At 35.8% G+C, this 72,089-nt stretch overlaps 3 protein-coding genes and 1 long non-coding RNA gene across 6 annotated transcripts; 1 reads left to right on the plus strand and 3 right to left on the minus strand.

Moving 5' to 3' along the window:
* Window positions 1-27,096: 27,096 nt before the first annotated feature.
* Window positions 27,097-56,341, minus strand: LOC107850574 (nuclear transcription factor Y subunit B-10). 3 transcript variants are annotated; one of them, XR_007047942.1, is made up of 8 exons: window positions 55,853-56,341; window positions 53,715-53,844; window positions 53,381-53,386; window positions 53,206-53,289; window positions 53,005-53,068; window positions 47,118-47,188; window positions 29,122-29,170; window positions 27,097-27,423 (listed from the first exon to the last, which is right to left on the minus strand). XR_007047942.1 is itself a non-coding variant. In XM_016695188.2 (6 exons), the coding sequence occupies exons 1-5, from the start codon at window positions 56,068-56,070 to the stop codon at window positions 53,012-53,014; spliced, it is 495 nt and encodes a 164-aa protein (XP_016550674.1). In that variant the 5' UTR covers window positions 56,071-56,341; the 3' UTR covers window positions 27,097-27,423; window positions 53,005-53,011. The 3 variants fall into 3 exon arrangements, 1 of the variants encoding a protein (XP_016550674.1); XR_001668662.2 differs by lacking the exon at window positions 47,118-47,188; XM_016695188.2 differs by lacking the exons at window positions 29,122-29,170; window positions 47,118-47,188.
* Window positions 39,108-41,056, minus strand: LOC124889669. Its single transcript, XM_047401648.1, has 3 exons — window positions 40,887-41,056; window positions 40,441-40,779; window positions 39,108-39,234 (listed from the first exon to the last, which is right to left on the minus strand). The coding sequence occupies exons 1-3, from the start codon at window positions 41,054-41,056 to the stop codon at window positions 39,108-39,110; spliced, it is 636 nt and encodes a 211-aa protein (XP_047257604.1).
* On the minus strand, window positions 41,078-42,087 carry LOC124889670. The gene is made up of 2 exons (XM_047401649.1): window positions 41,438-42,087; window positions 41,078-41,339 (listed from the first exon to the last, which is right to left on the minus strand). Exons 1-2 carry the CDS (start codon window positions 42,085-42,087, stop codon window positions 41,078-41,080), a joined length of 912 nt encoding a protein of 303 aa, XP_047257605.1.
* Window positions 43,441-51,006, plus strand: LOC124889240. Its single transcript, XR_007047943.1, has 2 exons — window positions 43,441-49,438; window positions 49,759-51,006. It is a non-coding gene; the product is annotated as an uncharacterized LOC124889240 (long non-coding RNA).
* Window positions 56,342-72,089: the final 15,748 nt, after the last annotated feature.

The following is a 72,089-nucleotide window of genomic DNA, read 5'->3' on the forward strand; positions in this document are numbered from 1 at the left end:
TTATCTTATTTGGGTCATGTCAGTTAGATAATTACCTCCCACAATTTTAATTTTGGACTCAGTATTTAGAATAGAACTTAGTTCAGTTTTACAGAGTCAGGACTGTCAGATATAATCACTTAGTTAATAGTTATTCAGAGTATCATTAATCCCAGATTATTAGTATATTTAGTTATCAGTTATTAGATTCAGTTCCAATATACTCAATCACAGTAGGCCTAGTATGTTCAGTAGTTAAGATCCTCCATGTATGCTAAACCAGTTCTTGCATATCATTCAGATAGCTATTGATCATGCATATAAACCCATACATTCATTCTTACCTCATTTAGAATACCAGTACACTTCCATGTACTGACTGCATACCGTTTCTTGCGCTATGATGTTTTATTTCATAGGTTTGGATGCTCAGATTCCTGATCGTGCTTAGCAAAATTTAGCAGCAGTAGTTGATTTTGCAGTGAGTCCTTATCTATCAAGGATATGCTTTTATTCTAGTACTTCAGCTTAGTAGTATTTTAGTAGATGGAGTTAGTTGGGAGATTGTCCCATCAACTCTACTTTCTAATAGATTAAGTTAAAGGCTTTTCAGACTACATTTTTAGATTAGATTTTCAGATAGTTTTCAATTTTGTAGATGTTATATTTTATCAGTATTTTAGATATTTTGAACTTTACAGTATTTTAACTCATTATTCCGTATTTATTTCAGTATTATTTATCAGTGCTCACAGCAAATATCATTCATGGGTTATCTTGTGGTCCTTTAGGGTCACAAGCATCGTGTGATGACTGGGGGTAGTTTCGGGCCATTACATATATAAACCTTTGAAACTGTGGTTCCATCATGAGCAGTTTTTAAGCAACCCCAGATTAATTTAGCATTTTTACATGTAGAAACCCTATTGTATTCATCTGGACCTATACCACACACTAGAAGTTTCTTTGCCTTGTATTTCATCAATTCTTTTCTTGTCTTCATCATTGAACTCCTTTATACTTTTGATACCATTCTTGTAACATCTCTTTCTTTGAATTCTCTTATAGGTACATAAGGATCATGAAGAATTATATCAATTGAAATATCCTGGGTTTTAACTCTTAGAAAATTTCATAGAATTCTATTCTCCAGACCCAATACTTCTCATGGGTATGAGTCGTATACTTGGGTATGAGTGGTATGTCCTATCGTATGTTGACTAGTATTAGTTGGTGGGATGGTTTTGGTTACTATAATGCTTATGACTTAGGGGTATGAGTCATATGGCTTGGAATGAGTCATATCAAGGACTCATATCATGGGTAGTGTTTGATTCTCCTGGTATTTCATTTTTCTAGGCATATGGATTATGGGTGCAGATTAGATGTTTTGGTTACAACATGGTTGGATGAGTCATTTACTGGAAAGTGTTTGATCTGAAGGTTGAGGCTTTGATACGAATAGTGGTTACCAATCATATAGAAGGGTACGACTCGTATGGGTCAGTCGTATCCTTATGATGGGTTTTTAAGGGAATTAAGTGCGGGTATTCTGGCCATTTCCCTACTTAACTTAATTAAGACCCATGACTTCTAATACGCTTTGGAGGCTATTTACCCTATTATTCAATTCATTAACACTTAGAAACCATTCCGAAACACTTCATAACACATAGGAAGCCTTTTAGAATCCTCTAATTTTTCTTTAAACTCAAACTGAAACTTTGAGGTTTTTCTCTTCCGTTTAGTCTCAGAAGCATCTACTTTCTCTAAATAACTTACCAAACTTAGATTTCTAAATTTTAGCTTAGCAACCTATTCTTTAGTTTCAAATATCTGGAGAGTAAAAGCTAGCAGCTCAATCTCATGATCTTCTATTTTTTTCTAGAGCATTATTGTTTTTTCATTATAAGCATCATCTCTTTTCTCCAGTTGTATCACTAAATTCAGATTTTCATATTTTTAGTTAGTAACTTGCTTTTTATTTTCAGTTATTTAGAGAGTTAAATCAATTAACTCATGCTCTTGAATTTCCACTTTTACTTTAGAGAAAAAATTTTCTCAGTCATTTCACACATAGAGTAAATTAGCACATTTGCAAGCATTTTTATCTTTCTAGTAGAATAGTTTTCCGAGTTTTCTTTAAGGTTAGAAAGTGTTACCTCATTTTCTTCTCCATCTTCGATTTTTCCATAAAAGTAAACAAGGAATCAAAGGTCACTTTTGCATCCTCCACTAAACCATAGAAATATCTGCAAACTTCTCAGCTGTATCAAATTTACTAGAGGGGTCACCCCAACTATCTAAAGCTTGTTTAACTGCAAAATCAGTTGTAGACTAACTTTTTGATTTTATAGGGACCTGGTCCCTGTTCTTTCTATTTTCACCTCCAGTGTTGATCTAAACCTGATAGTCTATTCTGTGCTTTGGACAATCCTTAATGCAATGTTTGGGACTTTCACATCTATGACAAATTTCCATGGTGGCTCTTTTTCTGCTTCTACTTCCACTACTTTGAAACTGGCCACTTTTCCTTATAGCTCTAACAATTCTTTTTTCTAAGTAGGCAATATCAGTGTCTTCTTCAATTAAACTTGACCTTAAAGCTTTTAATGCCAAGTATTTTTCTTTTTTACTTTCTTCTTCTCTTCTCTTTGCTACTTTGGAGTTCATGGGTTTTTAGGTTCCTAGTACGTTCATCCATAGTGAGGGTCTTTAGTTTTATTGCCTCAATTATGGCATTAACTTTTTTTTACCATGACTTGGAAAGAACAACCATAATCTTCCTAACTTGCTTATATAATGGAATCACTTCTCCTAGGCAGTGTAGCTCATTTGTAATGGAAGTGAATCTTGTTTCCATTTCTTGTATTGTCTCTTTTTACTTTATAGTGAAGGTTTCATACTGTGTTGTCAGCATGTCAACTATATAATCCTTTACCTCTGTGGTTCCCTTATGAGTATTTTTCAAGCATCCCTAGATTTCTTTATCATTTTTACATACAGAAATCCTGTTGTATTCATCTAGACCTATACCTCACACTAGATGTTTTTCCCCCTTGTAGTTTTTCTCAATTATTTTCTTGTCTTCATCATTGAACTCCTTTCTACTTTTGATACCATTTTTGTAACATCTTATTCTTTGTCTTCTCTTACAAGTACATAAGGACCATTACAAATTATATTTATTAATACATCCTGAGTTTTGACCCTTAAAAAATTTCTTAGAATTCCATTCTATGGACCTAATATGACTCATTGGTATGAGTCATTTGCTAGGGTATGAGTGGTATGGTCCTGTTATTGCTTACAGGTGTTAGTTTGTGGGATGGTTTTGGTCACTGGAATGGGTACAACTTAGGGGTATGAGTCATATGGCTTGGAATGAGTCTTATCAAGGACTTGTTTGGTAGGAGTGTTTAATCCTCCTGCTATTTCATTTTTCTAGGAATATGGACTATAGGTACAGATCATATATTATGGTTATGACTAGGTTGGATGAGTCATATACTAGAGAGTGTTTGATCTGAAGGTTGAGTCTTAGATACGAGCGGTGGTTACCATTTGTATCAATGGGTACAACTCGTATGGGTCAGTTCTATCCCTGCGATGAGTTTTTAAGGGACTTAAGTGACGATATTTTTGGACATTTACCTACTTACCCTTATTAGGACCCACGACTTTTAATATACTTAGGAGGCTATTTACCCTATTATTCTATTTATTAACACTAACAAACTATTCCAAAACACTTCATAATTCTCTCAAGAGATTTTGGGGTAAGAAGGCTTGGGTTTCATCTTGCGGATTGCTTTAGGGCTTGTCTTGGTGATTTCCTTCCATCAATTCTTTGGTATAAGGCATAATTCTCTTTCCTTATTGTAATTTCAACTAAAGGCATGGTTTATATGATTGATTTCATGGTTTTACAATTTAATGATTATGGTATTCAACTATTATTTGGTGGTTTCGATATTGAATCCTCGATTATGTTTTCCTATGGTTTTACTTATGATTTTATATACACCAATGGTGGATTTGGACAAATTGATTCCATGATAATGGTTTAATGGTCTTCGGAATAGGTTTTGGTTATATTATGCCTCTAATGTGTTTGATAAAATATTTATAAAGAAATGTTCATTACAGTGATTTCTTTTAATGCAACTCTTGCATTTTTTACACTTGATAAAGAATTTGTACATGGTTTAAATGTTTTAAAAGGGCTAAAGGCTAAATGGTTATGCACATATGTCTACCATTCGGTATGGGCGGTTGCATAGATATAGGTGAAGAATATGCCTTGTGTTGTTATATGTTGATTGAACATTTTGAGTCTGGGGCGGTGGGGGTACGTATAGGCTTGGCTAAGTATTTGGTTATCCTAAGTAGCCGATTATTCACGTTGTTATTGATATTGCTATTATCATTGTTATAATTATTAATATGGCTAGCTTATGGAAGATTGGTCATTGATCACGTATCGAGATGTGAGGCGTGTCTACGGCCTCTTTTACCTTATGATAGCATTATTATGCATGATTATTTCATGTCTAGACATGTGGATTAAAAACCCTGAGCATGATAGTATTAATTCCTGATAGTATTATAATGAGGTCTTAAATGAGGATATGATGATCTAGATTATGCTTTGAGATGACCTCATGTTTATATATGTATATATATATATATATAATATCTAGCTATATGAAGCTATGGCACTACTGTATATCCTTTCTTCATTTGTTCATTTGTATATTTATTTTTGGCCTTATATATTGCTATATATCTTTTTTCACTCTCCATTCATGTATTGCCTGGGATATATGATATAGTATTGATGTATATTGAATGTGGATGAAATAGAATAGTTCACCCTTATACTTCCTTAGCCTTATTATGTGGGTCTATTAAACTTGAACAGAATAGTTGTCCCTTATTATTCTCATTGACTTGTTATATGATTTCTAGACTCTTAGATGTAGTTTTCATTCTATTTATTTGCTGTATATATCTGCTTTATCTTTGGAGCTCAGTTGACACTTACCTACTGAGTACCATTTGTTTGTTACTCATACTATACTTCTACAGCCTGTAAATCATAGTATGGGTTATCACCACTGATGTATACATCGTCCGGAGCAGCCATGGCTTGGAAACTTAGAGTGAGCTCCTGACATTCAGAGTATTACTTATCTCTCTCTTAGGTAGTAAACTATTCTCTATGTTATATTCGAAGATAAGTTGTATCAGTGTATTTCTCTTGATATTTTACTTTTGTACACTTATTACAACAAAATCTATTGTACTGATACCACCAGGTTTTGGGGTTTTATTATGTATTGATCTTTATTTTCATTTATTCTGCATTCTCTTTCTTATATTATTATTAAGCAGTCTATTACTAGACGTTTTATACTATGGGTTGGCTTGCCTACTGGTGGGTTAGGTAGGCGCCATTATGACCTAAGAAATTGGGTTGTAACAAAGAACTTGCAGCAAAAAATACAAAGCTCAAGGAAAAATTTACAGAATTGACTGGTGAAGTCCAAGGACTAAAGGTTGAAGTAAAAACTCTCATCAAACAGTTGATAGATGCCCATGCTGCTGAAAATGCAAGACTAGAAATATTAATTAAATCCTACTCCCCTAAACCCCTTTCTACCTGATCCTGTTGTGCAGTCTTTTGAGGTTTTTCCAGTTCCTACTCCTATATTGGCCTTTGCAAACAGTTGTTTTAGATGTTTTGTTGGTATAGTGCACTAGTACTGGTCTTACTAGATAATGAATAAATTTCTGCTTGAGTGCCTTATCTGTTTTCTTTATTTTAAAGTTGTTCTTCATGTTAGTGTTGCCCCAGTAGCTATGAGTGGACTAACTTCTACTTATCTTTACTCTTGGTTTACTGTTTTCACTTTTTAATGATGCCAAAAGGCGGGATACTAATTTCATGAGTAACGACTAGATGTGCGTGCTAATAGTGCATGTTGATAGGGGGAAGTATGATAAGGCACAGTGACGGGGGAATCAAATGAGTTGAGTTTTTGCTATAAATGACAACAAGGGACCAGGTCCCTATGTTGTATGATGGTGGAAGCATGGTGATAACGGTAACATTCATCTTTAGCAGTGGTAATCACACTGATTAAAAGGGGGAAAATTGTTGTATCTTGTTTTGATGATAAGCAGATGACTAAAACGGACCAGGTCACTAGATGCTTAAGGAAACAATACAACTGGCATGCGTCTGCACAATTTTGTCCACTTATGTAACAAACGGTGCAAGGGCTACTTGTACTATTGAGGACACCTGGTATAATTATATTTCAACCCTATTCATCACTCATCTATAAAAGTAAAAAGATACTTCTTCATCAAGTAGTTTTTTTGCATTCTAAATCAAAGAGATAAAGAAAGAAAGATAGCAAAAACTCAATCTACAATATTACCCGAGAGTACACCCTGGGCCCCACACGGTGCTTATGGTCACAAGTGACCACAAGTTAACCCATGATACTGGTACCCGCTGTGAGCACTAAATAAAACTGATAACAAAAGAGTATTTACAGAATTAACTAAAAAATTTCATAATGTTTTAAATCATAGTTCTGGTAATGTCTATAAAACAACGCTGATAATACTGATAAAACGGTTGATAATGATAACAAAAAACTAAAAATTTACTATCTACTTGTACTAGTCTGAAAGTTTCTAAACTAACTAATTGTGGAGTTGATGGGACAAGCCCCCAACTAACTTCGACTGGCTAAATAATTGAACTACTGATATACTGAATGTAAGATAATTCATCCTCGAAGGATAAGGACTCACCACTATTGACTGCAACTAATAGGTTTATCTGTCTAAGTATGGTTAAGAACTCGAGCACCCAAACCTATGATATAAGACATCATAGTATAAGAAATGAGTATGCAATCAGTACTTTGAATGTACTGGTATGCTAAATGAGGTTAGGCTAGTATGCATGGGTTTATGTGCATGATTAATAACTAACTAAATGTATAGCATAAGGTACAGAGTAAGAATGCATTAAAATTGTAAAGACTGAGAATGCATGACCAAGCATAAAAACATGAATCTAAAATAGTTTGCAAACTGAAATACTAAAATACTGATAACTGGAAAACTGATATCTATATGTTATGGTCAAGCAAACTTAAGGATGAATACTAAACTAGATACTGGACTGAAACTGTGGGAGCTAGCTATAACCGATATGCCCTAATATGTTATCAGGGTCCAACCTATAACCCTAGTTGTAATGGTTTCAGTACTATTCCATGGTTACTAACACTAGTTGTGTGGATCCACTAATCTGAAGTCCAGAAGGACTAGGGTTTCATACCTAACTGATGGGGGACCCTTCAAAATCTACGGTGGTGTTGTAGATCTGGAATCTAGGGAGTGCTACTCGTGCCTCATGCCTAACTGAAGGGGGAGACACCATCCCTATGCTCACTTGGTGCTAAGTGTTAATCCTAACTTAATGACACTAATAATTATACTGAATTGAGTTTAAATAATTATGAATTTTGATAGTGCTCATTATGATAATAATAACTGAGAAATCAACTATGTTCATGGTTTAACTGAAATCATTCTGAGGATACTGAAAGTATGTAAACAGCTAAATTTTGGGTATTCAAACCCCCAGCACTCAATAGCAATAACAACAAGATCATATTAAAACATTGAGGACATGCCAAGTAGTCAATATTCAAAACTCATTCTTTAAGGCATTTCATCAAACACTTGCAACGCATGGCTTAAGCATGGGAATAGTCTTAAACATGTAGTAGTAGCATGATTTTGATACTAAATCACCAATTATGGCTTAAATCAGCGAACAACACCATTCAATTGTGTAGGGTTTAATAACAACCATTTCATCTAAACATAACGTAAAATTTAAAATTCATGAGAGTTCGTAGACATAATTCTTAAAAGTATGTAAAGATCATACTTTTAAACTTGAAATTGGATTCTTAGACTCTATGGTTGAAAAAGGATCATGGATGAACATCTAACATATCTCAAAAGCTTAAATCTTGAAGGAAAATAACCTTTCTTGAAGGTTCTTGAATGGTGACGTTTGGATTCTTGAGTTTTCTTGAAAAAGGGTTTGAATCTTGTTCTTGGGGGATGATCTTGAAAGAAATCCTAATTTTTAAGTCAAGGATGAATGAGGAGTCATTTTGTTTAAGTTTATGGAATTAGGGGTTAAAAAGGGTGGAAAAAGCCCCAAAAATCTTATTAAAAACATCATTACGTCGCTATACAGACTTGGTTGACGGTTTGGGAGACGGATCATCACTCTGGTGACTGACTGTCACTCAATCTGCCAGTTTATGGCTAGAAAACAGCCTCTCTTCTTGAGTTTGATGGCCTGGCTTGACGGTCCATCACTGACTTGACAGTCTGTCAACCTGGCCGCCGCACCTCGGCAGTTGGACAGCTCTCTGGTAAAAAGGGTATAAATTTTTACCCCGATATTTAATTAACGAAAAATTGGTATCGTTGGAAATATAATTCAATTATTTATCTGTTGGTGGATCATTAGCTCAAAATTTCTTAGTAAAATGAATGATATTCTTATTTGAAGTTGACTATAGCAACATTCTTCTCAAGAACTCAATCGGTAAGGGATATGTTGATTCGTCTAATAACTAGGAGTTATTTGAGGCCTTAATATACATAGAACTTAATCACTTATAATTTATTTTGCATGAGCTTAAATCATGGTTCTAATATTCATTTGGATATTTGGGATATTATACTAAAAGAGTGAGTGTTTTTGAGTGAAGCTTGATTTGTAACTGAATTACTCAGTCTATAAGAGTAATGATCTTTTATTATTGTTTGAGAGTATGTTGGGTAGATTTTACTAATCTTGAAACTAGTTAGAGTTAACCAGTGTTAAGGGTTCTTGGCAGAGTTATCAAGATAGGTTTGTAGTAGAGTTATTATAAGCAAGAGGAATGTAGAGTTAGGTTCAGCTGAGTTTGTAATCGAGAGTTTGATTGTAGTGAAGTTTTGAGGTGATTGTGAGGATAAGCCATCGTTTTTCCTCCCTTGATCAATGGGATTTCCATGTTAAATCTTGTGTTCTTTAAGTTTCCTGCACTGTATTGAGTTCCTAGTTCATTTAGTGTGTTTTTGCTTGTGACTGGTTTTTAGGGACCTGGTCCCTCACTGTATGGTGTAACCCCCAGCGTTTCAACAAAATTCGATCAAGATAGTAATAAAAGATAAGTAATTCAACTGAAAGTTCTAAGATTTAAAACCAATAATCCAACCCACACTTATCCATGAAAGCCTCTAAAACCAGAATAACATCTAAGTCAGGACATGCCCTCGACTATGACCAAAAAGAATCCAAAAGTACTATGACAATAAAGGAGGAATAATAAAATAACAAGGCCTTCTGACGGATCGAGGCTCACCACTTCAAAGCAACTCAATAAACATACTCAAACACCTAACACTTCATAGGAGCAACAAAAAATTCTCTAGACCCTACATCATGAAATGATGTAGCGTCAGGACGGTCAGTGGGATAAGCACTGGCATGTAACTAAGGAAAAGTTATAACATACTGTCATATCCAAAATTAGTCAAAAACACATACCAACATTCATATACACATATATAGGATGCTGGGATAGGGTAAAGGGTCATGAACATGACACTTTAACTCATTAACTTGGACTGTGTAGCTCGATCCATCCTAAAGGCACCCACAGGCTATATGGGTTCAACTTTCCCTACTAAAAGGGCTTTAGTGTGTGTTAGTCGTATGAACCGAGGAAACCAAAAGAAAACTAAATCCACCATGGGTAATATCCATCCTAAAAATATATATAGCAAGTGTGCACCAAGCACACGATCATATAGACCCCCAACACCGGCAATTATGATTTCCAGTGTTCGCCCCCTCAAGACTTACACCTTCACAGTAAGCTAGAAAATTCCATCTAAGCCCAAATTAAAATAATTTGCACATAAATGAATCCATCAAGCCGGGAGTCATTCATTAAGGCATTTAGCACTTGGTATCATTATTTCAATATGCTTGCAAACTAAATTAAACATGCCAAACCAATCAACATAACTATATAAACTCCCAAGTTCCATTTCAAATACAAACAATGGCCACCAAGGCCATCCAAATCCATTTTTATATCCATATATCTATTAATTCAATGTATTGGGTTCAAAAACAAGTTAAACAAAGCAATTATCCATAATTTAAATCAAATTTATAAATAAGTTGAGATTAATACAATTCTGAGCCAAAATTCAACGAATTTGGGGAAACCTATGTCCCCTATTCCAACCATTAAAATAATGTACCAATTTAGTCCCAAGAATATTAATTTAAATCATGAATAATAAATTTAAAATATGGGACAAGTAATTCAATCAGTAACAACCAAAACTCCTCAAACCTAATTTCAAACCCCATAATTTAAATAACTTGAAAATTCATTCAACCAATGCAATAAGGTAAAATTCAAGTTTAGGGAAGATAAACATGCCTAAATACACAAAAAATTTATGTCAATTTGAAGTTGGAATATCGAATAATGAATTCCCTGTAAAACCCTTGAATGTTCTTGGTTTTTGAGTTGGAGACAAAAAAAGAATGATTTAATCTTTGAAAATTAAAGGGAATGGATTCATTTTATGCTTGATGGTTGTAACAGGGGTAAAAATACCAAAATACCCTCACCCTAAGTAAAATAATCAAAAACTAAATGAAATTAAAACATTGGTGTGGCACGCTAATATCGCGGAGATTAGCTATAACCCCCTATATTTTTAGGCTAGAATTTGAATCATCATTCCTACATATATAGACCAAAAAAAATTATTTTCATTTCAAAATAATTATTTTGATCTATTTTATAGTGTGGGAACATCATTGGATATGACTCGAGATCACAAAGATGTCCAAACTAAAAGATGAGTTGAGAACTTTTCTACCGATTGAGTTTTGGTGAATGTTTTAACTTGGGTTGAATTATAAGACCCTTAATCCTAGAATATAAAAATTTAGGTGGCCTAATATATATCAAATGAAATTTCTCTAAGTCTTCTTTCCAACGCATCTAATTTTACCTTAATCCAATATCGGAGTAGAAAGTTATGCTCATTTTACTTTGGAGTGTCTGTCTGTCAGAAGGTGACGACTAAGTTGATGAGCCATCAACTAGGTGATGAATAAGGTGATGAGCCTTCAACCTAAGTCGTTAGTCTTAACAAATAAATGGAAAAATTCAGCTAGAGTTGACGACTAGAGTGACGAGACGTCACCAAACTAACGGCTTGTCAACCTAGTCGTCAGTTGAAGAATCCATACGACTTTTTTTTGTTTTGATAGGGGTATTTTGGTATTTTAATTACCTCAAACCCTATCCCCATTACTTAAAATCCTATAAATGTTATATATTTATCAGTTATCAATTTTTAATTCTCATTATCTTCTCTACTCTCAAAAGAAAGAAGTTAGGGCTTCTTTCAAAAGTTCAACTTTCAAGAATTCAAATTCAAGCTTTCCTTCAAGAAATCAATAAATTTAGCATGTGGGCTTGAAAAAGAATACTCCCCCATTCATATGCCCAAAATTTTTGTTTCTAATTGATTTTGAAGAAAGTGACTTACTAGGCTTTATACCCACTTTTCTTATGCTTTGAGATTTTAATGTTTTCTCATAAACTGAATACTATTTTGCATATGATTTCATATTTACTTAAATTTTTATACCCAAAGTGATCTTAAGCATTGAGTTTGATATTTTGATATGGATTTTCTATGAGATGATGAATTATTTCAAGTTTAAGCATAAGTTACTAAGTTTATAAGAATTTCTAGCTTAGAAGTTCAATATAATAGTTTTACAGCATAATTAAAGTTTAGTTTTGACTGTTTGATCTCAAATAGGACATGAAATCCACAAGTTTCCTTATGAATATGATTTAAGTAAGTGAAGTATAGTTGGTTTTAAGTTTTTAAACCAAGATGCTATTTTAAGGTGGATTTCACAAGTATGAGCATATAAGTATATTTTTAGGAGTAGTATTTAGCATCGAGAGAGGAATGTGCATTTAGCACATCTTATTCTCTAAAAACTTATGCCACCATAGGTTTATGTTTAGGGGCCTCACCACAGAGTGTCCTCTCATTTACCCAACATGGGCTAAGTATACTGATCACCTTAAGTTAAAGTTTAATTCTGATAGCAAAGTTAAAACAGCTCTCCTCGGCATGGGTAAGACATTAGACTTTATAATTGCTCACATGGTTTATATCGGTTATAAGAATCACCCACCAAGAAAACAAAAGCAAAGATTTTAGAAACTAAGTGTATTGGCTCACTAATTTTATCGGATTATGCTTTACTATTTATGTTTTGTGATATTCAGCTTTCATTTTTATTCATGATCAAGGTGAGTCCGTTTTCACTTAGCATGCATGATTTGATAGTATGCTCATCTTCATTACTACTTATTGCATTAACCCCCACATACTCAGTATATTCTAAAAGTACTGACCACATATATATCTGTGTGGCTACATTGTTTCATAATGTAGGTACCAGTTGTAGCTCATGCATCATAATTAGATAGTTCGTAGTTTCCAACCAACAGGTAATAATTTCTCTTGAATTGAGGACTCGAGTCAACTATAGTTCTAGTACTATATATTTTATTTAGTTCTATTGATTAAGGATAGTTAGGGGTCATGTCTCATCTACCTATAGTCAGTATTAGTAGAGGCTTCATAGACAGTCAGTCAGATTTGATGTATTCAGTTTCAACTTTCTTTTGTATAATCCAGTGATGTAAATGTTTTAAAATAGTTTTGTAATGAACAAGTCCAATTAATAAAATCTACTCCTCTTATTATTTTTAGTTTTATGTATTTATTTTAGTTACTTATGAGTTATGCCAGTATCATGGGTTATCTTGGAATCACTTATGGTTCTAAACACCGTATGACATTTAAGGGGTAGTCTCAGGGCGTTACAAATTTGGTATCAGAGCATAGAGTTTAAGTTTCCTAGGATGTCTATAAAGTCATGTGTAGTAAAGTCTTACAGAATGGCACGGAGACATTTGTACTTTTCTTTGAGAGGCTATCAGGCATTCAAGAAATATTTCCCTTCTTCATGCTCTAGATCATGCAGTAAGGTTGTTCTCTTAAAAACTTCTCTCAATTCATGTGTTACTCTATACTTCTCCAACTACGACTTATTCTTGAGATAACATGAGTAGTAAATTTTAATTCCTCCCAAGATGATGCTCTTAGATTTACTATCAACAACTTTAAAAATCATACAAAGGGCTTGAGAGGAGCCTGCTAGTATGTTTAAATTCCTTTAATTTGAAAGCTTATGTCCTTATCCTTATGAGTTGTTCAGTTAAGGAAAAATGGGCTATGTATTCAGATTTCCCTTTAGCCCTTCATTACAAATAGCTCTCATGAAAGAAAAGAGCATGAAAGTATTGAATACAGTTTTTATTAAGGGATAGCATAACTTAGGGTGTTGTGATTCATAAGTAGTAGAACATCCTTAGAGTTAGAAATATGGATTTAAAAGCGTAGTAACAAGAAAAGGTAGGGTTAGCATTTGGTTGTGGGTAAATTGATAGATTTTTATCTGCTATTAAGTAGGATTGAGGTAATATGTTCTTATGTGTTAACTAAGGGATAGTGAATGTGGTGTAGTTTTCATAATGAAAGATGGAGAAGGAGTTATTAGTTAAGGTGAATTATTGTATGCTTAAAGTAGGAAAGGAGTTCTTGATGATATTTCATTATGTTAGAAAAGTATAGGTTATTAACGAAAGTATTATATTGTTAAAGATTATTAATGTGGGTTCTCCTTGTGGTTGTGAAAGAGAAATTGGTTGATGCTTGTAGGGCTAGGAGTATAATTTAGATATATGGATGGATAAGTAGTAGTGATGTGTGAAAGGAGGATATGCTAATGGATTATGGTAAGATAGACCATAAGATTATTATCAAATATTTTTATTATGAGGTTTTAGTGAACTAGTATTTCTTGATGTTTTTCCAAGAAAGAATGGTGTGTGAGCTTGAGGTTTATCATGTCTAGTACTAGAATCTAAGCTTGAAAAGTGGATTATCATAAAGTTAGAAACAATGATTGCTTAAAATAGTGATGTTAGTTATATGAAAGGTAAGCTAGTAGGCTTGGAATGATGTACGCAAAAATTTAAGTTCATTTATTTTTCAATTAAGTATGATGGTGTAGGTATGATGTAGAGGTATGCCCAAGGTGATATGGGGTTGCATTATTTTTCTAAGTTTGTAAAGTGTCGTGTGTGCTTAGATAGTACCCATGAGTTGCTAAGTGTGAAGAAGGCTAGTTATAAAGTATATGGTATTCTTGATAGCTAAGTTGGGAGTTATAGGTTGAAGATCTAAGTCTTTTAGTATAATTTTGATTCTATGGTTTAGGGAAAATTTAAGTTTAGAGGTGTGATATTAATAGGCTGTGAAGAAAAAGAGGCAAATTATGTGTTTAGTAAGGCAGGTATGCTTGTCGAGAAGAATGTAAGTAAATGATGATGATTGTTGAAGCTAGAGAAAGTTAAGTGTGGTATATATGCAAAAACTATCCAAGAATGAAGTTAATATTGTCCATATAGAGTTTATTTGGGTGAGTGAGCATTCATGTATTGTTTGTTAGAGCGAAGTAATTTATGGCTCGGTCTTAAGGATATGGAATAGGACGGCTTAGAATGTCATTTTTGATCTAAGGAGGAGATGATAGGGTGAAGAACCAAATCAAGTTTTGAGAATTAGATTGTGATGCATGTCAATAAAAGTTATGATGAGATAGTGATCCATTCTTTCTCTAGCATATTCCTTTCCTTGGATTTCAGTCTTTTTGGCACCTTATCTATTTCTTGGGTGATAGATCCATGCCCGTGACCAATGCTTATACACTTTATGCATATTCATGTTCATTTTCAGCTCCTAGTAAAGAAGTAACAGCTTCACTCTGTGATTTGAGTCATTCCTCATGAATCTATGAATCACAGTCTTATTTAAGTGATTTATGATAAGTTGAAACCACATTTTAGAGTACGCTCAGTTTTCAAAATTCATGGTACACCCTTAATGACCAGTGAGATTTGCATTTGTCATGTATGTCCTTAATTTATATCTCTTTTATGAATTCATGCCTTTGATACTCTATTCCTCAAGCCTAAGTTAAGTGTCAAAGTTATGTATAGTATTCTTTCGTGCTTCAGATCCCTATATTCTAGCCCTTTGGTGACCCTCTTCTTATGTTAAGATAGTGGTGATGAAAATGGATAAACAATGGTTTATATGAGAGAGAGTAGATAGCCCTGATTAAGAAAGATAGTTGTATGCTTGTTTTATCTAAGGCCAAAGGGAGAAAGAAGATTGAGGCAAATCTTTGGTATATGTCATAGTTAGTTGGGAATTCTAGATATGTCTTCTTGGGGATGGTGCATAAAAATTATTATGGATAGAGATATTAGAGAATATGGGAAAATTTCTAGGTGGGTTTGTTGGATAAAAGTTCATATGTGGTTATAATGATAGGCTCGAATGTCATGTTAGTATATAAGTCGATGAATGCAATATGTGCTAGTAAATTCATAGTAAGAGTTCAGAGATAGTCGTTGAAGTGGTAAGGCATGTTATGCTTAGGATAAAAACTCTGAAAAAAATAGAATATTGAATCAGTGGTTTAGACTAGAATTATAGTGTTATGTGTAGTATCTTGTGACTTCGAGTTAGGCTTGAACATAGTGATAGTATGTAGTTCAACTCAAACTTTGGTTGGGGTAGTCACATGTACCCATGTGAAGGTTATAAGTTGCATCAAAAGAAGTGTAGTACTTAAGAGAAAGAGTATAGATGATAAAAGTATTTGAGAAGTGTGGCTAAGCTTGAAAGTTAACAGTTGCATTGCCTAAGACATAGTAATCCTATTCTAGCTTCTGTTCTATATGCCTAAATCCTATGTTATAGAGATGTCTCTATGTGGCTATTCCTCATTCGAATACCATGCTCAGATCATTCCTAAAATTCTTTCCCTCGATTATTATTAGAAGTTATGATAAGGAGAGTTTAATGAAACTCATATTCCATTCTTAGTAACTCATGAAATTTTCATTACAGTAACAATCACTTCACAGTTCTAGATGTATAATTGTGTCCTGGATATTTCAAATGAGTTATAAACTCTTAGTATGAATCAGCTCCTCATAGTCAACTAAGTTAGCTCAGAAATTAGGTTCATGATAAAAGTTTCATCATTTCAGCTCAGCTTTATCCTTCATTAGTAGACATGTCATGTCAACATTATTGAATATGATTCCTATGTATGTGTTCATTTCCATATGTATCAGCTAAGTCAGTACCCTATTAAGAGGTGATTTCAGTTATGAGAAATGATCAATTTTATGTTTTTAGTTTTAAGATAGTAATTACATTCTTTTCATCCAAATATCAACCTTCATTCGAGGACGAATGATCCCAAAGGGGAGATAATGTAACCCTTCATATTTTTTAGCTAGAATTTGAACTTTCGTTCCTACATGTATAGATCATACCAAATGATTTTCATGTCAAAATAAGTGTGTTGATCCATTCTATAGTGTGGGAACAACTTTGGATATGAATCGAGATTATAATGATCTTCTAACTCCAAGATGAGTTGAGAACTTTTCTACCGATTGAGTCTTAGTGGATGTTTCAACTTGGGTCAAATTCCAGCTACTATCACTCCTAGAATATAATGATTTAGATGGACTACTGTATATCAAATGAAATATCTTTCAGTCTTATTTCTAATGCAACTGATTTTACCTTAATCCGATATCAGAGTAGAAAGTTATGCTCATTTTACTTTGGAGTGTCTGTCTGTCAGAAGTGATGACTAAGTTGATGAGCCGTCAACTAGGTAACGACTAAGGTGATGAGCCATCGTCTAGGTGACGAACCGTTAGCTAGGTGACGAGCCATTAACTCAAGTTGTCAGCCTTAACCAGTAAATGACAAAATCCAGCTAGAGTTGACAACTAGGGTAATGAGACGTCACCAAACTAACGGCTTTCAACCTAGTCGCCAGTTGAAGAATATCTGTGACTTTTTTTATTTTCTTAGGGGTATTTTTGGTATTTTCCTCACCTCAAACCCTATCCCCTCACGACTCCTTATAAATATTATGTATTCATCAGTTATCAATTTTCAATGCTCATTTTCTTCTCCACTCTCAAAAGAAATAAGTTAGGGTTTCTCCCCAAAGTTCAACTTCCAAGGATTCAAATTCAAGCTTTCCTTCAAGAAATCAATAAATTTAGGTATGTGGTGCTTGAACAAGGATACTCTTCTGTCCTTGTACCCAAACATTTGATTTGAAGAAATTGACTTACTAGGGTTTATACTCACTTTTCTTATGCTTTGAGATTTTGATGCTTTCTCATAAATTGAATACTATTTTGCATATGATTTCATGTTTACTTATATTTTTATCCTTGAAAGTGATCTTAAGCATTGAGTTTGATATTTTGATATGAAGTTTCTATGAGATGATGAATGATTTCAAGTTTAAGCATAAGTGACTAAGTTTACTAGAAGTTCAAGCTTATATCAGTTCAAGATACAAATTTCACAGCATAATTAAAGTTCAGTTCTGATCTTATGATCGTTTAGATAGGACATGAAATCCACAAGTTTCCTCATGAAAATGATTTAAGTATGAGAAACATAGTTGGTTTTCAGTTTATAAATCCAGATAGTATTTTTAGGTGGATTTCACAAGTATGAGCATATAAGTACATTTGGGAGTAGTATTTAGCACCGACAAGGGAATGTGGGTAACACAACCTAGACTGGAGCCTTGTCGTAATGGGCATCCCAAGACCAACCAGGATCGGGGACCACCCCGTTAGTCTAACCCAAACTACCTTGTACAACCTTGGATGAGCTGAATTTCGAGTATTTAATAAAATTGTGTAATGATCTCATGAAGACTCTGGGATAGGGTCACAACCATGACTATCCCAATCGATTCTAACCATACCAAACCAACCATTCATAAAATATCAAAAACAATGTGATAATCAAATTGAAAATGTAATACAATTGAACAGTGAGAAATTATGTCCGATGATGCCAGCCTCCCATCTTATTCCAATGTCAAAGATGACACCACTATTGATCCCACCCATACCAACCCCCAGAAGTACCACAAAGTCCCTATCCAAAAGAATACAAATATCTTGTTGGGACATGCCCCCAACCACGACCAAAACCATTATCCAAAAATAAAGTAAAATGTCTAAGAATGTCCAACATGAAATAATGTCTTCCGAAAGGATGAAAGCTCACCACTTCAGTTCAATAAGTTGTCCCCGAATCAAGTACTATGAAGAAGGAGTTGAATGGTTGGTTCCTATATAGTGTGGGTATATAGTTGTCAGTAGACGGGTTAGTGGGTGAAAACTAGCATGAAACTCGAGATAAGGATAAAGTAATGCTAGTTATCAAATCCAAGGAAAAAACATTCAATGCAAACAACCATACATATATATAAGTGTTGGGAATAAAACCTTTACCTGGGTTGTGTAGCTTAGTCGTCCTACCACCCACAGGCCATATGGGTTCAGCTCCCCCTGCTGAAAGGATCCCAGTGTGTGTAGCCGCACGACCAAGAAATATTCCTGGGATGAATAGTACATTCCTCCAATATAAATGTGACACTCGCACGTGGCCATCGAAGACCCCTCATATCAGTAAATATGAGTTTTAGGTTTTGATCCCTCTAGGACCGCTACCTTTCATGAATTAGCTTAAACTTCCCTTCATTAATGTCCAATTAAAACCAAGTTAAAACAATCCAATTATCCATTTATTAAATAATGCTATTTAATAAATTAGTGGTATTGTCGTGTCACCATACTTGTAAGCATTATCCATAGCCAAATCATTTAAATTAAGGGGACATTCAAGTGCCCTATCATTAGCCATATTAAACCTCTTGGAAGACTATCATGTTCTCTACAAGCATTAACAATTAGCCATTAACCTTTGTAAACCATTGAAAAACATTTAAGGTTTCATATATAAGCTGAAAACAAGCAAGAGTTCCATTGAAATAAGTCAATGCAATGAACATATATTTATAAGCATTTTATCAAACGCCTTGGGGCATAATATAACCAAAACCAAATTCCATTACCATTAAACCATTACCATGCAATTCAATTTTCCAAAACCACCTTTAGTGCATAGAAAAAATAATTAAAACCATAGGAAATCATAACCAAGCATTTAACATCAAAACCCCCCAAATTAATAGTTGAAAGCCATAATCATGCAAGAGAAAAACCATGAAATCAACCATGTAACCATGCCTTTAATTGAAATTACAAGTAGAGAAGAGAATCATGCCTTAAACTAAGAAGATTGATGGAAAATTCATCAAGACAAGCCCCAAAGTAATCCCAGTTGAAACCCTAGCTCTTTTCCCCAAAAGCTCTTGAGAGAATTATGATATGTTTAGGAAGAGTTTCTAAGTATTTAAGAAAAAATAATAGGGTAAATAACCTCCTAAGTGTATTAGAAGTCGTGGGTCTTTATTAGGTAAGTAGGGAAATGTCCAGAATACCACCGCTTAAATCCCATAAGAACCCGACATGGGGTCACAACTGACCTCCTTACAAGTAGAACCTCCCTTACAATTGATACTGATAACGCTCAATCTACAGCTCTCGTGGGAGTGTAAAGCGGTCGTTAGCAAATATAGAACCCAACCTGGGTTGGGTATCGATCCCACAGAGAATAGCTTGGCCAACAAGCAAGAGAAATTACTAGACTTTTAGTGCAAGTCTCGTAGGAAAGGGGGGATTGTAGTATGTAACCAAAACAAGAATGTAAGAACTGAAAATAGCAAAATAAAGAGAGATTGTCACGTGTGTTGTAAACAATGAGAATTGAGGCGTTGGGGTTATGTCCACCTTCTGAGGTATACGTCTCTATTGGCTATGAGTGTGTAGAGTCTTGACATGTAATTGCTTATAGAGAATTGTAGTCGATGGTAAATCCAAGCGTCTCTCGACCTAAACAAGGACTATTTCACTTTAACTCTCTCGAGCTTAAAGCGTGACTAACGGTACGAATTCTCCAAGAAGTTAGTCCAGGTACGGCACTAGCTTTTTAATAGGAAAGGGTGTCCTACTACCTTGACATTATCTCTTTTCCAGACAAATAACTTTTCTCTCGAACAAGTCAGATGTTAGACTGGCGTTGGTCTATGCGTCTTCTTTTCTAGACAAATAACCTTTCTCTCGAACAGGTTAGATGTTAGAATGGCGTGTTCTTGTGTTTGAACCGCAAAGAATGTAGATTTAAGATGAAGAGAATAATGATATAAGCAATATACTTGTCTTGAACTCACAAACTCATAGCTATAGATAGTAACTCATTCGGCTTCCATAACCCCAACTAAGAGATTTAGTTACCCATGAATGCGAAGGATATCACGTTTTGCATGGTGGATGGCGTGAATAGTAGGTGTTTGGCGTGTGGTTTTAGTGATTCCGTAGCAAGTAACGATTCTCTTGTTGTGGAATTTAAGAGTAGAAGAATGAAGAATTGAGAATGGGTTGTAGGAAGATGTCTTAATTGTAAGGAGATGAATGAATTGTCAGAATGTCTCCCCCCCCTTTTCTTCTTGAAAATCTCTAACATGATAGGGTATTTATAATACTCCTATCCTACTCCTACTAAACTAATAAAATAAATAACCAAATCCTAATATACTAATGAAATCCTTGACCCAATTGTACTAGGGTAAGGTTACAAAATTATAATCCAAATAGAATGATGAAACACATAACCTAATTGCACTAGGTTAATGTATTATGGCAAAAATCCAGCTTTGTGTCTGTAAGTCCCAAAGTCTTCAGAAATGCTGTTTTAGCCCGGCACAGATTTTCCATGCAGCAGATTTAGTCCTTTATGCGTCCAGCTCCTTTCCATCTCGTTTGTGAGCTTTCTTTTGCGTCAAGTAAGCCATAAATTGCTGTATTTTGCATCATTTATACCTGAAACTTTCCTAATCACATTTGTTAGCTCATTTACAGGAAAAAGGACTAAAAGTGTACGAAATAGATAATTAGTTCTCGAAACTAGGCTAAAATATGGGCAAAATATATTGATATAGGCGCGTAATTTCGCCTATCATCAACACCCCACACTTAGAGCTTTGTTCGTCCTCGAACAACATATCATGTCCTTCTAAGCATTGACTTAAGGTTTTTACAGAAACAACACAAAACATTCTTCAAGACAAGCACAACAATTATCAACGAAGAGTAGCTTTCCGATTATAAGTAGAAACAATTTAACCTCAAGCATAGACTCGTGATGGTGATCAACTCGCATGCAAACGTTTAAGGTACATAGAATCATATACAACTATCCAAAACTCATCAACCATGTGTGTCTCACAATATAGTACCCATAATCACTCACAAGTATAGCATATTTTTCAAACATGGGCAGCAAAGTATCCTTGCGCTCACTCTCACAAAGAATTCATATGTAGCAGCTAATGACCATAGGCTTGCCCTTAATGTAGTACTCCACTAAATGTCGGAATGTTAAGGTTAGGATCAAGTAGGTCTTTTGATGGTTGTAATGTAGGCTAAGGGACGGGTAGGATCAACTATTTTGGCCAGAAATAGTGACTAAGTTCCTAAGCACTTTAATACATCACATTGTATTATTCAATGCAAACAACCATACATATATATAAGTGTTGGGAATAAAACCTTTACCTGGGTTGTGTAGCTTAGTCGTCCTACCACCCACAGGCCATATGGGTTCAGCTCCCCCTGCTGAAAGGATCCCAGTGTGTGTAGCCGCACGACCAAGAAATATTCCTGGGATGAATAGTACATTCCTCCAATATAAATGTGACACTCGCACGTGGCCATCGAAGACCCCTCATATCAGTAAATATGAGTTTTAGGTTTTGATCCCTCTAGGACCGCTACCTTTCATGAATTAGCTTAAACTTCCCTTCATTAATGTCCAATTAAAACCAAGTTAAAACAATCCAATTATCCATTTATTAAATAATGCTATTTAATAAATTAGTGGTATTGTCGTGTCACCATACTTGTAAGCATTATCCATAGCCAAATCATTTAAATTAAGGGGACATTCAAGTGCCCTATCATTAGCCATATTAAACCTCTTGGAAGACTATCATGTTCTCTACAAGCATTAACAATTAGCCATTAACCTTTGTAAACCATTGAAAAACATTTAAGGTTTCATATATAAGCTGAAAACAAGCAAGAGTTCCATTGAAATAAGTCAATGCAATGAACATATATTTATAAGCATTTTATCAAACGCCTTGGGGCATAATATAACCAAAACCAAATTCCATTACCATTAAACCATTACCATGCAATTCAATTTTCCAAAACCACCTTTAGTGCATAGAAAAAATAATTAAAACCATAGGAAATCATAACCAAGCATTTAACATCAAAACCCCCCAAATTAATAGTTGAAAGCCATAATCATGCAAGAGAAAAACCATGAAATCAACCATGTAACCATGCCTTTAATTGAAATTACAAGTAGAGAAGAGAATCATGCCTTAAACTAAGAAGATTGATGGAAAATTCATCAAGACAAGCCCCAAAGTAATCCCAGTTGAAACCCTAGCTCTTTTCCCCAAAAGCTCTTGAGAGAATTATGATATGTTTAGGAAGAGTTTCTAAGTATTTAAGAAAAAATAATAGGGTAAATAACCTCCTAAGTGTATTAGAAGTCGTGGGTCTTTATTAGGTAAGTAGGGAAATGTCCAGAATACCACCGCTTAAATCCCATAAGAACCCGACATGGGGTCACAACTGACCTCCTTACAAGTAGAACCTCCCTTACAATTGATACCCACCCGATCGTAACCAAGCTTCTACCATGGATCAGACACTGTCCATTATACGACTCATCCACCTAAGTCGTAACCTCAGCATACGATCTGTACCCATGATCCGTATCCCTGGACGAATGCAACACCAGAAGAATCAAACACTGCCTACCTTATGAGTCACCTATACGACTCGTACCCAACCATATGACACTCACCCCTAAGTTATATCCATTCCAGTGATCAAAACCATCCTACCAACTAACACTGGTCAACTTACAACGGGACTTCTCCACTTGTACCCCAGCATACGGCTCGTACCATGAGCTGTATTGGGTTTGAAGAACGGGATTCCAGGAAATTTTCTAAGGGTCCAAACCTGGGATGTTTCAGTGGGTTTACCGCATCTTATTATTCAAAACTACGTGCCATCGTAAATTTATGTTTAGGGGCCTCGCCAGATAGTGTCCCCTCCTTTACCCAATATGGGATAAGTATAGTGATCACTTTAAGTTAAGGTTCTATTCCGATGGCAAGGGCAGAACAGCTCTTCTCGACGTGGATAAGACATTCGACTCCATAATAGCTCACATGGTTTATGTTAGTTATAAGAATCTCGCACCAAGAAAAAAAAAATATTTTAGAAACCAAGTGTTATGAATCACTAAGCTTATCAAATTATGCTTTATTATTCATGTTTTGTGATATTTTCAGCTTTCAGTTTTATTCATGATCAAAGTGAGTCATTTTACACTTATTATACATAATTTGAAAGTATGTCTAGTTTCAGTTTTACTTATTGTATTCACTCCCACATTCTCAGTACATTCCAGAAGTACTGACCATATATACATCTGTATGGTTATATTGTTTCATAATGTAGGTACCAATTGTAGCCCATACATCATAATCAGATAGTTCATAGTTTCCAGACAGCAGGTGATGAGTTCTCTTGAATCAAGTATTTGAGTAAACTATAGTTTTAGTATTATATGTTTTATTCAATTGTATTAATTAGGGATAATTGGGGGTCATGTTTCAGCTACCTATAGTCAGTATTAGTAGAGGCTTCATAGACTGTCAGTCAGAGTTGATGTATTCAGTTTCAGCTTTCTTTTGTATAATCCAGTGATGTAAATATTTTAAAACAGTTTTGTAATGAACAAGTCTAGCTGATGACATCTCCTTCGCTTATTATTTTTAGTTTTATGTATTTATTTCAGTTGCTTATGAGTTATGCCAGAATCATGGGTTTGTTTGGGATCACATGTGGTTCTAAGCATCGTGTGACGTCCAGGGGGTAGTCTCGGAGCGTTATATTAGCCTTCATGCCACGCTGATATTGCGGAGGTTAACCTCCGTGACATGATCTTTTCGTGGACCCTTACTGCCTAGGGGTCCCAAAATGACCCCGAACCCCTTCCAAAAAATCCAAAAATTTTCTCACACACCCTTTTAACATCTCTAAACATAATTCAAGTCAAAAATTAAAATTACGAATGCGAAAGGGTCAAAAATAGAATCATTAAAATTTTACGGGGTCTCACATCTCCATCTCCACACACTTAGCTAAATTTGCCAATAGATCCATTTGCACCTTAACCTTAGCACAATTATGTCTTGTCTAGTTCACAGTGGCCAAATTCAAATGAGATTTCCTATAGTTGATGCTTAAGAAACCAATGATTCTTTCGCAAAGAAAGTTGGCTTAGTATTTGAAACGAAATCCATGCCATTGTTTGTGTCGTCTCCTCATCAATTTTGAATTTAGCTTCGTAGATTAAAGATCTCATCTGATAGAAGTAGCCATCCTTCGTAGTAATATAGTATACATTCTTTGAAATCACATTAACAAAACCCAAAAATCAAGTTAAATAGCTTAAGAACATGACGATTCCTCAAGTATCCAATTCTGCATTCTTCTTTCACACTGAATTGCTTAGGAATTTGGACTCGGATATCTTCCAATTTAGGCCATTCTAGGGGAACTTCTCAATTCTTACATATTGCAGCTTTTCAATCACGTTCATTTGATCCACTTCTTCCTTAGTCCACATGACCCACATGACTCGAGGAGTACCATTTTGTAATTCAACTTCTTGATAGGAATAGGTTCAACATTAGGATTAACTTGAGTTTTAGGAACAAAGATTGTTAGTGGCTTCACTAATTGACATATTTTCCCAAATGTGATGATGATTCTCTAGATGGTGATAAAACACTATGCAAAGTAGGCTCAATTGGAGTTTTTGTGGTAAGGGTGGAAAATTATCGGCATTAATAGCAAGGGGTACAAGTTGCCCAGCAGCCTGGTTGGCCATTTCCAGTGAGATTGAGATTTTCAAATGATGATGACGGTTAGGTTAGGCATCTCTTTTCGAGTTCTAAATATATTATTTTACAATGGTAATTTATTATTATTATTATTAAACTTTTCAACAATATCCATCTGACTTGTATTTACTTGTCATTTCTAAAAGTCGAGATCATTTCTCAAAATATTATAATTCAATTATTATATGCCGTTTGCCTCAATTTGTGTCGCATATTTTTCTTTTCAATCCGTTCCAAAGTGAATATCACCTTTCCATAATTAGAAAAAAAATAACTTCAAAATTTTCTTTTTTACCTTTAATAAATTACTACTATGGAAGGGAGGATCTCCAATTTTTGTAGCTCTCACAAGTACATTTTAGATATTTCACTTTTTTGATAAGTGGGTTAAGTTATCATCAGTGGCAATTGATGTTGACATTTTATTAAATATTTTCATGTTTGTCATTAAATATTTACCTTTTAAATTAACAATCACTTAAGCTCAAAAAGGTAATTTTCAAAACAGCTTTTAATATAAAATTAAAGTTTGCAGTAATTTTTAACTACACCCTTATAATTCTTTTAATATTGTTCAATTCTTCATAAATATATAACAAATGGGGTAACTTAATAAGGGATAAATAGTGCATTGTCCTTATTGTTTTTCTTTGTGGACAGAAAAAAAGATAAATCAATAATTAAAATAGAATGAATAGAATATTTTTCTAAAAGAGTGTAAAAAATAAATATGACAAGTAAATGGACCGAATAGAATAACTATTAAAGTAATTTAATATTATTTAATGTCCTTATAAATCACTATTTCAGTTAGGTCATGTAAAGGCTCCAAATTAAGGTTGTAACTATTCTTATATATACTTGAAGACGTTGAAATATTTTGCTGCATTAGATAAAAAAGTTGAATTTTGTAAAAACTCTTACCACATGAAATTATTTGTGAAATTAAAACACAATAAATATTAAATTAAATTTATTCTAGTTATTACTATGAAATTATATACTTACAAATTCATAAAAATACCAATATTTTTCTATTTATGATCTATGTCAAATTATAATTATTAACCTATTTTATAAAATATTGAATTACTCGTGATCTTTTGATATATTTTAATTCTCTAGTAATACTTTCCCACAAATAAATTTTTATTTAAAAATATTCAATTATGTGATTACAAACTTTCAAAATTATGAAACTTATCAACAAAATATGTTTAACATAGCAATCGTAACACTACGTAAATTATAAATAAAAAAATATAATATCAATTATATTTTTTAAATATAACTTTTTATTTTTTTATCTTGAGCTTGTGCGGGCCTCAAAACTAGTAATCTATAGACACCAATATCTAAAATGTATTTTAGACTACAATTTCAAAATACTTCCTTTACTAGTAATCTATAGACACCAATATCTAAAATGTATTTTAGACTACAATTTCAAAATACTTCCTTTTCTAAATCGTGTCAAGTCAAATAGTGTCAATATGGGGAAGTTATTATTTTACAACTAAGGAGCTAAAATATAGAGGAAACAATTTTGTCCGAATTTACCTAATGCTATCGGTCGGACTTTCTGAAAACGGAAAAAATCGTACAAGTGGAACAAAGAAGTGAAACAGTCGCCATATTTCTGGTCTTGGATCGCCGTGGGCCTGATAGAATCTGATACCTCGCACACACAAGTATTTTCCATATTTTGAGGACACATCTAAAAGGAGGAATCTTGCGGCAAGGGAAGGGAGGAAGACATTTTGAATAAGCGCGAATAGCAGAAAATCCATATAACATTCTTTTTGGGAAAATAATATCAAAAAACACTAGAATAAAACAGATCCGAATGTTTGGGCACTTACGTGCTGTACAAACTACAAATAGATTGTTTGTTCTACGTGATCTTAAAAACCAAACAGTATGTACAGAGCGGAAGAAAATCAAAACAAAAGTATAGCAAACAAAATATTTGCAGAAGTTGATCCAGAAATTAGTACGAATCCTTTAGGTGTCTAATCCTCTCAAGCAAGTATCAACATTGCTGTTGAACAGTTTAATAAAGAGATCAGCACGAGAGAAACGAGAAGATATTCTGGCCTCTACCAGCAAAAGATTAATTCACTGTTCTGCAAAATGACAAGAAAGGATTTGTGTCAAACTCTCAGAGCATACATCTCAATTGACACTCTTAAAAGGCAATAGTCTCATTTTTTTTCCTTTCTCTAGAAGATTCTCATTTCCTAATTTCTGATCAGTTTCCAAAGAATATGCATTTCAGGCAGCCTTTTCTTAAAATCTTTCAAAGCCTCCTAAGAAAGACCACACGGAGAACCGAAAAAAAAACTATAAAGCATTTACACAACCAAATCTTAGTCCTGCAATCACAATAAGGGGGCTCCAAACACAGTTCCACACAAAGGAATTCCCATCATCACTTCTAGTCCTACAATTTAAGTGCGTGAATAACCAGTTGGAAGTTGGTGCACATGGTGATATTTTAAGGTCAAGTTTCTTTTTGTGCATGATGGTAAGATCTAGTCATAGTTAAATATAATTAATATTGGCAGGTTAAGGTATATGGAAAAATTGGGTAACAGTACAATGCTGGTTTTGCTCTTCTTCCAGGAAAAGTTATCTAATATAAGGAATAAGGTGAAAATGTTGTCACCAAACAAAGAGAGGGAAAGTTTGGAAAACTAGCACATTTACGACTAAAAACTTCATATGAAGAAGATATAAAGTAGAAGTGTTTAAAATTGCCCAAGTGAGAGCAAGCATGTCACAAAATATATCAAGGCAAACTGGATGCTATAACAGCATGCTTCGGAAGTTCTCATTTTTTTTTTTTTGGCTGAATATATGGGCACCCTCGTAATTGCCAGTTTTTCAGTTTGACAACCAAATCAAGATTAGTACTTATTGAACACCTAAAACGAATACATATTGTGTCAATTAGACACATATTTTGCTGCTCCAAACAAACTGAAGTGTGTATATCACTCGTTGCCGACATGGAAAGTAAGACCAGTAAGAAAAAAAGACATCGAGAGAGAAAAACAAGAGTCAAAAGAAAAAGAAAACAGTGAAGGAAATCAACAGATCCCTAATTAGGGGCACCCAAATGCATTGTGTCACTATTGTAGTCCCAGACTGGAAAGGTGCTCTAATATTCCTGTCCACTTGTCATCGTCCCCAAAAATCACAATACCACCTTCACCACAGCTTACAATTGCTCTCTGTCGACGACTATAAGCCTTAGGCCTAGATATTCTATCTTTTTTCTCCGGCATTGTTACAAAATTTTGAGAATCTTACGGGTTATTGAGGGGGTTATTGGAGATAAGAACTAGCGTGGGTTTCTATGAACGTGAACTTTGACGGTGAAGGTGTGGGCTTTCATTTGGGTTTTAGTTTTGACTAGGGCTTCGCGGTAATGGTGATGCCACAAAGTGGAGGAGAGTAATAGAGGTACTTTCCACGGTGGTGGAGTTATGGTGGCGGTGGGTTGGAGGTGGTTTGCAGAGGCTATGATGGTAAGTTTCCACGGTGGTGGAGTAATGGTGGCAGTGGATTGCAGGTGGTTTGCAGAGGCTATGATGGTCAATAAACGTGGCAGAAAATAAGTGGATTGAAGAAGAAATAAAAAAAAAGAATTTTCACACGCTCAGAAGTGGTATCACGTTGTGCCATGTAAGAAGTGTGTGTCTAATTGACACAATTTGTCTTCACTTCAAGTGCTCAATAGGTACTGCACTTGGTTTATGCGTCAAATTGAAAAACAAAAAAAAAAAGGAAGGAGAAAAGAAAAGAGTTTAAGGGGTCACCTATGTATTCAGCTTTTCTTTGGTATGCATCCAAAGTTATTTATTCATCCTACATGAACAAATTAAATAGTGATTAGAAACTGAATAAAATGTGGAAATTTGAATGAACTTACAACAATCAAGCCTCAAGAGTGCCATAAAATGCAGTCGTTCATGTAATATGGAAATTCGAAAAGAAACCCAAGAACTAGCAAACTTTGAGAAGAATAATAACTATATGACAAGAGCTGGAAGAAGCTTGAGATCAATTGAGGTCCATTGGAGCTATGTTGCTTGGATCCTTCAAAATACTTGCTGCATCCATGTTTGATTTGGTTGTGGTTATAGGTGTGGGGTCGGTGTAGGTGTGGGATCTACATTGAATTTGATCAACTTACCTAAGGTGTTTTGACTAAGGGTGTGTTCAGCATGGGGAAATTGTTTTCCTATTTTCTTGTGTTCGGTTGTTGGTTAAAAATTTTGGAAGACATTTCTTAAGGAAAACAAGCTCATCAAAAATAAGGAAAATGACTTCCTTAGTGAAAGTAAAAAAAACAAGTGGCATTGCGTCTGGCCCGCCCTCTACCTTACACCACTTATATACCAGACTTAGTTCACATGGGGCAGGACTCAAACCTCTGACCTTGGTCACAAGTCCCTCGGCTTTTCCCGTTTGTACTAAGCCCCGGAGGCCATTCTTTTCCTTATTTACTTTTTTAAACATTTTGGTAAGTGAAAGAAATCATCATTCCATTTCTTTCTTTTCCAAATTCTAACTAAAAAATGACTGGATTTGTTCCGGATAACTCACAATTTTCATAAAAATTTGTTATGCGCCTCTACATCCAGATTTTTTTGTGATAAAGTACTACATCCAGGATATATAATTTATATCCTTGCTCTATACTATCCTCTCTTGTTATCTTTTGTTTTTTTGAATTTTTTAAAGACAATCAGACAACCTTTCTACCATGGATCTACCACCCGATATCGATATGATCACTAGTGTAAGAGAAATGCCATGTTCTCTAGATTATATGGACAAGATTAACTATTCAGAATGACTCGCCCTTAATCATCACAGCCTATGACATATCTAATCAATGAAGCTCCGTGTACGTCAAAGATTTGCTACTCTGTAGTCTGTAAGTTACACTAAAGTTTTATAACGGAGGTCCAAAAGAGAAATTAAATCACCCTCAGATCCTCCATTCAGGAATTATGACTATTCTCCGACCAATCATACTGTATCCCATTTGATGTAGTCATATCTAGTTCTTTACGAGAGAAGAGAGAAATGGTCTAAGAATGTAGAGATAAAGATCACTTTTTGATTATATGAATTTTTATAAGAATAAAAGAGGTCTTAGCTCTTTCTTGATTTACAGTAGTATTCAAGCAGTAACAGATTGTAAATCAAGGTGGTTTTCTATGAGCAAATTCAGGAAAGCTGGAATAGAGCAAAAGGGAAAGCAAGACAGCCTGCACTATATGGAAGGAAGTACAAATTATAGTAAATAAGCCAAATAAGGAGAATATTTTCTATTATGTACTGCAATTATTATGGGTGACAGGATGGCAAGAGAGTTGGCGGAATGATAATTGTCTTTTCTTTTCTTTCTCCCCCAAACGATCAAATACAAGAAGTTAAATGCATCAGAAGCAAATAACCTCATATTACACAAACTGTATATGTTATATCTTACTCCCTCCTATTATTGAAGTACAACAAACCATCTAAGCATGTGGCAGAACGGTGATTCCTTCACCCTTAACAATTCAAGCCCGGGGAGTGGAGTGTTCTTCAGTAGGGAGCACTAAAACCCATAGGGAGCTTAATAAGGCACAAATCCGGATTAATAGGCCATTGAGTTCTGAACATCAAGTGCTAGAAGCATAACTAAATAAGGAGATTCAACACCACTGGTACACGGGTAGTTCGAAAGTAACTTGGCATTTATTTTTATTTTTTTGTTTTTATCAAAAAATAACTTGGCACTTTAAACATCAAGTTGAGCACATACCCATAAAGCAAATATTAGACCCTTTTTAATTAATTATTAGAATAAAGCTTCCAATTTTAGATTATGTATACAAAAAAATTGCACATGACCCAACTATCAAAGCCCAAAATTTCCTCTACCCATGTCTCTCAAGTATTCTATTCATGCTTTCTCATCTATGTGGATCAACCTGATATTTTTAATACCACGATGGTTGCTAGATATAATCTCTCCCACAAATTATATGTCTCATATCCTTTTAATTGTGTTCTACTCCAAGGTCCACTTGAAAAGGAAATTGTGGAACATAATATTTCATGAAAATTAAACATAATCCATCTTTACTTATCTGAGCATCAACTTTTCCCCGTCCTTCAACAACCATGTAAAACAAAACCATGAATTGAATACAAAACATGAAAAGAACTTTGGGGTCATTCGATTGTTGGTTAAGAGTTATCCAGGTAAAAGTAATGCAGGGACTAGTTATGCATGAATCAATTATGTAGGGTTTAGTTATTCATGTATCAGTTATTCTATCTTTTTCTTTAATAAGGCACCATATTCAATCCAAAAACATCAGATACTTGAAGGTGCCAATGGGGTACATTACAAGCAAAATTCCCCAAAACAGTGTAGGAGCGGACTTGGAGTAGTAGGTGTTACCCGGAAATCCAGTAACTTTCGTATGGTTCTTGTATTTATATTGAAAAATCTAGTAAATATATAAGAATTATAAGTTGAGAACCTATAAGTGTGTTGTTCATTTAGTGGTAAAGAAGGAGCTCACTAAAGCTTTGTAGGCCTCTTGGTTGTGGGTTCTAGCGTAGTTACCCACTATATATTTGATTTTTATTTTGTCCAAGGAACCCACAAACTTTAAATTCTAAATCTGCCTCAGAAACAGTGTTCAGGGACTGTTGTTAACTAACAATTTACTCATTGCCTAGAAAATCTACCATATCTACTGCTTTCCCCTGCTATATCCTGTTTATACCAAAAATAGAAGAGATTAAGATAATTCATTTTCATTTTCTAACTGGAGTAGCTCTATCTTAACACTGTCCTGAGAGAATTCCAAATTGTCCATAGATGCAAGCTGGAATGGACTCACACCAATCCTCATCTGTTTCTCTTCTTCCAATTTCTTTCCTGTTACAAAAAAGTTCTAGAGTTGATCTAGGTAACACCCAAGTCACCCTAGGATACAAAACAACATGTGCCACAAATTTGCGGTTGTTTGACAATGTGGAAATAGATGTTTATTGCTTTCTGCATCTTTCTCACAAAAGAGACATTCTTGAGCATATATGTAGAGCCTTCTTTGTAAAGCCTCTTGCACTAAGCAAGACTTCCTCGAAAACCAGTCAAACAAAAGCAGAAGCCTTAGATGGAATTTTAATTTTCTAATTAAGTTTCCAAGGTCAGGCCTCAGATTATTTGATCTTGTTTTTCTCCCAGTGAACTGATATAACAGTGAAGATCCCTTTATTGCATAACTCCCACACTGGCTTATCTGGTTCATTAGTGGACCATATGAGAAACTCAACACCTGGAACAAATCTGTCATTCTCCCTCTTTCCCAATCATTTAGAGCCTTTCCAACAACAGGTTCCACCTTGCTCTGTCCACACTTGAGATATTTTATCATTCTTTTGAAGACTGAGACAGTAGAAATCCTGGAATAGGATTCTAAGATTACTTGGCCCAATCCAGTGATCTTCTCAAGAAAAGGTTTTCACCCCATCACCCACCTTTATGCTCAAATCTTCACTAAATTCATTCCACATATTTCTATTTGTTCTCCATACATCACATCCCTATGTAGTCTTTACTTCATTTGTTGTCCAATGATTTATCAAACCATTCTTCTGTGATATGTGTTTCTTCCAGAGAGACCTATCTTCATTCCAGAACCTCCAAATCCATTTCTGGAGAAGACGTTGGTTGTGAAGTCTGAGGTTTTTAATCCCCATACCTCCTTGTTCCTAGCTAAGTGTTAAAATGTCCGACTTGACTAGATTATAACCTTTCTAGTCTTTGTTACCTTGCCACAAGAAGTTCCTCCTTGTTTTGTTGATCTTCTTCACAACATCCTTGGGCATGGGAAACAGAGACATCATGTAAGTAGGTAGAGCATCCGGGATTGAATTTATCCGTAGCAACATTCCACTAAGGAATAAATATTGGCTCTTCCATCTTGACAGCAGCTTACACATCTTTCAAACACTTCATTACATATCTCCTTTTCTTTGTGTTTGGCACACAAAGGCATTCCCAAATTGTACACTGATACCCAATCTAACAGCCTAAATTACTTGCGAATTGTACATCGTAAGCTGGGAAGCTGATTAACAGGATATTACACCAATGCCTCTCTACTTCTTTGTAGGTAGTGGTATGATCTGCGTACACTCTACCCTCCCCAGACCCCACTGGGTGGGAATTCACTGAGTATGTTGTTTTTGTTGTTGTACACCGACGTTGTATGGGGCAGAGTGTTGGTCAGTTAAGAACTCTCACATTCAGAAGATACATGTTGTGGAAATGAGGATATGAAGGGGGATGTGCGGGCACATACAGGAGCGATGAGATTAGGAATGAAGATATTCGGGATAAGTTGGGAGTGGCCGCTGTGGTGGACAAGATGAGGAAGCGATATTGAGATGATTTAGACATGTCAAGAGGGGATGCGCAAATGCCCTAGTGAGGAGGTGTGAGAGGTTGGATATAGTAGGTACGAAGAGAAGTAGAGGTAGATCGAAGAAGTATTGGGGAGAGGTGATTAGACAACACATGGCGCAGGTTCAGGTTACTGAGGATATGACCTTAGATGGGAGGGTGTGGAGGACGCGTGTAGGGGTAGAAGGTTAGTAGGCAGTGGAGTGTTGTTTTGCTCTTTTTTTAGAGTTTAGGATTGTTGGTGTTTGTCGTGTACTACTCGTGTTATTGTAGTTCTTGCTTTTGATATCTGTCATCTATTATCTATTGTGTTTCAACCACTATTTTGTTGTTAATGATCCTTTCTTGTAGGCTTCACATTGTTTCCCTGGTTAGTTGTTATGTTTATTTCATTGTTTTCTTCTTCTTTGTACTTGGATTTGCTACACTTGAGCCGAGGATCTTTCGAAAACAGTCTCTACCTCCACAAGGACCTTCCCTAGACCCCACAGTTACCATGGAGCCCTTAAATGGCTTCAAAAATAGTCAATATAGCCCTTAAATGTCTAATTTGTTCAACTTCAGACCCACAAAACACTAATGAATTATCGGCATAAAGTAGATGTGTGATCTCCATTCATTCATTTCTGTTGGTTTGAGTCCCAAAACCCTTGATCCATCCATTTGTTTTTGGTTTTCTAATAATATGATTTAGCCTCTCCATAGCTAAGAGATATAGAAAAGGTGAAAGGAGATCCAGAGTCTTCTACTTCCATTTATTAGCACAGGAAACTTCACACTGGAAATACAACATTTTATCCCATTAATCCATTTTTCAAAAACTCATGTTCCTCAGTATGTCAATAAGGTATGTGCAATTGACATGATCATAGGCCATTCCCATATCAAGTTGGTATAAAATTCTAGGCTTGTTCTGTTTCACTCTAGAGTCCACCAACTCATTAGCAAGTAAAACTGCATCCATAATTTATCTACCCTGCAGAAATGTCATTTGATGCCCATCTACTAGTTTCACCACGGCAGTTTTCGTTCTTTCTATCATTAGCTCGGACATGATCTTTTAAATTCCCCTATTAAGCTTATAGGTGTGAAATCTTTTAATTCTTCAGCTCCAAACTTCTAAGGGATTAAAGCAATGAAGGTAGCATAAAAAAACTTCTCAAACATCTCTGATAAAAGTTTCCAATGTTTTGCATAATATCCCCTTTTAAAGTCTTCCAACAGCTTTTAAAGAAACCCATAGTAAAGCCATCAGGCCCTTGTGCCATGTCCACTGCACATTGGTTGACAACTTGCAGTACTTTCAGTTCAGTTTCTGCAAATTCTTCGAATCCAATCTTGTTCTTCCCGTGTTATCTTTGGACAGTCATTGTATTCGAAAATTGGCTTCCATTCCTCTGATTATACATATAACTTCTTGATGTGATGACCCATTTACATATATTTAATCACTACATGCCTCACATTTTAGTACTTTTAATTGTCTTTTGAGAACATACTATACTATTTTGTGTTTGATATGTATATTTTTAATGTGTAGGAATAAAAAGTGTGAAGATGAAGAGATTCAGAGCAAAATGAATTAAAACGAGAAGATAAAAAATGGAATTAAAGAGGGGAGACGAAGGGCACATAATCATGAGCCCTTGTCCTCGACTCCCCGCAAGTGATGACAAGAGCAAATTAAAACTAATAGTTGGAAGAAGCAGCAGCGAATTGCACTGGAAAGTGACCGTAAGGCTGCGCGTCCCGCATCGCTGGAAGGAAAATTGATGCATGAATTTTTTTCAGTCCACTTTGGACTCTGTTATTTTATTTGGGACTTTTTCCTATACCTATAAATAGTCCATAAGAACGATTTTAACATAACTTTTGACCTAGAAAGAGCTAGGAGCCGTCGTGGAGGTCGGAAAAAATTGGTTTAATGTTATCTTCTCCATATTTATTTATTTTTATGTTTTTCTTTGGATGATTAGTTATAAATTCTCCATGTCTATGTGACGTTAAATTTCTAGTTCTAGGATTATAGTAGCTTCATGGTCGTTGTAGTAGACTCTTGATTCGATTTGTGAAGATTATCACATTGGTTGTACTTATATTCTTAGTTTACTATTTTAATATTTTGCGACCATTAGAACAAATTCATGTTCTCATTGTGAACTCGGGAGAGATATCGTGAGTTAGACCAAAGAATGTAGGAAGTTATATCTTTTCTTTAGTAAAAATAAAGAACTGATTTGTGGCTAGGTCAGGAATACACCTACATTGCCTTACTAGGTTACAAAATGGGAGAAACAATTGTGTTTGCATGTTCATTCTTGATCATATGAATATAGGCATAGAATGAATAAATGATTAGAGGATCGAAAGATCATAATCATGTAATCACCATGTAAATCAACAACTAGATAAATCAAGCAAGTCGGTGAAATTGATTACTCAACATGATTGTTAGCAAATTCATAACCCTAGAACAATTTCATCACATTGATTACGTAAAAATTTGCTCTTCGTCTGGTCAATTGTTCATCAATTATTTTCTTTTTATTTTTAATTTAGTTAATTCATAAATATATTTTTTGGATTTATTTGCTTAAATAAATAATCAGCATTAGTTTAATTTAATAAATAGTTAATCTACAAGTCCCTGTGGGAATGATATCTGGAATCTAAATCCTATATTACTTGTACGCCCGCGTACACTGGTGTGTGCGTTTGGACGCAGCACTTCTCATAAAATTCCATCATCACCCCCTTGGTCTCTTCAGGTTCCTTTATTTCTTCATCTTTGTTATATCTTTTGTGAGCAGTTGCTATCCTTAGGGAAAATGTGTGCTTCTGTCCCCTTGTAACCGTAAAGCTCTTGATTTTTGCCTTCCATTGGATTCTTGTTTTTTTGCCAGCTCCTCTAATTCCACCAGAAGTGGCTCTTATCGTCAGTTCTTCTTCAGTTAGGGCCCTGATGTCTTGCACCAGTCCAGAATCTGCCAGTTCATTTAACAGACTACTTTTCTTGTTAGCTAACTATCTAAATTTTCCTTTGCTCCAAACTTCAATCTTATTTTTCAGCAGCTTAAGTTTGATGCTAAGCATGTAATCTGGCAATCCTTCAACTTCAGATTCACTCCAATTATGTATCAAATCAGTAAATCCTTCTTCCTCCAGCCACCAGTTCTCAAATTTAAAATGTGAGTTTATTCTCTCCCAATTGCCACATTCCAGTATTGTTGGGCTATGATCAGATATTGTTCTGGGAAGTATTTTCTGCCCTATATTTTTGAAAGCATTTTCGCATTCCATTGAGTAAAGGAAACTGTCCAACGTAGCTGCACTAGGATGATTTGATCCTTTGAACCAAGTGAATCTCCTCCACTTAGATGGGAATCATGTAGTTCCATTTCTTAGATCCATCTGGAAAACCAGTCATCGTGTTGGTCATTCTATTGCAACTCCTTCTCTCCCCTATAAATCTATTGGTATTAAATCTCCACATTGATCCAAGGACCACCACATATTCCTCTCTTTGCTGCAATTTTTTTTTGACAAGGACATATTCCTCTCGTTGCTGCAATTTCCTCCTAGCATTCACTTTTTCCATATCTAGTATGTGGAGCATATATCCATGGAATATACCATCTGAAAGGGTATGTGTAGAGTCAAGTTTATGAGAAAGAGAATACTTTCCTACATCCATTTGCACCCCAATCCGACACCTGCTACCCTACATTATCAAAGATATCACCTCTGATACCTTCGGCTTTAACAAAATCCATATCCAATCCACCTACAAGCCCATAATTGTTTTGCATATGATTCCACATCTTTCTCCAGCTTTGTCTCTTGAAAGCAGTAAACATCAGCCTTCAACGTCTGCATTAGAATCTTAACAAGATTTCTTTTGATAAGGTTAGAATCTTTACAAGTTTCGTTTCAGAAATATTGTTAAGCCCCCTCACATTCCATGAAACCAAATTGACATTTTGAATCTTCCCCCTTTTTCTGACCCCGCCCCCCCCCCCTCTCCTTATTTAAGTTTGAAATCAGGTTTTTCAATTCATTCTTCCCAACTCCTCTGCTTTTGGGAGTATTGATCTTTTCTGCACGTGCTTTCTTTTCCAAAAAAGCCTTTCTCGCATCTAATTTTGAGAATAAAGCTTGGGCTTCCTTCTCACATCCTTCAAATGCTCCATAGGAAGCAACTCCAGAATGTTAATTCTAACCCAATTGGATGCATCACTACCTGTTTCTTGTTCTCCCTGATTAGTCACAGCAACAGGCTATACATTGTGAATTTCTTGTATATTTGAATTTAATTGGGCTCTGTTGTTGCAAGGGTCTATCATCAATGGCACACTGTCATTATTTTCAACATTCTTTCTTTTCTCGGTCTTGTCAGGCTGCATGCATTTTTCCACCATCTCAGTTGCAGCACTTTCCTGCGAATATGGGGTTGCACCAAGGATCAGCTCTTAGCCCATTCTCTTTGCCTTAATAATGGATGAATTGACACGGTGCATTCAAGATGAAGTGCATTGGTGCATTTTTTTTGCGGATGACATGGTACTGATTGATGAGACGTGTGAGGGTGTTAGTGCTAGGTTGGAGGTGTGGCGACAAACCCTGGAAGCTAAAGGGTTTAAGTTGAGCAGGACCAAAATAGAGTATTTGGGGTGCAAATTCAGTGAGGGGTTGCATAACGCAGACGTGGAAGTGCAGCTTGACTCACAAGATATCCCCAAGAGAGATTTTCAAGAATGGGGACATTGACGATGATATCACACACCATATTGTTGCGGCATGGATGAAGTGGAGTCCTGCCTCCAGAGTCTTGTGTGATAAAAACATACCACCGAAACTTAAAAGTTTGTTTTATAGAGTGATGGTTAGACCGCGTTGTTGTATGGGGCGAAGTATTGGCCAGTCAAAAAATCTATGTTCAGAAGATGCATGTTGCCGAGATGAGGATGAGATGAGGATGAGATGAGGATGTGTGGACACACTATCTGCAATAGGATTTCTTTTGGGGAACTAGTAACATTTGTATTAAAGCAGTACTAAGTACTGAAGAAAATCATATTTACAAACAAAAGGGAGTATGATTTTCCCCAGAGTTGAACCTACTCTAGACGGATCCTAAAACATCTAGAATTGACTCAGTCTCACCAGAGTAGGCATTTGTACACCAAAATCAGAACAACAAAATACATTTAAGTTTGACCTCCTGTAAGTAGTTGTTGCTCCTATTTTCAAAAAAATTATCATTTCTCTCTCCATGTAGTCCACCAAATACATGCCGGAATCATCCTCCATCTGCTTCTGTCTCTAGCTTCTGTCTTTAGCTCCAGAACCAGCCTCATCCCAACTGAACATAGTATCATCAATCTTGCTAGGCATAGTCCAAGAAATGCCTTTGAGATTTAAGAAAATCTGCCACAACTGGTTAGTGAATCTACAATGCAGGAAAAGATGTCTAAGTATCTGCATCTTTTCCACATAAAGAACACCTATTGCAAAAAGAGATTCCCCTCTTGGAGCTATTGTCCAAGGTCAGGACTGCCTCATTGACCAGAAGCCAAGTGAAGCATGCCACTTTGTGTGGCACTTTGGGTTCCAGATATGCTTCCATGGCCATTTGAGGCCCTAATCATCATATTGGTTTGCTTGCTTGTATCCATCTTTTACCTTGTATGTGCCTTTACTGCACCCTTGCCACCATAAATAATCTTCTCCTCTTTTCAAACCTTGAAAGTACTCCAAAAGTTTATAAAGTTCAGTCATTAAGATATCTTCCCCAAATCAGATTCCACCCTTGTTGTGTCCATATTTTAGCAACTGTCTTTTGTTGGTCTTGAGCCAAATCAAAAATATCTGGAAAAAGATCTTTTAGGCTCTCAGGACCAGCGATTTGTCAATCCATAAGGTAGTTTTGCTCCCATTTTGCACCTTAGTAGTTGAATGGCTACTTACGAAAGGCCAAAAAAACTCTGATAGATCTCCAAAGGCTAACACCATATGGAGTGTGTACCTCTTTTGTTACCCATTTATTGAGCTCCTCATACTTACTCTTGATGACTTTACACCACAGAGCGGTATCTCTATAGCCACTAAACCTTAAGAGTTTTGCTTCGAATCCTAAGGTTTTTGATTCCTAAACCTCCACTTTTTTTTTACTTCTAATGATATTCTTCCATTTGACCAGACAAAAGCCTTTCTTTCCTTGTTCCCCTGCCATAGAAAATTCCTTCTGATTTTGTCCGTCCAACCTAATTGAGGTATATGAAAGATGGAAAGCATATATGTAGGTAAGGCATCTAGCAAAGAGTTTATCAAAGTCAATCTCCTCCCAATGACAAGTATTGTTTTCTCCATCTAGCTAGCTTTTTCTGACATTTCTCCAAAATTGGGTCCAAATGTCTATGAACCTAGACTTTGCACCCAATGGCATTCCCAAGTAGATTGAAGGTAGTGTGCCTTCACTCCTCCTAGGATCAAAGACAGGTGATCCATATCAAGAACCACATTAATTGGATATAAGTGACCCTTGTTCCAGTTAATATGGAGACTAGATATAGCCTCAAAACAGACTAGGATTAGTCTTAGAAGTAACAATTGTTCCTATTCAGCACCACAAAAAATTAAGGTGTCATCCGCATACTGCAAATTCGTGATCTCTACGCTTCTACCAACCACACTGCTAACTTCAAAATCTTGTATCCTTCCTTCTGCCGTAGCAATATTCAGCATGTTGTTGAGTCCTTCCATTGCTATGATGAATAGGAAAGGTGATAGATGAACCCCTTGTCTTATTCCTCTATTTGCATTGAAAAACCTTTCAGGAGACCCGTTAATGAGAACAGAAAATTTCACAATAAATATGCAAAACTTGATCCAGTTGATCCATTTCTCCTCAAAGCCCATTTGTCTCATCATACTATGGTCATAGGCTTTTTCTATATCAAGTTTACATAGTACACCAGGTCTTCCTTGCTCAGTTCTAGAAGCAATTGCTTCATTATCTATAAGACTACATCCATTATCTGTCTGCCTTGGATAAACGCCATTTGTTGTTTGTCCATCAATTTATCCACCACTCTCTTCAACCTTTCGGTTAACACCTTCGATATTAGTTTGTAAAAGCTTCCAATCAAACTTATAGGTCTGAAATCTTTGAGTTCCTTAGCTCCTGCTTTCTTAGGAATCAAAGCAATGTAAGTTGCATTGAAACTTTTTTCAAAAATTTCACTTGAGTGAAAGTTGTGAAAAGCCTCCATAATGTCTTTTTTAATAACCTACTAACACTTTATATAGAATCCCATTGTAAAACCATCAGGACCAGGTGCTTTGTCTATAGCACATAACTTTAAACACTCAAAAACTTCTTGTTCCTCAAAAACTGTTTGCAAGGCCTCCTTTTCAGCTTCTGTAATAGTTGGTAGGTTGTTGATGTTCTCAGGAGGTCTCCAATCTTCAAGTTCTATAGATAGCTTCTTGTAGAAGAATATGACCTCTTCCTTGATTCTATTTGGCTCAGAAATAGTCTCCCAGAATGTCCAACTGATCAATATATGGTTGTACCTCTTATGAGCATTAGCAGTTTGACGGAAGAATTTGGTATTCCTATCCCCTTCTTAAGCCATAGGGCCCTTGATCACTGTCTCCAAGCCACCTCTTCATTCTTTAGACAACCTTCGTATTCCATAAAAAGCGTTGCTTTTCTGGCAGTTTCCTTTTCAGTTAGAGCTCTGTTGTTCAAAAGGGACTCTATCTCAGCCATCTGATTCAAAATACTGTTCTTCTTTAGTTTCAAGTTCCCCTGTTCCATCCTGCTCCAATCTTTCAACTTTCCTTTGAGTGCTTTGAATTTACATGCTAAAACATAGTTTGATTTCCTATGAAACTCAAAATCACTCCACCATTCCTTCACTTTATCAACAAATCCTTCTGCATACAGCCACCCATTTTCGAACTTAAAGTATGACTTAGGCCATTCTCGTTGGCCACAAAGGAATGCAATTGGCACATGATCAGAAGTCACTCTTTGGAAGGTGGTTTGTTTTAAGTTGCTAAAAAGGTTGTTCCATTCTGTGGATATTAGTATTCTATCAATCCTAGAAGCAGTTGTATGATTATCCCCTTTGAACCAGGTGTAGCTGGCACCAGTTAGCTGCAAGTCAATGAGTTCCATGTCTTCTATGAAGTCTGAGAATTCCTTCATGGCTAAAGTATTCCTATTACAATCCCTTTTTTCAGACGGAAATCTGCATATATAGAAATCACCACAGATGGCCCACGGTCCATCCATTAGTCCTCTTACATCAGCTAATTCCTCCCATACTAGTCTCCTCTCTACTTACTGCTAGGAGCATATACTCCTGTAATGTTGTAATTAAAATAACAAAGTTGGGCCTTAAACTTACAGGAAAGAGTGTAAGCACCAACACTATTTCCCCTTCCCAAGCTCTGGAATCCCATAGCATTAGAATTCTTCCTCGTTCCACTAGCCTCTAAACATGCATGTTTGATCCATCTTTATTTAATTCGGGTAAATAACATATTTTTCAGTCGATCAAAATAATTATATTCGCTACTAAATATATAATAATATAGATTTACTGGCTATTATTTTTATAGACGATTATATAGTGTAGTTTTCTTTAATTGTAAAAACTAACTGAAAGTCTATGTTAATTTCATAATGCAACAAGATTAATGTTGGGTCAACCTAATATTTTAATAGAAACGTTCTTTGGACTTATTTGTGTTGTTTCATTTAGCCCAAATTTGTCTAATAAGTTCCTGTACATTCCCTTCTAGTTTAGTTTCTTGGAGGCAGACTACGTCTGCTTTCCATTCATGAATCGAATACTGTACTATTCTCTTTTTCCCCTGTTCCTTTAACCCCCTAACATTCCATGATATTAATTTGATCTTCATGAGGCAGATTGAAGACCCCCCCCCCCTCTTCCCCTTCATTCTATCACCAGCACTCTTGAACTTGACATCAAAAGTAATAAGATTCTTCCGTTATTGCACACCTTTGTGTCTAGTTCTTTTAACTTCCATTGTTTGTTCCATTCTTCTCGCTTGTCTGCTTGCAACAACCTGCTTATAAGTTCTAGTGCCTCCTCTTCAAGCCCCTGAAAATCTACTCCAAACATCTTATGAAGTTTGAGGAAATTCTGTTGTACAAGCCCGTTTTTCTGATTCAAGTAATGCTTCTTGTTGTTGGATGCATAGGGGTTCGATCTCTTGTACATCCCAAATTTCCCCAGAATTAACTATCTCCAGTTGCTTTTGTTGTGATTCGAAGTCACTTGTGACGACTTCCCCCTGTTTCTCGCATGCAGGTACTTCTTTGCTAAATTCACAGTCAATTTCCACTCCCTTTTCTTCTTCGAGACGTTTCTCTCGCGACTGGACTTCATTAACTTCTCCGACCTCTGCAGATGTTGTGTTTCTAGATTGCATGCATTGAACTGAAGAGTAATCTTCCTGAGATTCATCAATTACCACTTCAAAGAAGTTGGCTTTGGGCTCTGGGTTTAAATTATTGAAAATAACTATTGCCTGAACCAGCCCAAACGTTTTGAAGCCCAAATCTTTTTTAAAATTCTGCACATGCTCAGCACGTGTCCATTCAATAAATTTTAAACTTGGCCAACTGTCCTTCCGTGTTCTCCCTCTGCTCTGTCAACATCGACCAGCTCTGTATTCTAAGATATAGAGATTTGGAACTCTATTATCTGCTGGGTCTTCACACGATCCTCCTCCTCTTCTCCGGCGACTTCTCCACCATTTTCCGGCGACAACTCAAATGGAGTTTTTCTCTCTACCCAGATTGGGATGAGGAATTTGATTCCATCTCTAGAGATAGATACTTCACTTGGGATGCTCCGGCCATCCCATCGTATCTCGATCCTTGCCCACTTGAGATGATTTCTCAATTCTGTTTCCTACTCTGTCACCGGCCAACCACCACAAAGTTCACCAATCTCATGGAAAATATCATCCATCCATAAATGCATAGGCAAACCCATAGCCCTAATCTAAGTGGATTTGGGCTTATATGTAGTTGGTTCACAACCTGCATAAGGATTCCACCATTCTAATTTTATTCTGATTCCCTTCCATATCCAATCTCACTGGAGGATTTGTTCCACCATGTATCTATTGGGGAACTCGAATAGAAAGCAGCCATCCATCATCTCGTATATATTGACTCCAAAGACCTTCTTCCACACTGTTGAAGTCCAAAGTCTAACGTTAGATAGAGTAGGGTTTTCTGCTTTGTTCATACCAAAAGACCCAAATATGTATCTACCAAGCAATCCTTCAATTTCCCTTTAGATGTGGAAGTCTCTGAATAGTTGCTCAACCATTTATTGTTTGAGACCACCTTTGCAAAAGGCACCTTTTTACCATGTCCTGTATTGGGTCTTCATCACCTTCTGTGGAGTGCATTTAACGAAACTTTGTATCTTAAATGCCACACTCCTTCACCCAGCATTAATGTCTATTTCAGGTATAATGATGACTGATCTGTCCTCTCCCTTTAGTGATAAAATGCTCATGTATCTCCCATGAGCATTATATTTCCTGGTACCAAGGAATTCTGCTGCTTGGTCCTTGTATCTCCATCTTCTCACCTGATTTTTTTGATCAGATGAGGCTTTTCTTCTCTGAGAACGAAGCAAATCCATTCCATCACCTTTTCGCTAAGTGTGACCCTCATCAACATGTTCCTGCTTCTTTCCACCCAGTCGTACCAAGAAGCATTGTCGGAAATCCATCTGGTGATGTCGTACGAATTGAAACCTTGGTTGAAGTATATTCTAGTATCCCCCATGATAGAGTAGTGAATGAAGGCCTAACGTAGAAAACAAGTTAGGTAAGCTACCACAGAAGGTGATAGCTCGTGGTTGAGAGTTGTTGGTAGTTCCGGTGAGAGTAACGGGAAAGAAAGGGTGTTTCTCCATCCAAGGGTGTTTGTGTGATATCTCGTGACTTGAGCCGGGGGTCTTTCGGAAACAGCCTTTCTACTTCATCAGAGGTAGAGGTATGGACTGCGTACATCTTACCCCCCCCAGACCCCACTAAGTGGGAATACACTGGGTTTGTTGTTGTTGTTGTTGTATCATTTTCAAGAAGTCTTTCTTGTACCAGGTGCAATAGGATAACGAATGAAGTTGTTTGAAATAAGGTGGGAATGGCCTCCGTGGTGGACAAGATGAGGGAAGCGAAATGGCAGTGGTTTGGAAACGTGAAGAGGAGAGGTGCAGACACCCTAATAAATAGGTGCGAGAGGTTGGATGTAGTAAGCACGAGGACAGGTAGAGGTAGGCCAAGGAAGTATTGGGGAAAGGTGATATGACAGGACATGGCGCAATTTCAAATTATCGAAGACATGACCTTTGACAGGGGGTGTGGAGGACATGTATTAAGTAGAAGTTAGCCGGGTAGTAGTAGTATCTAGCTTTTTGTGGTTTTACGCTTATGGGTATTTGTTGTGTACTAACTGTGGTTCAGTTTAGGACTTAGCCGTAGATGTTGTGGAGCTGATAACTGTGGTATCACATTAGTTTTCTTGTAGACTTTGCACTGTTCCTTTCTTTGTTACTTCATTTTCTTCATTGTTTCCTTCTTCTTTGTACTTGAATTTGCTACACTTGAGCCGAGGGTCTTTCGAAGCCTCTCTACCTCTCCAAGGTAAGTGATAAGGCCTGCGTACCCTACACTCTCCCAACCTCACTTGTGGGATTTCACTGGGTATGTTGTTGTTGTGGTTATATCAATAGTAGAACCCACAATAGCCTGCGATGCGTCTGTGTTTTCTTCCCACTAGGATTCATTAAACTTAGAATCCAGGACTTTCAGATTTTTAAGAGATGTTGCAGCTTGTGACTCCATCTTATAATTAAATCGCTGCCCCTGTTGTTTCTCACATGCCTCCTTAATGGAGTTGGATGGGCCAGCAGCTCCTATGAAGCATTGACCACATGTATTTGGCCCAACTCTGATAAGCCCTTATTCACTCCTCTGTCCAATATGCCATTAAATGATACTGACGAGACAAGTGCCTGATTCAGGTGTACAGTTCCTTTTCTGCTGCATTTGTATTCCCCTACCCCATTATCCTTTGCATCAAGCCTTGATATCTGCTACGTATTAGCCTTCCTTCTTTCTCCTTCGCTGATGTTGAATCTCGTCGGTTCAACCCATATTTGGGTTGAAAAGGATTCGGCTGCTTACAAGAGCAACTTCATTCAGGATATTGCTATCATCGCCGCGAACCCCAACTTTAGCCTATTTTAGATGATTGCGCAACTATGTTTCCACTTCCACATCTACCCAACCTCCACAGTAGTCTCTGATTGCCGTGAAAACTCTTTTAATGGGACCACAGATGCAATGGAATACCAGTAATTCTGGCCCAAATTGCTTCTGGTTTCTCATCTTGATGTAAGGACCCAACTGTTGGGTTTCACCATTGAAGTTTAAAATGGGTTTTTAAACATACCTATTCCCCTTTCATCACCTATTCTGTTGTAAGTTTGAAAGCAGACTGAAAGAGAAAGTTGCTGTTGCCCATTTCGTACTCATTCAATCCATGTGTTTGCTTCCAAATATTGCACACCCACCTTCCGATTTCTGAAGTATTAGTTCTATTAGAAGCATTCTCAGAGAAAGTACCCACGGTGCATCTATTGAGGATTTCACTCTGGGAATCTGGTTCTTCATTAATGCATAAAATTCCCCACTCCTTCAATGTGGGACAAGCACTGACTCCATTCTTCTCCCTACTGAACCACTTAAGGCACTTAACTACCTCTGCATATTTAATATTCTTCTCGGCCAATTTCAGTTTAACCAAACTCTCCTTCTGTCCTCGGCTATAAATGAACCTCCCCAGCTTGTCAGCTACGAAAATCCACCCTGAATTGAACCTCAACTATGGGATGATTATTACTGACCTCCTCCTATCTTGTACATTAATGATACTAATATACCTATCAAATTTGTTCTAATTTTCGAACAGTATAGCCTGTTTCTTATCTTCCATTTCCTTAACACATTTCCATCCGCCTTAGATGCATCCCTCAAGATCCAACAGAACTAAACCACTGTGTGCCTGCTGAAAGTTGTCCTCATAAGTTGTTACTTCTCTCTGACCATTCATACCATGTTTCTGCTGTCCCACATGTTATTGCAACATCATAGATTTAAAACCCACCGCAAAATAAATGCTATGGGCCATTGAATCAAAAGATTTTTAAAAGAAGAAAGAGAGGGTGATTTCTGGTGATCGGAATGATCACCAGACTAGGGACGTACTTCCAGAACTTGCTTTTAGGTCATTGTCTGGGGTATTGTGCCTGGGAGCTTTAGTTATTCTATCTTCTACCCTGCATAAAATAATACAAAAATTGACTCATAACCTGTACATGTTTTAGTTATGCGGGATTGTAGACTGGTAAGCGAACATCATATTTGGTGACCTGAATTCTATTCATAGCAATACCAAACACGATATTAGTTATGCAGATTCTAATACATGAATAATTCACCTCCGAACCAGAAACCAAACTACCCCTTAAGAAAAAGACCCTTTTACCACCACCCACCCACACAAACATAAGGAGGCACTTTTCTATCCATGAAGAATCTGTACTTTTAACTTCAACTCACTCTTTTATTTCACCTTCATCTCTATGTTTCCACTTCAACTTCAAAGGATAATACAAATAGGATCCTTCCCTGACAAGAGTGGGTTGCTCAGATAATAAGCACCCTCCACGTCCAACCCTAAGGCTGTGGGTTCGAGTCACCAAGGGAGTAAAAGTGATGAGCTCCTATGGAAGGGTAAAAAAAAAAAAGGTCCTGCCTCCGGGGTTAGCTCAACTGGCAAAGGCTTTGGGACTTATGTCTTAGATCACAAGTTCGAACCCCGTTCCCAGCAACCTAAGTCCATTTATTAAGTGGAGAAGGAAGGAAGGAAGGAAGGAAGGAAGGAAGGAAGGAAGGAAGGAAGGAAGGAAAGGCACATCATCCCTGATTTCTGAAGGCTGTGATTGGCCCAAAGGGTTGGTAATAACTTCTAAATAGATTTCTGTCATAAAAATAAAAGGAAAGAGTTGTCAAGGTCCTTGTGAGGGTGCTGTAGATTACGATAAGAAACACTACCTATGTTACCTAGGCTCTTCATTTTCCTCAATTTACTCGATTTAACAGGTATAAAACGAGTATGGTAAATTATGTGGATCCTTTGAAGTACCAATACCCTGCTAAAAGTTGGGCAGATGTACCAGATACTATTCCCCATCCTACCACATACATAAATGGGTGAGATAAGAAGCCATTTAGTGTGAGCTTTTCCTTTTTTGAACATAGACCAATAGTCATTGGGCCTACTGGATAATCTTATTAATATAATCAAAAACAATACCAAGTGTACCTACATCATGTTCAAAATAGGAACTAGATAAAATAAGAAAAGCAATACTAACAAATGAATCCTATTCTGACATCTGATCCTAACTTTTGTTACTATATATGCTAATAAGGTTGATAGAAGCTTCCTACAACAACAACAACATACCCAGTGTATTCCCACAAAGTGGGGTCTTGGGAGGGTAAAGTGTACGCAGTCCATACCACTACCTCAGATGAAGTAGAGAGGTTGTTTCCGATAGACCCCAGCTAAGGACAAGCTTCCTCTTTATCAAAAAAAAAAAATTCCTATAAGCTTCCTGCAAGGTCTGGACAACTCGTTAGCACTTGACTAATAAGATAGAAAGAATCTTTCCAGCTTGTTTAGTGAAGTCAAGCTATGGTGTTAGGGTTCACGTGGCTTGTCGGTCCAGGAATGCCCTTACTAGTTTTAGGGCCTTGATTGGCGAAAGTGATCGTCGCCTTCAAGCCGGCAGTTGCCGGATTAGGCTTCGGACTTTCTTTTACCCGCCTTTACTGAGAAAGAAGAGATATAAAGGTTGGACATCCATCGCTGCCATGATGACACAGTTGAGTGTTCATTCAATCCAACACTAGGCCAATCAACCTATCCTTGGGCTCAATCCAGAAAGTGATTCCCTCTCTAAAAGAGGGATAGACATTAGGTCATGAATAGAATCTGAGGAAGAGAGATAAGCAGTTGGTGCGGACCATCCGTTATCAGTCCAATTGGGTAGATCTACCCCTCTCATCCGCTGATCCTTTATCTATAGTTCAGTCTACTGATTTAGTTTCTTCTTGACTGGCCTAACGCACTCGGGCCAATCTACTAAACGCTAATATTGATTTAACCTGCATTCAGTAAGGGTCCATTGTATTCACTGACAATACAAACTTTTAAATTTGATCACATTTATTGAGAATCTCATCATTGATTGGGTAGGTCAACCAATTGATTGAATACTGGCACACTCGTGAGACTTGCTGGAAAATCCGTGGAAAACCGCCCAAATGGGACAAAAAAAGGCAGAAAATCATGGCAACCAGGCCTTTCAATGTACCAGCAAAGAACCGAGACTGAAATCTTCTTCAAAAATGCCACCATTCACCAACAGCTACAGCTACTGCACAAACTTCTCCAATCTCAACTCCAATCCAGTAAAAACCTAATCCTTCTACTCACACTTGTTCTTTTACATAAACAGGTAATGTACCATGTGTTTTTTTAGTACAGATTCTACTAGTCTAAGCTCTTGGATCATAGATTCAGGGGCTAGTGATCACATGACATGGAACTCCCATTTTTTCTCGACTTATACTCTTTTAGCAAGAAATAAAAAAGTCAAAGTTGCTGATAGTTCCTTCTCAGCAATTGTTGGGAAAGGGACTGAAATATAACCCCTTTTTGACTCTTTTTGATGTCCTTCATGTTCCAAAATTGCCTCATAATCTTTTATGTATCAGCAAATTGTCTCAAAACCTTAATTGTCATGCTATCTTTGACGATATTTCATGTGTATTTCAGGACAAGGTCTCAGGAAGGATGATTGGCAATGCTAAAGAGTATGAAGGCCTCTATTTTCTTGAAGATGGCGATAATTCAGTAAATTTTAGTTCAACTTGTTTGAACTCTGTTCTAGTTGATAATAAAGTCATGTTATGGCACTACAGACTTGGTCATCCTAGTTTTCATTATTTGAAACTCTTGTGTATGTCGATGATATTATACTTACGGGAGATGACTTGTCCGAAATGAAGAATTTAAAGAAACGGCTGGCCCCAGAGTTTGAGATTAAAGATTTGGGCCAGTTGAAATTTTTTCTTGGCAAGGAAGTACCGAGATAAAAAGAAGGCATTATGGTGTCACAAAGGAAGTATGTACTAGATCTTCTAAAAGAGAAAGGGATAAGTGGTTGTCGTCCAGCTGAAACACCTATTGATCCGAATATAAAATTCAAAAATAAAGAAGGAAATTCAGTTGACCACAGTGGCACAGTCAATATCAAAGACGTGAGGAAGTTCATCTACTTGTCACAGACTCGACCTAATATAGCTTTTGTTGTAAGCTTAGTAAGTCAATTTATGCACTCTCCAAAGGAAGAGCACCAAGAAGCGGTTTATAGAATCCTAAGATATCTTAAAAGTTCTCCCAGAAAGTATTGTCTTTCAGAAAAAGTCAAAATGGGGCATTGAAAGCTTTACAGATGCAGACTGGGCAGGTTCAACTACTGATAGGAGGTCTACATTTGGATACTGTACATTTATTTAGGGAAATCTTGTGACCTGGAGGAGTAAAAAGCAAAGTGTTGTAGCCCGCAATAGTGCTGAAGTTGAATACCGATCTATGGCCCATAGGATTTGTGAAGCCCGCAAAAAAATGTTTGGTTTACCAATGAAGTTCTACTGTGACAATAAAGCGGCCATAAGTAATGCTCATAATCCAGTTCAACATGATAGAACAAAACATGATGAAGTGGATAGACACTTCATAAAAGAGAAGATTGAAGAAGGAAGTGTGTGCATACCTTTCGTCCCAATCAGCAAATTGCAGATATTTTCAAAAAAGGCTTATCTAAACCAAAATTTGAAATTCTTGTAAGCACGTTAGGCATGACAGATATTTACATACCAACTTGAGGAAGAGTGTTGATTTGTCAATATTTAAGATTTGATTTTTTAGGATCTTAATTGGTTTGATAAAATCAGATCAGATTTGTTATAGATAGGTTAGATAATTAGATCAAATAAGATCATATCTTGATTTTATTCCTAAGTTAGCTTATATATATACATAGTATTCTAGTAAATATGTGAATAGATATATATACATACATGCATATATATATACATACATACATACATATATATACACATACTATATATATACACACATATATATATACTAGTTTAACCGTACGTGCCTCGCACGTGTAACATTTGATTATAAAAAATTTAATAATTTTGTCTATTGCGGAGATTTTAATGAAGTGTAAAAGGTTAAAATCACTTTTCAAAGATTTTCCACATTTTAATATAATAACATAAACCTAAACATATATTTTAATATAAACACATAATATATTTTATCCCAAGTGGTTGATGGATCATTCTTTACGGTCAGAGGTTAGGGGAGACGCATCAATTTGTACCATATTTGTGGTATGATAATTTTTTTTCTATATTTAAAATTTTTCTTGTTTTTAAAGTGAAATCTTTATAAATCATTGTTACATTCTTATTATGTACTTCAAACTAATAAAAATTTGATATTTCTTAAATTTTTCTTATTCTGACGTTTTTATATTTATTGCTAGATTTTTCAAATTTTCTTTAAATCAAATTTAGTTGATATAGAATTCTTAAACTAATGGAAAAAACATTAGTTATGATCAATTCTGATGACTTCTAATAAGAAAAGTTTTACCATAAATATTAGAAAAAATAGTGAAAAGACCACTTTGTCTAAAACAAAGACTTTGAATGAAAGGCAAAAAGTTCAAACAACATTTCTAAGGTCTTTCACAATTTTAATATATTATAGATTATAGATATATATATATACATATATACATATATAAGTATATATATATATATAAAAAAGGCATTCCGGTGCACTAAATCTACCGCTATGCGCGGTGTCCGGGGAAGGGCCCCACCACAAGAATGTATCGTACGCAGCCTTACCTTGCATTTCTGCCAAAGACTGTTTCCAAGGCTCATGACCTCCTGGTCACATGGCAGCAACTTTACCGGTTACTCCAAAGCTCCCCTTCGAGTGTTTGTGTATATATATATATATATATATATATATATATATATATATATAGGATATAAACCAAAAGGCAAAACAAATACCTAATCAACCTATACTTCTTGGTTGTACGTGTTGTCAAAGCACCCAAGATACGTTGAATGTCGATCTCACATGCACAACCAAATTGTCTATATTGACACAGTTCAGTGGAATTTTAAGGGTCCAATCAACATAAGGGTCCAATCAACATAGCCTTGGATCGTTATTCTTAGATCATGAATTAATTGATACTCATTTCAAAGTTCACTAGTCGTAGGTATCACAAGTCCGTGAAATATAGTATGGCAACTGAGGATTCTTGATAATTAAAGCTTCCCTGCTCGGCTAGTCACACTTTGTCCCTTCCCCCTAACCAACCCGAAAGCCCCTCAAAAGAAAAAATGTTGAGGTCAATTTTATTATATTATCGGATTTATGGACACAACAGTCCTTTGATTTCATAAATTTCTTTATTTGAATGATATAAGGGAGTTAATTGCTTCTTATTTCTGTAAGTGTCACATAAGGCAAAGTGTAAAGACAGAGAAGAAGGCTTTGACAATCCATCAAAAACTCTATATTTTGGACATCATGGAAGGGAAGGACCCAAGATACTTCGAGGGAGTTCCAGCTACCATTTCTTCCATGAAGGCTAGTTGCTTTGTGAATATGTCTGGCTGGAGCAATCATTGCGAAGGAAATAATGTTAAATCAGTTTGGAGAATTTGTTGGCTCTTTTAAGTTTTATTTACATGTGTCAATGTTACTTTCTAAAAATTATAGCATCCCCTGGATGCAACAGAGCAACAAAACGTTTATTACCTGATATACAAAATGTGTCACAAAATGCAAAAGAGATCCTACCAAGTCATGACATGAGGGAGTGAATTTACTAAAAGAGAGCAGCTGACCATAAAATATTTAAAGATGAAAAGCACATCTTTAGAAGAAGACTTTTAGGGTAAGAGAAAAACTTACTTAAAATTCATATTTGAGAGTTTCCATAGTTTAAGCCTTGTGCAAAAGAACCTTCATACATGAACTGTCAATTTCCAAAAGAAATATTAGGCATCTTATTAAATAATATCCAAGTAACTTAATCTTTCGAGTTCAAAAGAACTACCACACGGTGAACCAAATAAGCCAAAGAAGGAATAGAAGAAAATGTGACCATGTCACCTGCGTATTGGACCCAAGCTGGCTTCCAACTATATCCTTTCTAACAGATGCATCTCCAACCCTTGCAGAACCCTTGGCATCTCCCTGATATCAGTTTCAAATCACAATACATTTTCAATGAAACATCAGAGAGAACAAGGAAATCTATCTCAATGATGTGGAAAATTATGTGTACCTCCATCTACAACACCATTGATTGACCAGTGCAACCCAGCAGAGGAAGTTGTCCAAGAACGATAGAAACAACATGTACTTAGTTGATTACAAGATAAAATACAGTTGAATACAAAATCTTGAAACTACAAAAGTGAAATCCATATAAGCCAAAAATACACAGTGCAACATAGAGAATATGGCAATTGGCAAATGCACTAGTCCATATATTCTCTTATCAACTCCCTCGCAAACCAAATGATGAGGAAGCCTAATAGAACATGAAATTGAGAAAATAAAGCTGTTCTATGAGAAACCAGTCCCAAAAACATTAAGGATATGGAAACTGCAGTTACCTCTCTGTACCTAGTTAAATAGACCTTGAGTGGTTCAATGTAGTCCTCAAATCCTAAGGTAGCCAGGGCTGATAGTAAATCATCTCCATTGATCGTCTTTCTCTTCTCTTTCTGACACTTGTCACTAGCTCTATAAAATAAAAGAGAACACATTTGAAAAATGCAATGAGAATAGTTGTTAATTCCACGTGTCATCATTCTACAAAATTTTAGTATTTATATGTATAGGAGTCAAACCTCTAACTACAAATATTTAACAAGGTGACACGTCTTCCACTCTAGTTCGAACAGATATATTTGAATTCTAACTTCCCAAGCATTAAACATCGGCAACGTCTTTCCATGTATTTATATAAAGACATTTACATCTTTCTTTTTTTTTTTGAAATTGGTACTATCAAAGACATCTACATCTAATAAACAGCTTTTTTTGAAACTGGTAAAACAACATTTAATATTTAACCTGTATGGTCCAGAAAAAGAAATAACAGTAAAACAATATCAGCCATAAGATCTTAGCTACATCAATACTTTTTAAGAAAGGTGAATATCATGTTGCAAACGACATAGCCTGTGAGCATATACGATACTAATACCAAAAAGGAAAATATTTGATCTTCCAAATTCTGAGACAAACCATCCCCCCCCCCCCCCCCCAACTCTAAACTCAGACTAGTGGAAAGCTGGGTATGTCATAGTTTTGATCGAATGACATAATTAGGACAAGTAACCTTGTCAAAGAAAGGTAAAACAGGAAACAGGACTTGTACTTTTAGCAAAGGGACTGCAGTGTGAACATCCATGCAGGGATAAACAACTCGGTATGGCAAGATCACTTGAATAACAATGCACAGAGCAACTCTGCAGGATCACAGGGCAGCAGTGGATTACCTTCAACTATGGGAAATATTTACTACGAAAAAACAGACAAACAAAGAACTATGGGCTTGTTCACAGTAGCACTTTTTTCTTCCTCACCAACCAAAAGTTATTCTTCTTTTGGTTCAACTCTAATCCATTCTAAGAAATGTAATAAGTAGAAAGAATAAAGTCTCCAACAATGCTGTATTCCAAATTTTCTTATGAGCATGGGAAAGAATTATCCCAGACAGCGGATCTTTCTTTTTCATGGATTCACCATACAAAGTGGTTGATAACATGCTGCCGTGCCACCTGTTTACATTTTATTTTTGCCCTCCTCCCCCCTGCTGTCTCATAGCTCCAATTACTACTATTTTTGTCCTCCCATTTTTTCATGTTTCTCTCGAGAGCATCATTAAAATGGCAGGTCACTCTATTCCACATCGCTTATAGTCAAATCCTCTTTATCACAATCTTTGCCTTTACTAAAGATACTTACCCCATTAAGGACACCATGCATTTATGATTCCCTTGTCTACTAACTGTCAACACATCGTTCGCTGTGTTCTTTTTCCCCTTAAGGACCAAACGGTGACCACATGTCCGTGATTCTCCTACCTCATAAATGCCATGATCAATCAGCTGCTATTGCTAATCATTAAGGAGGTGGCGGGCAGGAACAGCAAAAAAAGTAACGACAGCTGTCAGGGAAGAGTGGGATGCAATTACCAGTGGGGATCTTTGGTTGTCAGGTAACTCATGGAAGAGTCATAACCAGATTTCATTGCAGTAAACTATTACCTTCCCTCCTCCTTTGTTAAGTTCTATGGAAAGAACACCAAAAAGACATCCTATTGATGTTCTTAAAGGAGAACTTTCAAAAGGCTATCTTTGTCAAGTACATAAAATTTCGGAAAAAAAAATAGGAGAAACACCACAAAACGTTGCAACTCTAAAAGACTGTTGGGCTAAAGAGGTATAGACGTAGTTATCTATTTACATATACATAAACATAGAAAAAAATCCAGTACAAGGAATTCCAATAATATTTCTTGAAATGAGAAATTACCCAGATTGTATAGACCTCTAAAAACAGTTTAGAGTTGGAAACTTACCTAGTACAATGCCACAAAACCTCAGTTGACATAGCGATCTTTATTATTTAGACATACTATAAAATTCGCATTCCTCTGTTTCAGCATATAGAATAGGAGACTGAATAATTAGAGGAGTTACCTAATATACAGGAATTGAATAAAGAGAAAAACCAAGCTTACTCGCTAGTGATAAAACTAATGAACTCAGATACACATTCCTGAACAGTGTCCTTAGAATCCTTAGCGATCTTTCCATTAGCAGGCAATGCCTTCTTCATAATACGTCCAATATTAGCGATCGGTAGGTACCTTTCCTGTTCTCGCAAATTGGACTGAGGACTTGGGTCGCCCCCACTCTCATGGCTTCCGCCACCTCCTGAACTTGCTGGCTCCGCCATTCTCACTGTTCCAGAACCCTAACTTTATGGTTGATCAAACAGAGATTATTTTGTTGCTTATGTTCAGTATCGTTTGAGAAAGGAGGGAGGAGTTTGTATTTGGCGGAAAATGGATGCTTCGATTTAATGGCTTTTCTGCGCCTATGTGCTTTTGACAGTGATTAATTCACACACAGATCCAACGGCGGGGAGTGGTAGGGAAGAACCTATTTTTACGCACAAGGCATAAAAGTAAGTAGATTATTAACGCACAGATCCAACCTAGTCCTTTTTTTCTCTCTAATTTATAACCCAAAAAAAAAAAAGGGGAAGCTCCTTAATACTAGGCTGTTCAAATCGAACCGTAACCATTAATTCAACTGTAAAATTAATTTATTGATAATGGGTTATCGGATTAATGGTTGAAAAATCGATAAAAATTTTATAATTAATGATTTATTGGTGCACGAATAGATTATTCAATTTTCTTATCGGGTAAACCGTTAACCCATTAAAAATTATTATAATTATATTTTTACCCTAGATATATAAGTATCTTTTATCAATCCAACATATAAAACTTCATTTATTATTCTATTCACTTCTTAGTTTAGAAAATAACATGTCACTTCTTATAACATTTAACCATAAAGTGCAGTCAGACTCCTTAAAATGTAAAGAAAATCTGAAATTAATTCTTAAACCAAAACATAAATTATTCTCGACAACACAAATTGCAATAAAAATGAAACAACCCAAATTTGTCCTTCACAAAGTTTGATACAAAATATAAAAATTCAAATAATATTAAATTTTTATTTTTTTCTGTCAATCTAGTAATTAAAAATATTTCTACATACGTTTTAGGTCTAGAAGAAAATTCTTATTTGATTTGATGTGTTAACCTATTAAATAACTACACGAACAAAATTCAAGAAGCCTAAAGATTGATAAATAGATTAATCATAGTATACAAATAACTTAGTCGGCGAAGAAACGGAGGAACTATCAATAATCGCTCGATATTTCATTATCTCTTAAATTTATCCATTACACCATCCGATAACCGTCCGTTAATTGCTAATTCGATATTGAACCAACCGTTATCTTATTGGGTGGCTAGCGGATTAGTATATTTAAAAACTGATAACCAATAAGCCGAACCGTTAAGTATAATTATCCAACCGATCCAACCGATAAGCAACCCTACTTAATACATAGATAAAATTGTTTTAATTTTTCAAAGGTTTTTCACGAGTAAATGAAATTTTTTATTTTCTTATAGTTTAAATAAAAGTAAATAATTTTTTTAGATCTCTTAGCTGTAAAATGAACATCTCATAGATAGAAAATTGAAGATCACTCATAAAATAAATGAAATAAAAAAAATTATAAAAGATTAGAAAATCATTTCTCTCATTTTTTTAAAGTAACAAGATCATCATTGTGTATTCACACACTAATATAGTGCCACTAGATGGAAAAGTTAGCACGGGTTCAACATGCAAATTTTATTTGGTATATGAATCATGTAGGATCAATATAACAATTTCGTTAATTTTTTTTTAAGCTATAAAAAAACTGAATAGGATAACTAAAATATGTTTGTTCAGGCACTAAAACTCACCTTATTAGTGCAACTATAAAAATAAAGCAAAGTATGTTTCAGTATGGTACCATTGACCGTTAACTTTAGTTAGAGTAGTTAATATTTTATGCATTTAAAACCCACCTTATTAGTGCAACTAGGGCTGTTCAAAATCAAACCGTAACCATTAATCCAACCGCAAAATTAGTTTATTGACTAATTGGTAATGGGTTATCGGATTAATGATTGGAGAACGGATCAAAATTTTATAATTAATGGCTTATTGGTGCGAGGATGGATTACTCAATTTTCTTATCGGGTAAACCGTTAACCCATTAAAAATTATTATAATTATATTTTTACCCTTAGATATATAAGTATCTTTTATCAATCCAACATATAAAACTCCATTTATTATTCTATTCGCTTCTTAGTTTAATTTCTTGTGACATCTAACCATAAAGTGCAGTCAGACTCCCTAAACTGTAAAGAAAATCTAAAATTAATTCTTAAACTAAAACATAAATTATTCTTGACAACACAAAGGACCGCAATAAAAATGAAACAACCCAAATGTGTCCTTCACAAAGTTTGATATAAAACATAAAAATTCAAATAATATTAAAGTTTTAATTTTTTTCTGTCAATCCAGTAATTAAAAATGTTTCTACATACATTTTAGGTCTAGAAGAAAAAACTTATTTGATTTGATGTTAACCTATTAAATAATTACACGAACAAAAGTCAAGAAGTCTAAAAGATTGATAAGTAGATCAATCATAGTATACAAACAACTTAGTCGGTGAAGAAATGGAGGAACTAACAATAATCGCTCAATATTTCATTCTCTCTTAAATTTATCCCTTACACCATCCGATAACCGTTCATTAATTGCTAATCCGATACCAAACCAATTGTTATCTTATTGGGTGGCTAGCGGATTAGTATATTTAAAAACTGATAACCAATAAGTCGAACCGCTAAGTATAATTATCCAACCGATCCAACCGATAAGCATCCCTAAGTGTGACTATTAAAATAAAGCTCGTGAAAACTTAAATTTTCTCATTTAATTTGTTTCATCGAATTTATAAATTACTTTAAGAAGGTCACATGCAAATTAATGAACATTTTTTTTTTCACTATTTGAGACATCAGAATAATAGAAATTATTAATTACTATCAAGCATAAGTTGATTACATGAAACATGAAGTGATCGGTCTACTATAATTGACTAAATTTTGATTCAATTAATCTAAGTGAACAAATGTTATTGTCTGTGGACATAAATTCAACTATAAACGTATTTTCTCTGTCATTTTGATCAACATACAAGTGAAGGGTACCACTCGTATGATGTGGGTATGAGTGGAAGGGGCAAACTGTATCCTTCTGTGCATATTTTTTAATTTTTAAGCTGAGAGCATTATAGACATTTTCCACCCCAAAACTCTTAAGACCCCCCGTTTTAAAACATATTTTAGCCTCTCATAACACACTTTGAAGGATCAAAACACTCTAAAAATCCTCTCTAAACTCTCTCTTAAAGATTGGGCTAGGGTTTCTGCAAAGTGTCCATCTAAAGGCTCAAGAGTCAAGTTCTTTCCATGAATCTTCGTGAAAAAGGCATGTGACTCTTCCCTTTGTTAGTTCTCAAATATCATGTGTTTTAAACATTGATTATGATTCATTAATGATGGTTTTAAAAACCAATGTTGAGGGTTTTGTTGCATATGATAGAGTATTATTTACTCTTGGTTTAAATTGTGTTCATACATGGTTTTGGTAATGGTTTGCACATGTGAGTGCTTGGTAATTGTGGCTTAACAAATGGGTTGAGGGTAACCCTAAACTTGATGGTTTTTACCTTGGTTTTGGTCTTTATAATAGTATGCCCTCAATGTGTTTGTGAAAATGTCTAAGAGAACAAACTAGTCATATAATGAATTGGGTTTTGAACTAATGCTTGATATAAGAATGCTAAAGAAGGATAAATGATTTCGTAAAGGTCTTGATGACCATAAATTGAACTGAAATGTGTTTTGAACTAAGGCCTTGGCCTAATAACGTAAATGGTTAGTAAAAGGTTTCATGAAGTTCTTGTTGGCCATATGTTGATTTGAATTATAACCTTAGCAGTTTAAATGGCTAAATGGGCTCGAGTCCCTAAATATTAAAGTGAATTGATGATTTTGTATAGATAATGGGTTCGAGTCCCAAGATAACGGTTATGGCATGTTATACGCTTGCAAATGGGATTGGTATGACGATACCAACGGGATGCCTTTGGTAATTAATTAGACCAATGGTTGTGTGTATGTGTAAAGAATGTTTTGATTGAGCTTTAAAGCAGGATGTGTAGCGGGGCCGTGAAAGTGGAGTCCGAAGGACTAACACTAGAAACTGCGCTAGCCAGTGCGGTTGTCTATATGATTGGGAGGTTTGAGTCTCCGAATGGATATATAAATGGGAAGTTCGAGTCACCCATGTTATATATATTAGTGCTACGTCACCTTAATTATGTCGGAGGTTCGAGTCCCCCATAATGGCATATATGGATATGAATATTCTCTAGTTCGTGTGGCTATACGCACTAGGGCCCTTCCAGCTAGGGTAGAACTGGACCTATATAGCCTGTATGTACCTTATTTTATGACGGTTATACTACACAACCCAGGTTAATATTTTCAAAGTTCGTGCTAAGCCTTGTCCCCTATCCCAGCACTATATATATATATATATATTTATATACACACACATGATTTTGATTGCATATGATGGTTTGACTGGGTACTACATAATGACATTATTTTATTTCTCTATCCCTGAGTTACATGTTAGCGCTCTAACTACTACTCATCTTTGGATGTTGTATCCCCATGTGATACCGGACCAAAGCTTCTTCTTTTTTTCCTATGCAGTGACCAGGTGATCTAGCGGTTCGTGAGATCGACATTGAAGTGGTGAGCTTTCATACTTCGAAAGGCATTCATTTCATGGTATTTTACTCTTTACCTTAGACTTGGTTTAAACATTATTTTTGGCTATTATTGGGGGTATGTCCCGACATGTTATTGAATTTGGTTTTGTAGAGGCTTTGTGGATTATTGTGGACTTGGGTGTAATGGTTTAGTATGTTGTTTGGTGGATTGACTTAGATACCTTATGCGTTATTATTAGACTTACTTTCCGCTATCTTGTTATGTGTTTAGAATTCATCCAACACTTGTGGTTGATATGTTGGTTAAGTTAGGTGAAGTGGTGATCTCCAGTCCATGTGAGACTTGAGATACCCGTCATGGACAGGCCCTGGTTTGGGCCGTGACAAAGTTAGTATCAGAGCCTAGGTTCATGGTCATTTGGGTATCCATAAAGCCGTGTCAAGTAGAGTCTCTTTTATGGGTGTGTAGTGCACCACACTTATAAGAGAGAGGCTATGAGATATTTAGAAATATTTTCCTTTCTTGTTGTCTTATTTTCGAGCTATAAAGTCTAAGGTCTTAGATTCTTCTGATTTTCCATTTGCTCGTCTTTCAGATCATGCCTCCAAGAAGATCAGATGTTCATGTAAACTCTTCTGTCCCATTGGAGGACAATGCGAATGGAGCTCATCCAACTTCCGGGGTCCAAACCTAATCAAGGGTTACTGCATTGGATTGTCCTCGCGGGGTTTCACCTGTCCTCACGAATCCTGCTCTTGAGGGTGATCCCATACTCAGTCACCTCCCGGGGAGGTTACAAATATTAAGTTTTATTGTTCTATTACCTTGTTGACTCAGTTAGTGACATCTTAGTCACAACAGTCTGGTTCTGCTAGTGTTTCTATGGGTTCAGCTGAGGCCACTAGAGTTGGTCAATTCATGACTTTGTATCCCCCGATGTTTACAAGTACAAAGGTTGAGGAGGATCCTCAAATCTTCATTAATGAGATGGAGAAGATCTTTTGGGTTATGCATGCTTCAAAGGTGGAAGGTGTTGAGTTTGCTGCCTACCAATTGAAAGATATGGCGTACCAATGGTATGAGGAATGAGAGCATTCGAAAGATGAGGATGCTAATTCGATTATATGAGATAATTTTTCTAGTACGTTTCTGGACCGCTTCTTTCCTCAGGAGTTGAGGGAAGCTAAAATGGAAGAATTTATTAACTTGAAGTAACGAAGGATGACAATCAAGGAATATACCTTAAAATTCCATCAATTATCCCGATATAATTGGTATCTAATATGAGGGCCCAAATGAGAAAGTTTGCTTCGGGATTATCTTATGAGTTGATCCTTGAGAGTAAGGCTACCTTGTGATCAAAGACATGGACATCTCTAGATTGGTTGTGTATATATAATAGGTCAAAGAGGAGAAGAAGAAATAGACTGAGATTGGTGAGAGGCAGGGTAAAAAGTCTTGATTAAAGAATAGAGTGGGGGTCATTAGCTAAGTGGAAAGTGGCCTAAGATAAAGAGTTGGAAGAGTCCTAACTCCTATTCTACGACTAGTCCTCCCTACCCAAAGCCGTTGGGAGATAGATATTTTTAGGGTGGTGATGCTTCTAGAGCACAAAGTGCCTAATCTAAGGCCAATGGAGCCCAATCAGCACTATCCTACTCTCTTTGCAGATTTTGTGGTCAACATCATCATGGTCAGTGTGAGAAAGGGAGGAACTGATGTTTCATTTGTGGTCAGATTGGTCATATGCAGTGGGATTGTCCCTCTAGAGTTGCTTCTGGGCAAAAAAAGTTCATGTTGCCTCTTTTTTAGCTCCAGTATCAAAGGGTGCTACCTCTGGCTTCATCGCTGGTTGAAACCATCTTTATGCTCTCATTACTCGTCAGGAGTCTGAGGCATCTCCGGATGTTGTTACTGGTATATTGAAACTTTTTTCCCATGATGTGTACTGTTTACTTGATCTGGGGTCCTCTCTCTTTTATATGACCCCATTTGTAGCTGTACATTTTGGTTTTGGTCCTGAGTATTTGTTGAACCCTTTTTTTATTTCTACCCTAGTAAAAAATTTAGTGGTTGTTAGAAGAGTCTATAGAGGGTGTGGCAGTTGTTGGTAGTAGAGAAACTCTAGTTGACTTAATAAAGTTAGATATAGTTGATTTTGATATTATTCTGGGGATGGACTGGTTGCTCTTGTGCTATGCTACCTTAGATTTTCGAACTCGTAAGGTTGTGTTTAATTTCTCTAATGAGCTAACATTGAGTGAGAGGGTGGTTCCCTTGATCCTAAGAAAAGGTTTATATCATATCTTAGAGCTTGGAGATTAATTTCCTAGGTGTGTATTTATCATCTGGTCTGAGCTAAAGATTCTAATTCAGAAGGTCTTTCCATGTATTTACTTCATGTGGTAAATGAGTTTCCCTAGGTCTTTCCTGATGACCTTCCCAATATCCCTCCTGATAAGGAGATTGATTTTGGTATTAATCTCATTTCGCCTACTTTTCCAATTTCTATTCCCCCGTATAGAATAGCTCTGACCAAGTTGAAAGAACTCAAGGAGCCACTAAAGAATCTCTTAAACAAGGGTTTCATCCGTCCTAGTGTGTCCCATGAGTTGCACCGACGTTGTTTATGCGTAAGAAGGATAGTTCCCTTCGGATGTGTATTGGTTACTTGTAATTGAACAAGGTGATGGAAAAGAACAAGTATCCTCTTCTGAGAATTGATGATCTCTTTGATTAGCTTTAGGGTACCAAATTCTTTATTAACATCGATCTTCAGTCTAGGTATCATTATTAAAGATTCAGGAGGTGGATATCCCTAAGACAGCTTTTTGTACCCGGTATGGGCATTTTGAGTTCCTAGTGATGTTGTTTGATTTGACCAATGCCCCTGCGATATTCATGGATTTGATGAATGGGTCTTCCGTCAGTTTCTAGATTTGTTCATCATTGTCTTCATTGATGACATCTTAGTGTACTCTAAGAGTGAGTTAGATCCAATCACCTCTATCTTGTGTTGCAAACCTTGAAAGATCAGTAATTCTATGCTAAGTTCTCGAAATATAAATTCTGGTTAAATGTCGTAACTTTTTTGGGTCATGTTATGTCTAACGAAGGGATTATGATGGATCCTCAGAAAGTTTTTGTGGTTAAAAAGTGTCTTAGGCCTACGACTCCAATCGATATTTGGAGCTTCTTAGGTTTAGCTGGGTATTATAGGAGGTTCGTGGAGAGTTTTTCTTCTATTGCTGCTCTATTGATGAAATTGTCTCAGAATAAAGTGAAATTCTTGTGGTCTGATGCTTGTGAAGGCAGTTTGAAGCTAAAGGATAAATTGAATTTCGCTCTGGTCTTGACCCTACCTAAGGGTACTCAGGTTTTCGTGGTCTATTGTAATGCGTCCCGAGTTAGTTTGGGATGTGTGTTGATGCAACATGGTAAGTTGGTTTCCTATGTCGTTAGATAGTTAGAGGTTATAAGAGAAACTACCCGACTCATGATTTGAAATTATTAGTGGTGTTATTTGCATTGAAAATTTGGCTTCATATTGATATTTTTTTTATCATAAGAGCCTACAGTATGTGTTCACTCAGAAAGAGCTTAACCTCAGGCAAAAGAGATGGTCTGAGTTTCTCAAGGACTATGATATGAGTCTTCATTACCATCCAAGTAAAGCTAATGTGATTGCTGATGCTCTTAGTAGGTTGTCCATAGATAGCTTATCTCATGTGGTTAAGGATAAGCGGGAGTTGGTCAAGGATATTCACCGTTTGGCTAACCTTTGAGTTCATCTCTTTGACTCTAAGTATGGTGGTGTGTTAGTGCAGCAGCTAGCACTGTTATCTCTTTGGGTAGAAACTAAAAGAAAAGTAGGTGTTAGATCCTCTTTTGATAAAAATCAAGGATGATTCAGGTAGGCAAAAGGTGTAGGTTTTTGATATCGATAAAGATTGTATCTTGAGGTGCCAAGGGAGGTTGTATTTTTTGGATGTGGATGGCTTGCGAGGCAGGATTTTGGTTGAGGCCTATGAGTCATGGTATATGGTTTATCTCAGTTCAACAAAAATGTATCATGATCTCAGGGAGATGTATTGGTGGAATAACATAAAACATGATGTGGCCGACTTTGTGGCTAAGCATATGGTATATCAATAAGTGAAGGTGGATCACTTAAGGCTCGATGGGTTGCTTTAAGAGATTGAATTACCTGTGTGGAAATGGAGATAATTAATATGAATTTTGTTACTGGCCTTCCGTAGTCGCAGAATCAGTGTGACTCTATTTGGGTCAACATGGATAGGATAACTAAGTTCTCTCGCTCCTTGCCCGTGAGGACTACTTTTTCTGTTGAAGATTATGCAAAGTTGTATCTTTAAGAGGTTATAAAGTTGCATGGTGCACTTGTCTCGATTATCTCTGATCGTGTTAACCAATTCTCATTGCATTTCTGACATTTTTTTCAGCGTGGTTTGGGGACTAAGTTGAGTCTTAGTATGACTTTTCACCCACAGTTATATGGTCAAGTCGAAAGGACCATTCAAACTTTGGAAGATATGTTGCGAGCTTGTGTGATTGATTATGGTGGTAGTTAGTTTGATGATTTTCTATTGATTGTATTTGCTTATAACAATAGTTACCATTCTAGCATTGGTATGACCCCATTTGAGTAAATGTATGGTAGGATATGTAGGTCTCTTATTGGGTGGTTCGAGGATGGTGAAGCGGAATGTTTGGCCCAGATTTGGTTCATCAAGCTATAGAAAAGGTGAAGTTAATTCGGGATAGGCTTAAGACTACCCATAGTCGTCAAAAGTCCTATACGAATGTGAGGCGAAGAGAGTAGGAGTTCTAGGTTGGAGATTGGGTATTCTTGAAGGTATCTCCCATGAAGGAAGTGATGCGGTTTGGGAAGAAGGAAAAACTTAGTCCCCGGTATATTGGCCCATATATGGTTTTGAGATAGATTGATAGTGTTGTATAAGAGTTGGATTTGTCATCTAGCATGAGTTTTATTCATTCGTTATTCTATCTGTCCATATTGTGAAAATATGTGGGTGATCCTTCATTGATTGTTCCTTTGGAGGACATTGGTATGTTGGCTTCTTTGTCCTATGAGGAGGTCCCGGTAAAGATCTTGGATTGCCAAGTTCGCCGGTTGCGAATGAAAGATATGGCTTTGGTGAAGGTTCTATGGCAGAACCAAAAGTCCTAAGAAGCTACTTGGTTAGCTGAGGAGGACATAAAGTCCAAGTATCTATTCCTATTACCGATCCCAGAAAATTGTGCTTGAGTTATATGTTGTTCGTGACATCTTTGCTTTATGTCTTGTTAAAAATAAATTGTAGATTCGTTGATGTTTTGTTTTGTCTTAAAGGTAAGAGTAGAGATGTTTGAAGTTTAATCATGTTTGTAGTGCCTCGTCCCATTATTTGAGCATGAATGATCCTAAGGGGGGAGAATGAAACACCCAAACTTTGGCCCATGTAAAATTTCCCGAGTCTTGGGCATTCTGTGTATCATACGACTCTCCAAACCACTCATAAGGTGTGGGTACGGGTCAAGGATCCTAGTCATATGTTGGACACTGTCACATTGGCCAAATTCAGTTCTTGGTATGAGAAGGCATCATACTAGTCGTATGTTAGCATACAAGTAGAAAGGTCCAAACCGTATGTTGTTTAGTGTCTAGACTTGACATTTTACCTAGGGTATAATTTGAGTAGTTACTAGTCGTATGGTAGGGTACGATTGATGCTAAGGAGTCGTATGCTGGATAGATTACGATGTCCAATATTCTGATCAACATACGAGTGAAGGGCACCACTCATATGATATGAGTACGAGTGAAAGGGGCAAACTGTACCCTCCAGCGAACATTTTCAGCTTTTAAGCTGAGGGTATTTTAGACATATCCTACCCTAAAACCCTTAAGACCCCACGTATTAAAACAAATTTTAGCCTAAGTAGCAAAACACTCTTAAAATCCTCTCTAAACTCTCTCTTGGAGATTGGGCTAGGGTTTCTACAAGGTGTCCATCTAGAGGCTCAAGAGTTGAGTTCTTTTCATGAATCTTCATGAAAAAGGCATGTGACTCTTCCCTCATTGTTAGTTCTCAAATATAATGTGTTTTAAACATTGATTATGATTCATTAATGGTGATTTCAAAAACCAATGTTGCGGGTTTTGTTGTATACGGCCGAGTATTGTTACTCTTGGTTTAAATTGTGTTTATACATGGTTTTGGTGATGGTTTGAACATGTGAGGGCTTGGTAATTGTGGATTAACAATTGGGTCATGGGTAACCCTAAACTTGATGGTTTTTACCTTGGTTTTGGTCTTTGTAATGGTATGCCCTCAATGTGTTTGTTAAAATGTCTAAGAGAACAAACTAGTCACACGATGAATCGGATTTTAAACTAATGCTTGGTATAAGAATGCCAATGAAAGATAAACAATTTTGTAAAGGTATTGATGACCATAAAGTGAATTAAAATGTGGTTTGAACTAAGGTATTGTCCTAATAATGTAAATGGTTGATAAAAGGTTTCATGAAGTCTTTGTTGGCCATATGTCGATTTGAATTATAACCTTAGTGGTTTAAATGTGTTCGAGTCCTTAAATGTTGAATTAAATTGATGATTTTGTATAGAAAATGGGTTCGAGTCCCAAAGTCAAACAATAACGATTATGGCATGTTATTCTCTTGCAAGTGGGGTTGGTATGACGATACCGACGGGATGCCTTTGGTAAATAATTAAACTAATAGTTGTGTGTATGTGGTAAGAATGTTTTAATTGGGCTTTAAAATAGGATGTGTAGCCAGTCTGTGAAAGTGGAGTGCAAAGGACTAACACTGAAAACTGTGCTAGTTGGTGCGGGTGTCTATATGACCGGGAGGTTCGAATCCCTCAAATGGTTATATGAATAAGAGGTTCGAGTCCCCCATGTTGTATACGTTGGTTCTACGTCATCCTAATTATGCCAGGAGATTCAAGTCCCCTATAATGGCATATACAGATATAGATATTCTCTGGTTCGTGTGGCTACATGCACTGGGGCCCTTCCAGCTAGTGGAGAGCTGGACCCATATAGCCCGTAGGTGCCTTGTTTTATGATGGTTATGCTACACAACCCAGATTAATGTATTCAAAGTTCATGCTAGGCTTTGTCCTCTATCCTGGCACTATGTATATACATGATTTTGATTCTATATATTTGTTTGACCTTGTACTACACAATGTCATTATTTTATTTGTCTATCCGTAAGATACATATTAGCTTTCCAACTGCTAACCGTCTCCGGACATTGTATCCCCATGCGATAGAGGGACCAGATCTTCTTGTTATTTTTCTACACCGTGACCAGGTAATCCAGCAATTCGTGAGATCGACATTGACGTGGTGAGCTTCCATACTTAGGAAGACATTTATTTCATGGTCTTTCACTCATTGTTTTAGACTTGGTTTATAAATTGTTTTTGACTATTGTCGGGGGCATGTCCCGACATATTATTGACTTTAGTTTTGTAGAGGTTTTTTGAATTACTGTGGACTTGGGTGTGATGGTTTAGTATGTTGTTTGGTGGATTGACTTAGATACCTTATGAGTTATTATTAAACTTATGTTTTGCTATGTTGCTATATGTTCGGAATTCATCCAACACTTGTGGTTGATATGTTGGTTAGGTTAGGTGAAGGGGGTGATCTCCGATCCACGTGGGACTTTAGATACCCGTCACGGTCAAGCCCTGGTTCGGATAGTGATAATTTCGCTTAAAAAAATGAGCATAATACTATTAATATTAATTTTTTTTTCCTTCTTTTTTGATTTGCTAAGAAGGAGATGATGTGGGAAAAAATAATTACATAAGAAAAACTCTCATGTCTTTGCAGTAAAGTAAATCCCTTTTGATGAGGAAAAAAAACCTAGCAAATCTAGAAAACATGGTGGAACGCAAGCAGATGATGTCTTTGTAATTGTAATAAAAAATATATTGCAGTTACTAGAAACGTCATAAGAAAATTATTTATCCATCTATATATAGTATTTGAATTATAAATACTAGTTTAGGAGATTTATGAATTTTTCTTCAAAGAAATAGATCTGCAGCAACCACGACTCATATTATGGATCACTGAAAATCCTCAGAAAGCTGGTGAATTTCTTTTATCCACAATATAAAAATTCCCTTAATATGCAAATAATTAAATCTATCCCTAGTCTTTTCTAGGTTTTTAATATGTGTGTTCCAACAACCATGATGGTATATAAATAGACCGTGTTAGGATTAATAGTTGAGCTAATTAATGTTTGTCTAATTAGCTAGCAATGCTTATGGATGTGCTAGGCGCAAAAACTATTTTTTCCAACATCTTTCACCCATATGTAAGGGAGTTCTCAAGTTTCATCATGCTAAGAAAAATAAATTCTCCTTTTGAATTCTCTTACATAAATTCATACAGGATAAATATGATCGATTCTATGAGAGCGTTTTTGTTATGCATTTGTTAGGAATATATATCCTCTTGTCATTGTTATAAAAATCATCAAAGTAGATTGTTTTGATTATATATATATATATAAAATCATTACTTGCCTCATATTTTTGTACTTTTATCTTTTAAGTACATATTATATTGTATGGTGTTTTACATTATATTTTTCATGTGCTAGATTAAAACGGTGTGAGGATGAAGAGATCTGGAGCAAAAATGAATTGAAAAGTGATAAATTATATAAAGAAATCAAATAAGCAGCTTAATAGACTTTAATATGATATTAATATTTATATTCATTTAAGCTAATGTAACAAAAAGAGATAGGAAAATATGTATCTGCACATGTGGCCCCTGATACCCCTAAATAAGACCTCTTTTAGAAGTATAACACGATCATTGTCAATTATATATCCCAAATAGGTCAGGACCGAATCACACAGGGAATAAGATTTGATCTAAGCCTTATGCGATTAAATGGACTTCTAGTCAATTATTTCTATTAAGGGATTTTGTTATAGAAGTTCGTTACTAGTTTGCAATTGTGTTAAATAACAAATATCATAATTTTATAGATTGTGCAAATAATAAAAAGAACTAAGTTTGCGGTCACTACGACTTCATAACACCACCAGGTGATTAACGATAGTAAATTCTTCTAGTGCAAAACATGCAAGGCTATTGATTTCTTCGCCTACATCGAAATGTTTCTCTACCTATTTAGATAATTTTAACTCGAATTCTCTTGAGCTACAAGTGATGAGATTACAAAACTTAATAATTTCCCTATGTTGGCTAATCTTGCTACAACATTGTCCATTAGATGAAAATTGAGCATTCTAAATCCTCATTCTCGCATCTTTTCCTAGTTTTAATGTCTTTTTGAAGTAAGTTAACCCTAAGGCATGTTTTAATTGTTTGCAACCATTCAAATTTATTTAAAACAAAATATTCGATGATACACACTTAAGCAATAATCGAATTTATACCATTAGACAACTCAAAATATATTAATTCTCCATGGATCAAACAATCATAGTTGTGGAGTTTTAGCTTCTAATAGCCTTAAAACAAAATAAAATAATAGAAATTATTGATAAAGATTGCAATAGATGAATTCAATAATCAAATCGTCTTTCAAAATAGAATAATATGCTAAAAATCCAAGAGAATTAAAAGAATAAAGAGTATTTTTTTCTCCCTAATATGAGATACTCCAAAAATTCCTAATAGCAACTATTTATAGTCTAGGAAAATTTGGAATTCAAATAAAACTTAGAGTTGCCTGCCTCGCACGTGACGACAAAGTTGATAGCCTGTTATAAGGTTGACGTCTTGCCACCAGGGCTATCACTTGCCTTCATGTTATGCTCTGTTTGCTTAGGTTTAATGCCTTAGTTGATAACTTGTCAACTAGTTCACGACTCATCACTTTGGCAATCAACTTAGCTTTTGTTACATGACATTCTGTTTAGGGTTGACGAGATAGTTGGTGGGCCATCACAAGGTTAGCACCTTGTCAACTTGGCCGCCGCTCATTTTTTTAACTTAATTTCTCTTGTTTGCTATCGTGTTATCTTGTTCTGCATACAAGAATTAAAAATGATTAAATATAAAAAGAGTTGCTAAAAAACTTACAATTAGCATAGTTGAAAGCCTCAAATATGACACCAAAATACTAGCATATCAACACTCTTAATTTAGAACATTTGTTTATCCCCAAGAAACTATGCAACACCACACTATATCGAATTAGGAGGTTAAGGAACACTAAGACAATTATACTTAACCCCATTAGTGTTAAACAAAACTAACATGCATGGACTATTCATCAGTTAACAGTGTTATCCATACGCCCTCACAATAAAAAGTCCTACACATACAAGATCAAGTTAATTTGGGACTGAATTCAAATCTCTCTCTATCATAATAAAGTTAAGTAATTCACAAACAATATCATAGGTTTGTCCTTATTTTCTATGCATTAGTTTATGGATTGTTAGACTAGGATCACTCTAGGATATTTTTCGCTTGTAACATAGTCTAGGGTATAGGTATGGTACATTTGATTCTAGTTAAATTTGTGACTAAACCTTTCTTGGCACTAAAGAATTTCTACTTTACTTAAGTCTATCCATATTCTCATTCTTCTTTATTTGTTCGCTCCTACGAGTACATCTCTTTTTCAAAGTTTCTCTTTTTTGACTCTTCTCTTTTCTATTTTACACAAACCACACACATATCTCTCTTTTAGTATCTATCTCTTCTTTTTATACTTCATTTATTCTTTTCACTTCTTAAACAAGGCCATCCTAAACTTAGTCAATTTGCCTGAGTTGAAGTGTACAATATCCTAAATTGAACCAGGGCTAAAATAGAGGTTCTGTAGAGCCTTTATAGTAGCCACCCTCAACTTAAATTATTTTAATTTAACATACAAAATATTATGCACTCAATAAATTTTTCCTCGCTCCTAAGATTATGCAAACCCTAATCTCAAACTAATTAATTATGGACGACCTGGTCTCTGGCCAGCCAGCTTTGCAGCTGGTCAAGATCCAAAATCTTTATCTCGATTCCCTTCATTAATAGAACCATTATCCTCATCACCAAAATCCAATGTCCATACTGATATTTCATCAAAACCTTTAGATTATGGTAAGGATTTTAATTATAAGGTACTAGATTCTAAATTTGTTGTGCCTACGAATATAGACCTAATACCAGTCTCATATGATAATGGAATTCGTATTATGGAGTGGAATGAAGCTGAAGTTGAGGATGACTAAATTAGAATTATTGTAGACATAATTATTGGTAAGTTTGCACAAGTTTGGCCAGACCTAGAGGATTTGTATAGGAACTTGCCTATACAATTTGGAATAAAAGGATACTGTAAAATAGGCCTATTGAGATATTGACATATACTAATTAGATGTGTTCTTCTAAAGGATTTTGTTAATTTTATATCGAAAAACATTTACAACATTAAAAGATAGGATGGAATTTTA

Source organism: Capsicum annuum, chromosome 12 (genome assembly GCF_002878395.1).
Source record: "Capsicum annuum cultivar UCD-10X-F1 chromosome 12, UCD10Xv1.1, whole genome shotgun sequence".
NCBI lineage: Eukaryota > Viridiplantae > Streptophyta > Magnoliopsida > Solanales > Solanaceae > Capsicum > Capsicum annuum.

Excerpts from the sequence above, each read along its gene's own strand:
- LOC107850574 (XM_016695188.2), bottom strand. The coding sequence starts at position 56,070 with ATGGCGGAGCCAGCAAGTTCAGGAGGTGGCGGAAGCCATGAGAGTGGG. Across the intron at positions 53,845-55,852 it reads ATTAGTTTTATCACTAGCGA|AGCTAGTGACAAGTGTCAGA; the intron begins GTAAGCTTGGTT and ends TTTATTTTATAG. Across the intron at positions 53,069-53,205 it reads AGCTTGGGTCCAATACGCAG|TTCATGTATGAAGGTTCTTT; the intron begins GTGACATGGTCA and ends GGAAATTGACAG.
- LOC124889669 (XM_047401648.1), bottom strand. The coding sequence starts at position 41,056 with ATGGAGGCTTTTCACAACTTTCACTCAAGTGAAATTTTTGAAAAAAGT. Across the intron at positions 40,780-40,886 it reads TCGAAGGTGTTAACCGAAAG|AACTGAGCAAGGAAGACCTG; the intron begins GTTGAAGAGAGT and ends AATTGCTTCTAG. Across the intron at positions 39,235-40,440 it reads GTAGAGATCACGAATTTGCA|ATTCACTAACCAGTTGTGGC; the intron begins GTATGCGGATGA and ends CCTGCATTGTAG.
- LOC124889670 (XM_047401649.1), bottom strand. The coding sequence starts at position 42,087 with ATGGATGGACCGTGGGCCATCTGTGGTGATTTCTATATATGCAGATTT. Across the intron at positions 41,340-41,437 it reads GAAGAGGTGGCTTGGAGACA|TTGGACATTCTGGGAGACTA; the intron begins GTGATCAAGGGC and ends TATATTGATCAG.